This window comes from Dermacentor andersoni, chromosome 5 (genome assembly GCF_023375885.2).
Source record: "Dermacentor andersoni chromosome 5, qqDerAnde1_hic_scaffold, whole genome shotgun sequence".
NCBI lineage: Eukaryota > Metazoa > Arthropoda > Arachnida > Ixodida > Ixodidae > Dermacentor > Dermacentor andersoni.
The window spans coordinates 104,249,288-104,321,376 of NC_092818.1; the positions used below are offsets into that span (position 1 = coordinate 104,249,288).

At 45.0% G+C, this 72,089-nt stretch overlaps 1 protein-coding gene and 1 pseudogene across 1 annotated transcript; both read right to left on the minus strand.

Moving 5' to 3' along the window:
• Positions 1-7,503: 7,503 nt before the first annotated feature.
• On the minus strand, positions 7,504-19,433 carry LOC126530998 (uncharacterized). Its single transcript, XM_072288251.1, has 4 exons — positions 16,297-19,433; positions 14,813-15,116; positions 12,554-13,026; positions 7,504-9,804 (listed from the first exon to the last, which is right to left on the minus strand). The coding sequence occupies exons 1-4, from the start codon at positions 19,333-19,335 to the stop codon at positions 9,571-9,573; spliced, it is 4,050 nt and encodes a 1,349-aa protein (XP_072144352.1). The 5' UTR covers positions 19,336-19,433; the 3' UTR covers positions 7,504-9,570.
• Positions 19,434-28,569: 9,136 nt separating this feature from the next.
• LOC126532482 (U2 spliceosomal RNA) lies at positions 28,570-28,745 on the minus strand (annotated as a pseudogene).
• Between the last annotated feature and the right edge of the window lie 43,344 nt (positions 28,746-72,089).

The window sequence follows — 72,089 nt, forward strand, 5'->3', positions numbered from 1 at the left end:
AATACGCTGCGCTTGGCCAAGAGGCAACAGCCCGCGCTAGCTTCTAATCGTCGTCGTCGTCTTCACACTGCTGGCCTTTCGTGATCGCGCATATTGTGCCGTAGCAATATGGAGACTTGTATCACGCGTACGAACTTCGATGGGCTGCTGACGCGAAGTTGCGCTCCGCTTCGCCGGACTGAGATCCATTCGCATAGGGGACATGAATACGTAAGGCCAACCGCCAGATGGATCTACTGTCGCAGAACGAAAGCGCGAACAAAGGATACACTGGGAAGTTTCTTATTCCAAAAGGCTAAGCAAACAATGTTCTTTCATCCATGCCCCGCCCCGCTTCCCACGCACGCACACAATACACAGGCACGCACATGCACACACCGAGGAATAGGCATAGCACAACGCAGTAAATCAGGTTTCAGTGTTCAGTGTGTTAAATGCAAAATGCCGTAAATAGGACGTTGTTTGAGAGGTGTTTTCAAGCCGTTGTTGATCTCGGGTAGTTCTTCGCGTGATGGTGAACAGTTTCTTGTTCTTTGTAAAGAGAATTAAAAGAAAATTGGCAGTTGTTTTGACTCCTAAACACACCTGCTGCCTTCCTTACTGGCGCTCCTTTTCTATTGTATGTGTTTCCTTGCGTTTCTTTGCACTAAAGGTTTGATAACATGAAAAACACAATGAAAAGGCAGTTGATATTGTTGTAGGCGTTGAAATCAGAAGCAAGAGAGAGAGAGAGAAATTCAAAGGAAAAACAGGGAGGTTAACCAGAGATTATCTCCGGTTGGCTACTCTGTAGCGAGGGACGGGCAAAGGGATGCGATATGTGAGAAAGAGAAAAAGAAGGAAAATAAACGGGAAAATATAGACACGCACATAAACGCAATACAGAATTGTTCCTATGGGTACTGTCACGCAGTCTGGGAAGGCGTTCCTAGTGTAACCCATGTCACCATCCCATCCTACGTCACACAATGTTCAGTCGCATTTTGTCATGAAGTTCGGTGTCTTAAGTAACGCAGCAGTGCATTCATAGCGGCTTGCACTGATGTTCGCGTCGTCCAGTCTCCAAGAATGTTGTTTTCTATTGTTGGGCGCTTGTCCAGATTGTCTAGCCTGGCTGAGAGGGTTGCTCATAGCGGGTTGAAACGAGGGCACTCGCAAAGAAGGTGCGCGATTATTTCGTTGCACACGCAGAAGTCACAAAGTGGGCTGTTGGCCGTTTCAATAAGAAAGGAGTACGCATTTGAAAATGCTACTTCTAGCCATAGACAGACAAAAAGGGTGGAGTCACGCCGTTCAATGTCGGGCGGAATACGGAGCTGTAAATTAGGGTCCATGGTATGAAGGCCTGCACTTGTGAATTCGGATGAATTCCATTGATCCAACGTTAGGTCACACTTAAGCGCCGCAAGTTTTTTCGCTCTGTCAGCTCTCGAAAGAAGAATGGCAACGCAACTGACGCCGTGATAGGCAGATCGGGCAGCTGCGCCCGCTCGATCATTGCCATGTATGCCACAGTGAATTACGTCATGTTGTTCGTTAACTACGTGATGGTGGACTTGTCTGATCTCCGGGACGAGCTGCTCATATGATCCATGGCGCAGTGCTGAGAGCACACTCTGTAGGGCTGCCTTGGAATCGTAGAGGATTGAACATGCATGGGATGGTTCCTCCTGCATAAAATGAGCTGCACGTAGGGCTACCCGTTGCTGTCGTTGATGATACACGTGACGCTTTTAGCTGTATTTTGACGGATGTTGCTGGTATCACCACAGCGGCAGCTGAACTTGTAGCTGTGACTGAACCACCGATGTAAACATGCACATGGCCACTGTGCACCTCATGTAAAAGGTTCGAATCAGAATAAGATAGAAGGTGTATATATATATATATATATATATATATATATATATATATATATATATATATATATATATATATATATATATATATTGGTCACCACGGCAACTACGTCAAATGGGAGGATAGAAAGTAAAGGAGGTAAAATGCTTTATTAAACAAAAATAACTTTTTTTGTAAGTCGCAGCAACTCTCCCCGTCATGTTCATGCAGTATGAATTGCTTCTAGAAGACACGCCATCAACTGTACTGAAATACGCAGAGCGACAAGGATGCCGCATTCTTAGAGAGAAAACTTAGAAAGGCCCATTAGTATAGTTTGATATTGAAAATATCGCATTACGAAGAAGAGCATTGTGAAACTAGCATTCTTTTCCTTTCAATTCAATATACTGATATGGGCACTCCTTCCTGCATTCTTTCCTAGCATTCTTCTTTGTTGCAATATATAACTCGGGTGAACAAAGACTCTTCGCGCAGCCATCTTGCCATTATTGTAGCAGTATATACGCCGCCATAGATGATGGGCGTTTATCTACGCTAATGCGTATTACAGCGCTATGCCATCATAAGACCTTATTTTGGAAAGAATTCGATCCCAGTAACAGGCACGTTTGCAGGGAATTCCAGTGCTTCTGCATGCAAAGACATCTGAGCATGATTGCAGACACACAAGTCAAAAAGAAAAGATAGGGCAAAGGAAATCGAAGCTTTCGAGACTCATATCACCAAATATAAAACGGAATTCGACTCTTCTCTCCCTCTTTGCATGTCTCTCTCGAAAAAAAACCCTGGTTGGTATTTACCCACCCTTGCGCTGACGGGAAGAAAGTGGTGGTACATACATTTTCAAGGAGAAGGCTATTGCTCCATCTAATTTGTAGGTTAGTTTGTACATCAATAGGTGCATGAAGGGACGTTTCAAGAAGTGGCAAAAAAGCAATGATAAACAGTAAACAAAAAGATGGTGAAATAAAAAGAAACATGCCTTGTTGATTGTCCTTCATCTGTAACTCTCTGGCATTTCGATTTCTGCCAATCATCTGTCTAATGCGCGTATAGCAAGCATACAAGACTACATGCAGTGAAAGGAAAGAAAGCATTGAGGAAATAATTGTTTTCTAAGTTGAAATGACAAACAAAGCCAATCCGTCCAAAATGTACCTCTGTTACGAACAGAGCACAAGTGAAATCTCATTTTTCGTCAGCGCAAATGAAGGCTGAACTATATATTGATCACTTATCTCTCAATTGCAAAATGCGTTCCTAATGTTCCTTTGTTTCTTGAAAAAAAAAAAACAAGCAGCGCTTACACGGCAGGCGGTGTTTGGCCTAAATGACAGTGCGCTTTATTATTTATTGGCGCTCTTTAGCTACATCTGGCTCTTGTACCGATAAGCACCAACAATAAACATCATCACACCTATTTTTTTTTCTTAAAGCCCGGGTTCTTCCAATTTTGCATTGATGCATCTGACAGTCTGTCCGAATGTGCTTTTACGTGCAGGAGAAAGGAATGCAATACACAACACCCGTCACGCCATAGCATGAAGGTACTTTCGGCTTTTATGTCGCAAGGTATTATTTAAGCGCTTGTACATGTACCGGAGTAACTTGTGGAAATGCTGGGTCGGTCGTTCGGGTCACCAATTTGTGGCAGGCGGCGCGAAGAGGTAGCCGCCGTAGCCGCGGTTTATTTAGGCCGGCCTGCCACGGTGCGACGGGATCTCGGGAGCGGCCGACACCGCTGCCACTCAGGTCAAGCGCGCCAGCGTGTTCTAGTCTCTCGCTACCTGCACGGGAGCTCATCATCTTCGCCTGATTTGGAGGCGATAGTCGCGCCGCTACAAACTGTTTATTTAGCCGTGACTGGATGGCGGAATTAGTTTTTTCGTGTCATCGCTTTCAGCTCATCTTTTTAACTGTAGCTGTTCCGAGCTAATCCTTCCCCTCCCCCCGACAAGCGTGAAACTGTTCCGAGAAACTCGAGGACAGGCATCACTTCACTCCTTGAAACGCCACAGTCACCGTGGTAGTTTTCCTTGAAAATAAGCATTGTGCTATGCGAACGCATCACGAGAGTTGCTTAATGATTCCGGACGAGTTACAAACCTTATGGCTATATGCGTGGCCTCAAATACTCCATCGCAAATCTCCAGCGGCGGCTGTGTGGTGTATTTATGAGAGCTGAGATTCTAAGTATAGCGCTAAAAATACAAGGACAGGTAACGGACGACAACCCTGCGTTGTCGTTTTGTGCCCAAATTCGTGGTAATTTACCTGGCCTGGCTCCCTGTTTTTGGTATTTAGTGTGTCCCTGAGAGACGAATTTAGGTTCTGGGTGTGTCTCATGTGACATCTGTTGTGATTTGTATTTGTTGTATTCAGTTGAGCTGACTTTAGTTCTGTAGTGCTTTATGTGACCTGATTTGTCAGTTGGCTCTTCAAAATTTATGAGTGACGTCATTACGTTCCAATTTCATTGATGTGAGCAGTGAACTATTCCAGCGCATTCACGTCATCTCAATGTCTTTCTTGCTCTTGTTACCTCTTTCTTGTTGTTGTTTTCGAGTGCTTGTTTGTTATTTCATTTTTAGCGAATATTAGTTTTGTGGGAAATTTATGTGCACAAAGGTACTTTTAGATAATATAGCCTAAGCCTTTAGGATAATCGACTGGTTTGCTAGTTCGTCTTGCATACTGAATATGGTAACTTGGTGAAATTTGGTTCAAATACAAAGACAAAAGACACAGCGGAGACTTGGTAGCACGGCGCTACAGAAGTGGGGAATCCGGGGCGAGAACAATACATACATGCATATATATATGTATATATTTTCTATTCTCCCTCGTCTTTCGAAAGGAGCTAGTTTCACTAGGTTCTATGCAGACATTGTTGTATCCGTGCTATAAACGTTTTATTTATTAATAAAGTAAGAATGACACGTTTAAATTCTCAGCCGACGTTACTGTAAGGCCACTAAACCAAGAGAAAGACAGATGCTGGTAGTTATGTACTCACCTATATTGGATCAAGGTGTAAAACTGTGTCGTTAAGAAGCGTTGAGGCAAGGAAATACTAAGAAGCAAGATGCTCGACAAAAAAAAAGGTTTTCAGACTATTATTTTTCCGAATTCCTTTGTGTTATCCTGTGGTTAATTATGCTCCCCAAGCAGTGCCATTATGAACAGGCTGTCACAGTGAACCAAATCGTTCAACAATGAGAAAGCTGCTTACCTGCAGGGCTGCAACTCTCTTTCTTGTTTGACTACACTTTCTATTGAGAAGTTTCTTTTACAGGTTCAACAGAAAAGACGTACACGAGAATGTGCGACATCAGAGATGCTTATCGTTGCAGTAGTTCACCGATAGTGCAGTATAAATGTTGGTATCGTGCACTGAAAATGTTATATTTTAAAGCATATTTGTAGAACAGTTGGCAATGATTGTAAACGTAACGAGTTCGTGCATATTTTCTCGTAACATATATTATTATAGTGTTCTCAGTTCAATGACAGCGTACTTTTGAGGATAATGCAGTCTTGACATGCGATTGCTCATAATTCCTCGGTGTTAACTACCACGAATAGCATTGCACGACTGAGTATGCAGCAGATATTTTTCGAGATGACCAAGCCCATGAAATAAGTTACGCTTTCTTACACGTACATACAAGTTAAGTTATACTTGCATGTTCTATACTTTAAAGAACGTTCGCACCAGAAAAATTTTACACGCCGGATTGCAATTCAGGAAATAAATATGCCGGATAAATAACCACTTGTGCAGTGCATGCTAGGAGAACGGGAAACAAGTGTGTTGTGATTAACCCCACTGTTCTTGTGGAAAACACTCTTTCCCACGCTTCATTAAAAAAAACGTGGCGGACCTCCTAGGATCGCACAAAAATTCTGATCACAGGCTACATCAGAATTGTCTTAGTATCCATGCAACTACCTGAATTCTTTACTGTTATTTCCCATCGCGTATTTGCGCTAACACGGTTGCGATATTTGAGCGAGCATGCGTGCCTCTACGCCTCTCTGCTTACAGGGAAGCCATAGTTTCTACAAGAAAGTTCATAGCTTCCACCTCAATAGAGTTTCACATGTATTTTGCTGCGTAAGCTGAATGTGATTTCTTTAAATGTTCATAAGTGCACCCTGTTGCAAGATGATAAAACGTTGCCGTTGCAAAAACACATGTTTTTATTACAAATTGTTCAGAAAAACAGATCGTTCCAACATTTAGGACCGTGCTTTGCTTGCGACCGCCTCATTTCTTACCTTTGAGTTAGGCTTGCTGCAACAATGTACAAATGTTTGCATGTCAAAGATGACAGTGGAAAAAAATTAAACAAGACTCGTACAAAAGAACACCGTTAGCACTGAACCTCAGAAGCAAATTCGGCTTTAGAATGATGTTTCTCATTAGGCTCAATCATTCAAAAGCTCCTCGACTGATAATATGGTAAAGTACGTCACAAAGAAATTCTTATGTGATGTTGTGCAGTGCTCAGCCTCCCCGTCCTACGATTTGTTTTACAGCGAAGCTGTATATGACTAGCCGACTCGTCCGTCCACCCGGCTGTCGCTTTTACGCCGAAAACTCCTCCGACTTAACCCCATGCGCATGCGCGAAAAGGAAAGAGAGAGGCGAGCGATTGGTTGCGTCAGTAGTGGTGTTGCTGCTTCCCGACGAAGCCGAGCGCGCGCGCAGCAGTTTCTCTCCGGCTCCGAAATGGGTAGGCCACGCGTCATACGTACTCCTGAGGAGCAGGTAGCGTTCGATCAGCAATGTCGCGAGCAGAACTGGAAACGAGCTCATCTACGCCGTGCCGATGCTACAGCCCGGGCACAAGAACAGGCTCGTGCAGCCGAGCACAAGCAGCGACTGCGTACCGAGGAGCCGTCATTTAATGAATCGTGGGGATTACCCAGTGATAAACACCAGGGCCGTACGTTTCAGCGTTGCTGGTTAACCAACCGTACGGACTGCTTAGGCATAAATTTTTTTGACAGAGAAATCGCCAGAGCTTTCGTTATGAAACGGCTTCAGGCAACTTATTAAGAGCGGCTGTTTTCTGCGATTGATTCTATAACGCTACCGTTTCTGCGGCATTAAAACATAAATAAAAAATACAGCTTATGTTGGCTTTTTACAAACAATTCTGTAAACACCCATTCTCTTCTTTTGTCTTGTAAGCACGCTGCCTGCAAGGTTTCCTGGTAACCATCGTTATTCCCTGGTGCTGCCATTCTGCTTGGTAATTTTCTAACGGTTATCGACCATGATTCATGCTCGGACACAGCGTTAGCCCTATCTCGGCTGATATTTAATCGTAACGAATTGCTCCTTATACGGCCGATATTGTGCTGAGAAGCTTAAGAAAAAAAAAACATGATTAATAAATACATAATCTTTGTCTCGGCTTAACGAAACAGCATGCACCTTTAACACTTCACTTTGCGAAACTTTGACGTGGGAACTTTGCTAGAAAGAACCTCAATTCATGTTTAACCTCTCTTATTTCCGTGAGGCTTTTATGACAAGCCATCTTTTTATTATCAACAGAGCGTCCGTTTTATATATATATATATATATATATATATATATATATATATATATATATATATATATATATATATATATATATATATATATATAATTTACGTCTTGTTGCTATGCATTTTTAGATCAAATGAACGGGTGTCATGCACAGTAGTTGTGTTAAAATATGATTAATTCGTGAAGCCTAAGTCAAGCCATAGGTAGCAGTCTTTGTGCAAATTAACAAATGTACGTTCAAATTTGCACGTGCGAATGTTGATGCAACGACAGCGGCGTGTGCTGCGAAGAATTAGAAAAAGATTATGGATATCCAAATAACTGAATTTGTCTCCCCCACCATCCCATTCTTTTCTGTTCATTGTGTTCATTGCCACTTGTCCCTCTTACAAAATGACTTGCTGGATTAAAGGTGCGATGCTGACCGTTCTTTTTTTCTTTTCGTTCAATAGGAGAAAATTATATTAATCACTGCCTGCCTTAAAATTTAACTGTATTCACACTTATTTGTTGCCGACACTTACTGTATTTTACATATATATAAAACCACCATTCACGATAATCTCTACCACCTCTATCTCCCAGTAGTTGGACGTCTATAAGCATTGAAGTGCTATACCAGACACCACTGACTTTTCTCACTTCCATTCATCGGAACAGCATACTTTTTTAATCATGCACACGACAGAAATCCCGGCAAAGCATGGATAGCCGGTATAAACCAATGAGCACAAACTTTCCGTAACCATTCCCAAGATAAGTATGTTTCAGACAGTGCACGGGTATACACCTGTTTCTAGATATGAAATGTGCGCAATCTGCGCTCTTGCTGCAAGTGAAATCGAAACGAGTAGTGCATTCAACATCAATAACAACCATCACGCGTTGAGTCCACTGCGAAATATTTCTCTAAACGCTGAGCGGGAAGGTCTTCGACAAACTGGTGTCGTTCTTCGCTGGAGTCAAGCACAAACTCAGAGTACATGCGGAAGTCGTCACGTGGTTGTCACGTTTGGAAGGCCTCACAATAGAACGGGTCATTCTGGTCCTTCTCTCGACACAGATGTCCTTTTTTTCTTTTCATCACGTACGATGCAGGGCACAGATCACGTAGGCACAGTTTCAATAAGTCTGAACTTCGTTGCCGTTGCTGTTTCTGTGCCTTGCCACCATATTTCTGTAAGGGAAGCACGTAGCCTTGTCTCGTCCGCACTGATGTTTGCGATGACATTTTAACGTTCAACAAAGAAACTATAAAAACACTCCCAGCTCCATAGAACTATCTATAAATTGAAGCACACTACCTTCTACGTATGGTCCCGATTAGCTTCCAGATTGTTAACAGAAAACATGAAATTCACATTGTGTTCAAATGGCGCCAGTTGGGAAATGTTCAATATTTTTCTGTGAGAAAGCCTGCTTCCATACTGTTGGCGTGAAATTTGACTCGAATTCTTAATTACTTAAGGTGCAAGCTAACCTATCGAAAAATTATATTTCCCCTATAACTCCCACATCGGAGAATACCACATGATATATCGAAAAATAAGAGGTTCTAAATAGAATCCCGTTTCATTTCATATGGGAATATTGAAAATGGGAAGTTATGGGGCACATGTGCTTTTCAACAGGGAAGAATCACGTAACCAGAGCAACTTCTCCTTCGACTCATAAATGAGTCAAAACTGGGGCTACGACCCAGATATTCTTCCGGCTAGGCCAAATTCACCAGTGGTATGCTCGAAGGAATCTGATAAGCACGACACCTATCCGAAGCGAGGTTCGTGGGTTCGTATTCGTATCGTTATCGAGGAATCTCGCAACTTATTGGCACATTTTCCCTCACAGTTTCTCAGCTTCAAAAGAACATGCCCTGTGGCCCGCAGTAAAAAATACCGATTTTGCATAACTGCCTTGTAAAAAAACCAAATACGGAAAAACAGAACGTCCACTTGGTACTCCAATTTTGCACAGGCTAGGAAGCGCTTCTTTGTGTCCTCGCAAACGCCAGTGCGAACGGACAACACTCGTCGGCCTGGAGGTGCTGTCACTCCTGTCTTCCACACAGCACGGTGCGGAGGAGAGTACGGTCATCACAATCACTCGATGACGATGTCGCCTTGCGCCAGGCGCTGCTCGCGCTGTCAGGAGTAGACGCCGTCGTTGCTTTGTATGGAGAAGTGTCGGTACGAGATGTACTCCTGGGGGACCTCCTGCGCCTTGGCCGGCCGCCGACGCCTACGTCGCCGGCGGAACTTGAGCGCCGTCAGCAGCACCGCCAGCACGAGAATGAGCACGGCGCTAACGCTGCCGCCCAGGATCATGCCCAGCGTGGACAGAGTCACGCGCGTCCTGTCCGTGCGTGCCAGGGTGCGCACCTGTGTGAAACGTGTACAAGAGTTGAAATACGGATTGTTTCTTTAAGAGGTAAAGCGTGGTTCCTCTTTAAGCGTTACAACATGACTTCTCCTTAGGAGGTAAAACGTGATTTCTCTGTTAAATATCGCACCGACAAAACACCTCGATCCATTTCGTTTTTCATGTGTCTTGAGATCAGTTACACGTATCGGACGCGAAACAGGCAAGGGAGCTGTCATGTTGTATTTTACGTATATAATCATTCTATAAGAAATTTAGCATAGGAAAAGAAAGCAATGGCCTTTAACATCAGGAAGGACATTAATAAAGACTAAAGCTGCATTTGCGCATGCACGAATAATGCTCCGTAAATCACCGCGAATACTTTATTATGTTTAACGAAAATACACGTTACCATCTCACCTAACCAGATAACCTACACTAGTGACGGTGCTTTACAGTAAGGCTTCTCGCCGTATTGACAAGTTGGTACCATAGGCAAAACGGTCTATGGTTGCCTGCGCTTGATGAGGGCTCCGCTTCAACGCAGTTATATTTCCACTTTTACTAAAAGAAATGTTTTACCTCAACAGTAGCGTACAGTCAACCACAAATTTTTACGGACCACGGGATCTCACAAAAAGTTCGATTTCCGAGCAGCCTGTAACGGTAGTCAGTATAACCGAACATCAGAATGTTGTTCGCATATACTGGTAGAGGCGGCGCAGATAGAAGCTTTTTCTCAAATTTTGTGTTCGGTTAAATTTTGTCGCCGAGTGTACATTGCACATCATGACATACGGAATGTCAGTCCGACTACTCTATTTTATCATAACCTTCGTTTCACTTCCATTCAAGCTGATTCGTAGCTCTGCTACGTAGCCATGTTCCAGCATCGGCTTCGCCCCCTCCTCCCCCCCCCCCCCCCCACGCAGAGAAAGATCAACACTTTTCTTCTAATCTTTCATTCAGAGCTAGTGACGTACTTAGGGCGTCACTATGGGGTTTGATACTTTTAGCGTGCAACTATCGGTAGTAAACCGGATGAGCCACATGCTGTCACAACATTGTTGGTCCTTTTTATATATTAGGAGACGCAGGGACGCACGCGCAGCCCAAGCATAGGTCGGCGCTTTGTCGTAAGGCGTTCTTTCTCGCTGATTGGGAAAATAATTTTCCTCGTGACAACCATGACGTCCGACAACTTTCGCAAACCAGTGCTTACTCAAGATGCCATTCCCTTTGAAGTTTCGTTAACGTTAGGTGCTGAAATAAGAATGGCTGGCGCGTGGCACGTGACCAAGACATGAATGTTCAATCAAAGTAGATTTTATGTGGCACACGCTCAGCCATGCATTACATGCGAAATGTGTGTCGTATCTTTACGACACATGATTAGCGGGATGAAGACGTGCTGCCAGAGAGCCTACTGAGACCTAAGTAGTGAGCAATGCGACAGTCTTCTTTTGTTTCGTTCATATTTATTGGCTTTAGTTTGGGCAGCAGGCTGCATATCCTCTTCAGCCACGGCGTCCACATTTGTGGGCGGTACCTACTTTTGCCATTTCTGTGCAATGGTAACAAGGAATGGAGCGTAAACATTAAGCTTAGGGCAAATTGAACATTGTGGTAACCTAGGCTACTTCCGTTTTGCTCCTGAGGGATATTTACGTTAGAGAGTACCACTTTGGTGGAGGCACTACCATGTTTACTCTACGCTTGACGTGGGGCATGTTGTTAGCAACCTTGAAATATATTTTTTTTTCTTTCTTGAAATGCTTGAGGCCAATGAATAACTTGTGCATGTAATTCGAGTGGGGGATTTTCGCCTCTTTATGAAGAAATGTAGCATGACTGACATTACAATATTCAAATATTTAATTACTCTAACTATAATGGCTTACCATAATATGATCAAAGAGTCATTGTACCACCTTGATTTACTTTCAGTGGAATCTCAAGCACCAGCTGTGTTTCACACATGTATCAACAATCGATCATAATTCGTGACTGGAGGGGATATTTTACAATAACATTAATGAAAAAATAAAGTTGTAAGGTGAATCAACCTATAGATAAAATCGATGTATAATGATGTCTTTTTGGCGAGTTCAGTGTGAAAATGGGCTGTGTGAACCGTATAATTAATTCATTGTGCGAGGCCTGCTATAGCGACAACGTTTGGTCGACACCAGCTAGAGTTTGAATTCCCTTCTAAATTATTTTCATTAGCTATGCTGAGCAACGTTATCATGATCGCCATCATCATCCCAATAATTATTATCATTATCACACTCATCATTGTCATCCTCATCATCATAATAACCATAGCCATCGGAGGCATGGCTCTCGGAATAAATTATGTAGTTCATATTCCTCATCATTATAAGATTACTAAAATATTTTCACACTTTGAAACCCCACTATCTCCGGGAGCGCCACACGCAAGAAGCTAGAAACAGAACATATAGAAACAGAGATGCCCTATAATAAAAGTTGGCGGTAACTCTCCAAAGAAAAAATAATTTCTCTTCCATAACTATTCGTTCCCCTTGCTTAAATAATATTTCATTCAATTATTAAAAGAAGTAGGTATGTGACGAATGGGCAAAAGGACCAACTGGTACAGAGTATAATGACTGAATATTTTCTCCTTCATTTGACTACGATTGTTCTAGTAAAGGTTGCCACGTAAAGCGCGCTGTTTTCCCCGGCAGACGCCAATATAATAAATTAGAAAATCCCCCTGCTCACTCGCACAACACTGACCTGTAAACACTTTCGGTTGTTAGTAGACATGTCGTAGGGCCGCTCCACATCGGCCGTGTAGGGCGTGGGACGACCGAGGCTGCGCAGGTACTTTCCGGTGGCGGTGACGCACACCGTGTACCAGGTCTCGGATCGCAGCCCGTCCACCTCATAGCGGCGCACGCCCGGCTCGAGGGAGGCGCCAGCAGCCGGCGCGGGCTCCGAGGTGGCGTGGTAGGTTACCAGGAAGCCGCCGATAAGCGTCCCGTTCTGCACGTCCCACTCGAGCTGAAGGCGGTCGTGGTCGAGGCGGCGCACCTCGGCAGAAGTCATCAGGGGCGCCGGGCAGAAGTCCACCGGATGCAGCGAGGCGACAGACTGGTTTGCCAGCTTGTCCGGCTGCGCGCAGCTCGGTCGCCGCGTGTTGAGGCGCGGGTGGTCCTGCAGCCATTCCCAGAGGCCCAGCAGACGACAGTCGCAGTGGAACGGGTTGCCTGCGGAAGGTTTGGCAGCCGTTAATTGCGACACCTGCGGCGTTTGATGAACACGCGACTTCACGTCCTCGGCCTGGAGTCGTTCAACTTTGCTGTATTCATCCCTCACGCGACGAAACGTACGAGGCCAAACAAACAAAAATTTATTTCCTCCATCTCATCGCTTACTTAGAGCCGTTTCAGTGCGAGTGCTAGAAGAATCGCTCTGCTGTCTCCCTTGTATTTCATCGTACGCCTCCATCGAAATGTGGGCGCCATGGCCACCATTCAATCCTGCCACCTCGTGCTCAGCACCCCAACACGCCAGCCAACGCCAGTTCCTTAAATATCTATCATGCTTTACCCAACAAGCCTAATTCGGTAGAAATGTCTGCTCCAGGCTTCATATAGACGTACAGTACTCGTGGACGCACTCATTTTGGATCATTGAAAAGCCATTTACAAAGTTGCTCACGTTTCCTCCATCTCCTCGTTGACTTAGAGCCATTACAGTGCGAGTGATAGAAGAATCGTCCTGCCTTCTCCCTTGTATTTCGTCCTACTTCATGCTCATCTCTTTGTATTCATAAACATGCACCAACTTGCCCAACAACTGACTTGGCCTCATGTTGATGATTTCTCTCGTAGGAGCTGGCACATATCTGCTATGTGAAATGGCTAAATATTTCGCGGCGTTGGAAACTTGCATTCAGTGTGGCAATTCTAAACGAAAAAGAAGATAAAGGGCTGGCAACGTTGGCAAATGCAGAAACAAAATCAACTCTTCGTTTAATTAATACATACTACTTTCCATGTGGGGCCAAGACATGAAAGTAGTTTTGACTTAACACAATATAAAGGCGCATCCGCATTAAAAGCTTTACATACACAATTTTGGAACCAAAGCTTCAGCATAGGGAACGTCTAGTCCTTTAGAACTTTTTTATTAATTTCCCATATTGCGATGCCTACGCTTGGCTATCAAGATTCTTTTTTCCGCACATTGACAGGGAGGCAGAAAGGTTTATTTTACTCATTGTAGGGTTTTCGGTTCATCTGACGTCATCATTTAAGAATGTAGTCATACATAGACAGCAATCCCAGCCAGGGCGATAGCGAATATTGTGAGTAAACTTGAGATGGCTCACGCACAATCTGCGTCTGTTTAACAGACCGCTATGTTTATAAACTATCTTATGTTCACTCTTTTTGCACGTCACAGCGTAGCCTATACTGTTTACTTTTAAACTGTTTTTGTCGCTATAACAAGGGAGACTGGTAGCTTATGTATGCGCAACAAAGAACAAAGATTGCACAACGAAAACGTTTGTATTTGTACGGCCTACAGAAAATATTTGTATCTTTCAGCTCGAATTGTACGCACTTGGTTTTTGCTAACACAACTCTAAAGGCTGTTCAGACCGCTTAGCCACTGTGATTATGAGGTGGCATACCACAATATATTCAGTCAAGGTGTGGGAATAAAGTATGCCTCATTTTACCACTTGATTTTGCGGCTCTTCCGCGAAAGTTGCCCCACACGTCATGAATGTTTGTTTTCGTTTTCATCATCGACTGTTCGGAAGCAGATAAAATTCGCCATTCACTTTCCAACAAGCCAATTGTCTCCTACCATACCCCCTCCCCCGGCTTCTTGACTAGATATGTTATCTTGGAACTGCGCAACGAACAGCGTAGGGCTGTTGATGGCGTGGTGTAAGAACTGATGAACTACAAGGCATTAACCCATTCCAAAGAAGTTGTGAATTCTCCCTCGTTGCTCCCGTGGTGCTGTCGTCCCACTCACCGTGGAGAAGCAGCTCTCCAAGTCGCACCTCAATGGGCTGCAGCACGGAGCTAGAGAGGTAGGCGAGCCGATTGTTGCGCAGGTCTAGGCTCACGAGCGCTGTCAAGTTTGCGAAGGCATTGATGGCAATCCAGCCAATCTGGTTGTCGCCCAGCCATAACCCTTTCAGGCCGTACAGGCTGCTGAACACCCCTTCGTGAAGACGGGCCACTTTGTTGAATGACAGGTCCAGATGCTCCAAATGTTGTAGGTCGGCGCCGAAACGGGTCACGTCGCCGATGTTGTTCCGCGTGAGGTTGATCACCTGCATGCCGTGCATCAGGGCATTTAATTGGCGTTTTTCACATTACCTTGCGTGTACTCGGTCAGCTTCCATTGCATAGCAAGAAAAATTGAAGTACTTGAAGCCCACAAAACTGAGACGAATGTTTAGAATCACCTTGCGCGCAAGTGACTCATAGGGAAAATGTGTCGGATAGAAGACCAAAGCCAGCCTTTGCTTCTAAAAAAAATGTAACCTTAGTCATCTGCAATTGACAAGTACGTAAAGCTTTGCATTACGTACATGTTACTACGTAGGGGTTGTCTGATGCTTCGTCATTCCAGCAATGCTCACGCCCCTTGCCTTCCGCCGTCTCATTTGTTTGCAAAGTGATAATACGCTGGCTTGCCGAGCAGCTATCGCTTCACCACGAAAAAAGGAAGACGAAAGAAAACTCGGAGAACAGTTACGAAGCAAGGGTAAAGGTGCGCATGACGGAGCACGCTGTAGTAAGTGCTAAGGAAGTTCGCACTGCAAAGCAGATCAGTGCATTATCGCTCCGGGAAGAAAGCAGACGGCTGAAAGCACGGGCGTATGCTCACGGTGGAATCGGGAAATGTTTCTTACTTTTTTCTCAGGAGCATCGGTGTGGCTATGGAACGCGCGCGGCAGTTCATTTTGCCGCACTGAACTCTCTACGTTCAGCCTTCCCGAATACTTAAGCGCGCTACCCTTGGAAGTCCTTCAACGCGCTGTTACAAGCGCGTCCGCAAAGTCTCCCGCAGAGGGTGACAACACAGCCCGTCTCTCTCGTGCGCGCACACGAGACAGCGCTCGGGCACTTCGATCGATCAGAAGTCACTGCGTGTGTCCTGATCATCGGGGCCCGGAGAGAAGCTTGTTCAGCGAAGAAAGGCTGTTGTCGCTAAAATGGTCCAGTTAACCCCACCAAACGATTATGCAATAGTGCTTAACCCTCAGTTTCTGGGCACATGTTTGTCGACAATAAACCAGTTTTCGTACTGTCGTTCTCGAAGACTGCTACATAATTAAATGGCATAGTACCCTGTGGCCTATTTAGTGTTTAATAATATTGTGATTAATCGTTAACACAGTGTTACAGTAATGTAGATCACATTCAATGCGTTGCTGTGTAGAAAGCCGCCTGTCAGATACTTAAGCATCTGGCATGTCCTGGCCTTAAACAAGTTATGGCACTTACCTGCAGGTGATCGATGCCCTGGAAGCGTTCCGAAGGCAATATTTCAATGGCGTTGTGTCCCAAATCGAGCACCTGGAGCTTTTTCAGAGGCTTGAAGGCACCGGGTGACACTTTTATGATACTATTGTACCGAAGTGAGAGCGTGGAGAGGGAAGGGAAGCCCAAGAAATCATTGGAGGCTATGATGGAGATATTGCCATGATCTATGCTCAAAGTGTGCAGCGCGGGTAGGCTTCCTTCAGTGGTAAAGTCTTCACGAAATCTAATTAGAGGATTTCGGTTTAGGCTTAGCGTCGTGAGTTCGTCCAAGTTTGACGTTAGGAGCGCATTCGGAATGAATGTAAAATTGTTTCTGTCGAGAGACAACACCTGAAGTGTTCCAAGATCATCGGTAATTGTTGAATTGAATGAAAAGAGAGCGTTTTCGGTGAGATCCAGCACCTTGAGGTTTGGCAAACCACGGAATCCACCCTTGCTTATATCAGAAATCATGTTATGAGTAAGGTTTATTTTGACGAGTTCGATGTTTCCCTTGAAAGCGTTGCTCGGTATTGAAGTTATCTTGTTTTGCGAAAGTGACAATAACTGCAAGTTTGGGAGCGACTCAGAAACCGTTGGCAAAGATTTAAGGTTGTTGCCGTCGAGATGTAGTTCCGTAACATTCAAGAGACCTCGCAGCTCAGCGCCATCCAGAGAATCCAAAGCATTACCTTTAACGTTCAAGATCCTAAGTTGCGAAAGTGGCTCAAAAAGTTTGCTTGTGAGTGGGCTTATCTCGGTGTTCTCGACTTTTAGAGTCTCCAAGGAAGAGAGGCCGTAGAAGATGTTATCGTGAACGCCGGTAAGGTTATTACCCGAAAGGTCCAGGTGTTTGACGCTAGGCAGGTATAGAAAATCAACCCTAGCACTAATTAGTTTGTTATTGCTAAGGTCGAGATGGGTAAGAGCTGATAGGTCAAGGAACGATCCAGCTTCAACGTCTTCTGCCATCACGCTCGAGAGGAACAATTCCTGTAGTGGTATTTGACCTTCGAACATGTACTTTCTTATAACGTAAATTTGGTTGTGCGACATGTGCAGAATTCGAAGTTTCTTGAGTGACTGAAACGTTTGCGGTTCAATATCCATGATGTTATTATGCGATAGGTAGAGCTCTTCCAGGCTTTCAGCGCCTCGAAACATGTCTGTGTTCACGTGGCTGAGTGTGTTGTACTCGAGGTAAAGAGCTCTCAGCTTGACCATTCTTTCAAATGCGCCGTCCTCAATGGCTATGATTTCATTGTGATTCAAGTGGAGCCGATCGACTTCGATGAGGTCACGGAATATTTGCTTCTTGATCCTCTTGAGTCGGTTCCAGTCTAGCCACAGAATATCCACTTTATTTAGACCACTCATGCTGTCCGTGTGCATGTTGCTAATTTCGTTTTGCGTCAGGATCAGAGAACGAAGGCTGGATGGATACCGACTCAGAATGTCGCCTACGTCTGTCAGCCTATTGCCATGAAGATTGAGGTGCTGCAAATTCGCCAGGCTCTGGAAGGCTTCATTTTCGATTGTCTCAATTCGGTTGAACTGTAGGTGGAGCTCTTGCAAATTGGGCAACGAATAAAAAACTCCCTTTCGTATTTTCTTAAGCAGGTTGTTTTCCAGTCTCAAGTCCCGCAGCTCCACGAGTTCTTGAAATGTCCCTGGAAGCAGGTCAGCAATCAGATTGCTGTCTAGAGAAAGGGAACGCAGTTCCCGGTTGTTCTTGAACATTGTTGGGTGTATTGAACGAAGCTGGTTGTGAGAAAGGTGAAGCTGGAACAAGTGCGGTAGCGGATAAAAGGCGGCGATCTCAATCTGCGTGATAGCGTTATTCGCGAGGAAAAGTGCCGAGATTTGCGACGAGTTTAAGAAGGTGTCATTTGTTATCCTCAGGATGTTATTGTTGGTCAGAAGGACTTCCCGAAGATGAGTCATGTTTCGGAAGGTGCCACTTTCTATGCTGTGCAGGTGATTGGAACTCAGCTCGATGGTGCGTAGCCTTCTTAGGGGCGCCAGGACTTTGCGACCCAGCGTGTGGATGATGTTCTGACTGAGGTCCAGTGCTTCCAGCTCTAGAAGATGGATGAAGCACGAATCATCTAGATCACTCAGTTGGTTCATGTGAAGCGAGAGAGAGTTCAGTCGCGGCATGGTCACAAAGCTTCTCTCATTGAGTTCGCGGATACGATTTGAACTTAGGTCTAGCCGCTGCAGGGCAGTGAATCTTGTGAATCCATCGTCCGGTATATCTTTGATTTCGTTTTCAGCAAGTCTCAATGCTTTCAGGCTCCGAAGCCTTCTGAGGGCGGTTAAGGGGAACTCTTTTTGGCCACTGTCTATCAGATTAAGTTCTTCAAGGCTGTTCTCGAGCCCTCCGAACGCATATTCAGTTATATCCGTAATATTGTTTTTTGAAAGTTGCAGATTCGTTAGCTGAAGTCCGTAAAAAACGTAGCCTTCAAGTGCGCCGATGTTGTTTGAGCTGAGTTCGAGAGACCGAAGTGACCTGAGGTCTTTCAGCGCTCCTTTGGGAACACGCTTCAGTTTGCTTTGCGTTAATGATAAAGTCTCGAGAAAATCATCCAGTCCTTCAAAAACACCGTCTTCCACGTTCTCCAGCGGGGTATTTGACACGAATAATCGCGCGATGGTCCTATTTACGAAGAATCCGGCCGGCAGCGTGGTCATGTTGGACCGCAAGTTGTAAATGCTGAGCATCTTAACGGGGCTGTGAATTTCAAGTAGTGTACTCCGTATCTGGTCAGGCGTGACAGAGTTGCACTCGAGAAATACGTCGCTGTCAAACTCGTAGCACGGGCACCAAGGCTTTCTGTTCCAAGAGGGACACATCTCCTCCTTGGGCTCTTCGGCACTGATTGGTAGCGTCAACAGCAGCATCGTGTTCAGCAGAGGCAAAATCCACGTTAATAGCCAATGCCATCCTGACGTGAGACAGCAACATGACGTGGCTCTCGGCAGGACCAGCGTCCCGCGCAGCCGTAAACGGACCATGTCACGTTGTCGGCATCTGCAACCGAAATGAAATGAAAAAAAAATTGTGCATGAGGTCACATTCCTCCAGTGGCCAGTACCGCACTCCACAAAGTTCCCCCTACGAAGACATAGTTAATTAACAATTGCTGGCACACCTACCGCAATAAATAGCCTCCTGTAAAGCAGAATGATAAATTGATGGATGTAAGTACGCGGCAAAAAGCATTCATGAGCCACTAGCTTTACAGCCATTTGTTGCTTTGTGACCTTGAACTTTTGATATTTAAGAGTAACGTAGGTTCGCTTTTTCTTGTAATTCAGTTCAGTTTTCATGTTTCAGAATAGTAGATTAAAACATACATATATTGTCATGCGGCCAGCTTCGTCAATCTACCAATATCAAGGTCTACCAATATCAATAAGAAAAATCGCAGGTTCGCCCGAAAGGCGAAGTATCGATTGCGACAGCAAATTGATAGACAGCTATGCGAAGTAAGGATAGTAGCTTTATCGGCCGTATGAACTTGAAAACATTCGCTTAGGCTCTGAATTAACAAGGATGAGGGATGGTGCCAGTGCGCACAGGTTAACATAAACAGATCAGACACGATGAGCGCTGACACTCGCTCTCAAACGCTGATGTGAGCAAGCGCGGCAGCAGGTGCGAGCGAAGTGACCTTTGTGTTGTCTCTCGCTTCAGCGCGAAGTAAACGTCGAAAGCACAGCGCATACGAGGCAACCGGCACTCGACGGATGAACTTTGTCCACAGCGCAGATCGCTTCCCCCCCCCCCTCCCTCCCTCCCATTCCCCTACGGCCTTTCACGCGATGGAAGATGGCGCGCTTGCTATCCGCTTTCCTCCTTCGCACACGCCATATAGAGCAGCGATCGCTGGCTCACCCTTGCACGCTTTCACTCCCACATACAGCATACGGCATGCGGCAACGATTTTATCTTCCTTGGACTTTATACAGTACCTTAAGGCGAAATCTACGCTTAGGCCGACGGCAAAAATGCGCGTGGAGTGTCCATATATTTGCCATCGCAATAAAAGTGTAGTTTATACAACGCCCCGCCACGAATTGTTATTTTCCTAAACCATAAATGGTTGCGAAAGTGTACTTGTTCACCGTTATAAAAGGTGAAATCCGATGGCTGAGTTCACCTTCCACGTTTATTACCCTTCCTAATGATACATTGGATGTGTGTCTATCTGTCTTATTACCCGTGGCTGTGTCCTAGTGCTACATTTTGGGATAAATATGGGATAAATAAAATGCTGTAATATGAGATGAATAAAATTTACAATCCAGCAACTGCAATCTCTAAAATGCTTCGCTTAGGTGACCCAGTATCGAAGGACACAATTTTTCGCTATTCTTAAGGATAAACACCAAGAAACAAACAAAAAAGGAAAACGTTGCCGGAACGAGGAGAGTGAGCAGTGTTGCCATGTTGTGAAGCTTAAGGTGAGCTTTTATCTTCGGCACGCATGGGAAAGAGTGCTGTCAGCGAAAAACGAAGACAGAAAATTAAAAAGACGAGCATGGCGTCACTGCAAATAGAACGAGGCATTTGGGCGGAAGTAAAAAAAAAAAGAAAGATAGAGAACATACCAAACAGAAGAATATAAACAAGAAATGAAATTAAGTTACAAATCGTCGTGCTATCACCGAAGAGAACAGAGATCTCCTTCCTACGAGAAAGAATACAAACGAATGTGCGTTCGTCCGCGCGCAATATCAGCAGAACGCATTTCACAATAGGTGTCGCAAGACGCAGGTCTGCTTTTCCTCCTTCACCGTTCACTCTCGCTGTCAACTTAGAAAGAAGGGCGCCAGTGACGAAGGCGGGGGGTTCCATCGAATCCGGTAAGCCTCGTATTGACCGGACTCCATGGCTGGCCACTGGTGTCGGGAATGTAGAATAGGGGAAATAGAACGCTCTTCCTGCCTCACGAGAGAATAAAAGAAACAAAAAAATGTTGTTCAGTGGTCGGCTGACGTCGAACCAATAAACGTTGGACCTCACATTTGTTCACGAGGTACTGGCGGCGGAAAAATAAGCGCCATGGTCAAGCTGACACACATGTCGTTTACGGGTGCTCTTACGTGTTCTTTAATTAATCTTGTTATCCGAGGCCACAAGAAAACGTAAACTGATCGAGCAACAGCACATCTGCATCGATGCAAGAAATGCATATATATATATATATATATATATATATATATATATATATATATATATATATATATATATATATATATATATATATATATATATATATATATATATATATATATATATATATGTGTGTGTGTGTATATATATGAAACGGAAGACATAACAGATGCACGACGGAAGGCGTACACGAGTCACATTATTGCTGAGAAATTACAGAAGCAGAAATCTGTTGAAAATATGTGTGCAGATTTTTATCGCAATGCCTTCTGGATTCGCTTCGCTAAAGCACAGCGCACAGCGAGCGACTAGACAAAAATGACACGCACGATGCTGTTGCCGGGAAAAAATGTCGCATTTGTTGTGAACCGATACTTGACAGAAATTTGTTTTAGAGCGAAGATATATCAACTTTAACATGAAGACATATATCCCAGTGACAAAGCAACAGGACTCCCAGTAAATTTAGGATTAAGAAAAAAAGTAATATAATCTACGAGTCAAGCTCGCTAAATTGCAGCTGTCGACCCTTTACCTGCTTACATTCTTGTCTTCTGCTAATAGCCTTTCTCTTTAGTGTAAGCTGGCTAATCTTCCAGTCTTTCTTTTCTGTTCTCTTCCCGTCTTTTATTGTTCTTCTTTTCTTATTTTGGCCACTCCTAGCACATTTTGATCAAATATAAATAACACCTTTTCTTGCGCCCATGCTCTATACCATTTCACATTTTCCGCTTCCTCGCTGTGCCATCTATTACACACGATGAGATAACCTGGCTTATCTCGGCGTAATCGTCACTGCTTGCCGTTGTTACACTTCCTTTACTTATATAGGAATTGCTCAATTTCAGAAATAAGGTTAAAAAAAGGTTGTTACCGATGTCCCTGCTGCATGAAATTGATTCACCATTGACTCCGGGTGCAGTAGGTTTTCTTTTTTTTGTATTGTGAATTTTTGCATGGTTCTTGTTTCGACGTAGTTCTTGTTCTGATTGACGCCTCTAGGAGCACGCTCATTAAGTTTTGAAAAACGATGACTGCGTGATAAATTTGTCTTCTTTATCCTGACGAATATGAGGGTGACGTTACATCTGCGTCAAGCGTTAAGCGTGTCCGTATGACTGCATGATAAATTCTACGTTGCAGTTTTCATGACAAACTTATAATACATTTTCTGCTTATAAGAGGAGGCCGCAGGGCAGGGCTGTCATCTCGACCACGCTACCGTGTACGCCGAAAAAGAAAGTTCTGTATAAATATCTATCTCAAAAACAAGAGTGCTCTTCTTTTTAAAAACGTATTCTTGCTTTTCAGTTGCCTTTAGTAACAGGAGCGACATTGCTTGCAGCGAGTAAAACTGGCCTGCCGTCTCAATATATCCGCTTAGAACGTGAGGAATGCTGCGACCCGACGCATGGAAGTGCATCAAAATTTTAGTATTAGTTATTTTTATTACCATGCCCATCACGTCAAGAAATACAAACCTGACTCGAGTCGGAAATGCCCCACATTTATCTCAAGTCACGGTCGAACAGCACCGCGGAGGAGTTCGTCTCGCAGCAGGAGGACGAACGTTAATATTTGAAGAAGAAAACCGTGGCAAGGGTCTCACTCAATGGTGGACACCTCAGCGGGAATGCGGGTAAAAGGCTCCTCCTCTTAGTCTTTCAGTAGCTCGCAAACACGGTAAGGGAGGTGTGTTGACCGGTGCCTAATACCCGGACGAAGCTGAAGCCTCTTCCCCCGGTTTCCCCAGCGCATTGATCGGTGCGTGCGCAGGACTTGCGTCGTGCCACGTAGACCGACATGTTTGTTTTTATGTGGGCTGCTCCACCCTCGTTCCTTTCGTCTTTTACTGTCTCCTTTTGAGATTGACATTAGGAGAGGAGGAGCACACTGCGAGGAGTAGCACTAGAGTATGGTGTTCGATATGACAGCGAATAGAAACAAAAAAGAAAGCAAACGAAAATTGAAGGAAATTGCCAAAGAAAGCTGAGAAGGCGGAGGACAATACAAACATTTTTTTTAGTCCGACCGCATGCAAAAAAAAAAAAAAAGACGTCCACCCTATTCTCAATATCAATGCTCCGTTCCATATGACTCCTACATGTCTTCCTATTTGTCTGTTTCAATCAAGACGCGTTCACCGTAGCCCAAGAACGTTGAGCGCATAGTACGGGCTTCTTTCCATTCCTCTATCAATTTTGTTTTCTGCTTTCCTGCTGTCTTTTTTATTTCCTAGGAAAGATAACTTGGAACAACTACGACGCCTCGTGGTTTACTTCCTCCTGGATTCCCTTTTGGATTCTTTTGGATTTTGGATTCTCAGGTGTCGTATGCCACAGCCGAAGGCGTGCTTGCTTACGACACCTGAGGCAGTGTGGTCCCGGCGTATCGACTGTAGCCATATGCGAGCCTAGCACGGTAACAATGTTCCTAAAAAATTCAATATATAATTTTTTGATATTTTTATATCATTTCTGCTCTCGCATGCCTCTTTCATTCCCCTGCTGTTTTTGAATTCGCTCGTTCTGTCACCAATAGAAGAAAGCTTCATTCCTATACTGCTTCACAGTTTTGTCACCATGCATTCTTTCTTGCGTTTCTCCTCGGAGACATTCGATGCGGTTTACGTGAGTTCTCCTTATTTTTTTGTCAATAATGCAGCTCTGTACCACATTATTTAAGTTGCGTACATTAATATATATATATTTTTTATTTTTTTATTTGCAATCTATTCAATGTAAAAATGAGAACTCATTGGACTCTCTACTCACATCCGCTGCTGTTCTTTCGCAGGTTAATTAAAGCATTATTAAATATCTTCCCGCCTATTTGTTCCCTTCCTTTCGCAGCGATTGATTTTCATTTCTCCTTGTGCATTAATTAGGCAGCTTAAGTTTCTAACTGTCAGTTTATCGGTGTTGCTGACATCCATAGTCATTTCAACTGAAAGAGAAAGTCTGCCGGTGCCCAAAGCAAGTCAGGAGCGTGCGTGCCGTCGAATCGTTGCTACCTCTGAGTGGGCTGTCAACTTCACGGCAATAAAGTGACTGCACAAGATCTATGCACACAAGGAAGACAAATGCAGGAGAGGACAGCCGCGTGGCAACCATAGAAGGGCCCAAGCTCCGGGCGCCCTGCTTTGCTTGCGAGGACTCGAGGGAGGAACACACAGCGTGCCCCCTTCCTCGGCAAACTTTCTCTGTGCACACAACAGAACAGCGCCTCGCTAGCCCGGACGGTAAGCCGTGCGTGGAAACGGTCCAGGTGTGGCAACGACGCTCAGTATTCAGCTCGTTTAGCTGTGCAAACATGGCTTTCCAAGAGCGGCCACCTCGTGCGCGTGTGCCCTTCTTTCGCTTTATTGGACGCGGTCTCTCACCCGCTTTCTCTCAACCTCTTACCGTCACACTCTCCACCCTCACCCTAAACTGACACTCTACCTTAGGCTGACCTCTTCTTCGCTTCCGTGCCCGGTGTGCTGCTTTATATCTACCAAGAAGTCCGTGTGCTATAGGAAGCCGACCCCCCTACATTGGCTACCCGCCCTCTGTGCGCATTATGCAACTGCAGCCCTTCATTGCGCTGATGGCCAGACTCCGCGAGGGTAAAACCTGGGGCCTGGTTATTGTCGGCTCGTCATGGGGAGCTGCTCTCTTTCTCTGCCCCAAGATGGGGGGACGTCCTTTGGTGCTTCCGAAGGACGTCTGCCTAATTCCCTGCAAATCGTCGAGAGGAATGAAGGTAATGTGCTCCTCTCAGAATTCATCCAAGAAAAAACCAAGGCAAAGGAAAACAAAGCGAAAGAACTGAACGAAAATGACTGTAGAGTCATTTATGAAATCAGAGGTTGAAAGAGCAGCTCGTGCTACATGTGACAGTGAAGCTAAATAAGAAGCTAGCACGCGCTCCGTCTTGTTTCTGCTACAAGCGTTTGCTTGTTCTTTCATCGTTTTCGTCTACCCTCCTATGTCTCTAGCGTTTAGTCTGGTTCGTCCCCTGCCGAGAATCGGGGAAAATTATTCAATTTAAAGCGCATTCATCGCAAGCACGACCAAGCAAAATGAATATGTGGGGAATGGGTGGAGATATAGTGGACGGGTATACAGTGCAGCCATTCACTAGAGCTACCATAGAGAACCTATTAGAGAAGCATATCACGCGCGGTGAAAGGCGTCTAATGACGTCACACAGCATCCACGCAATAACAAGGTCTGGGTTATATTTCATGCCTTTTACCATACGCCAATAAGTTGGAAGTAGTGAGCGCGGCCTAAGCTACGTCTCTGCTGTCGTCTCGCTCTGCCAAATGTGGGAGCTGTTGACCGTGCATGTTATCAAATAACGCCTAAAACCGCTAGTCTGTGTGCCACAAAGCAGGCCGTTTTTATTAGTATTCAGGCAACTCTCCTCCTTCGCGTGAACCTCACTATACAGCATGACACGACTGGTCGACGAACCCCTGCACTGGTGCAACTAATGCAGGTAGGTGCCTAGCGCTCGCGCGTCTTCCTTTAATATATCCGCTTCGGCAACTGTCTCTTTTGATAATGGAATTGTGAGAACAAGAATGTTGCTAATCTGTTGCTCTCGTATCAAATATTTTCTTAAAAAGCACCACCAACCAGAATAAAGGACTGCTGATACTCTCTAAATGTCATACTCTCTAAATGACACCTTGCTTTGCTCTCAAACCACCGAGTTTAGCAACGGGCGCTGTTTGCTGTCATGAAGTTCTTCAAAGGAAATAAAATTATTAGAATATTATTCACTGTCGTATCTCTGTACAAACAGCCGGACGAATGAGCTTTCTTTTCTTTTTTTGTACGTGTGTGTGTGTGTGTGTGTGTGTGTGTGTGTGTGTGTGTGTGTGTGTGTGTACTCTTAATCTCACCAAAAAGAATTTTTGTTTCTAATTTCGAGCATGTTAACTCCTCGTTGTGTAAAAAGTGAATAGAGCAGAGACGGTCGTTTTCGTTAGATGCCAGCGTTTCCTTACCTTCGTGCATGTTTATTTCTCTCAAAATTGTCGTTCGCGTCAATAAATTTGAAAGGAGGCTTATGTTTGGAGGAATTCTTGCCCGATCAAGGAATTGTTATGGGCGATGTCTGGGGAAAAATTTTAGAATTGTAGCAAGTTTAACTTATTACAGAATACCCGTTACATGGCCGATCGTCTGATGGCTCGAATTACTGGGTAAGCTTACCGTAATAAACGCCACTGTTGACTAACAATCGTGCTCTTTCAAAAGTAAGATCACTTGCGATCGTTCTTGTCCTCTTAGGGTGCGTGTAGCAATCTATTCCGGCGCCAGGGCTCACTTAGCGCAAGACAGCTGCGCGCCCGAGTCAATATCAGACCGACCCGATCCCTTTTATCCATTCTATTTCAAGTACCCGCTGCGATTTGTTGAAGTGAAGAGAGACTTGCTGGAGAATCTGGAAGTGACAAAGAGAACAAGGACAATGCGCGCCTTTGTTAGGTTCCTGTGGCCGATGAATGGGAACTGTATACCGTCTCGATAGCAACAGCAGCAGGGTGCACACTTGCCTCGTGTATTGCAGTTGACAGAGGACAAAAATACGGCAGGACCTACGTGATTGCGTCCACGAAGTAGCAACGCAAAAAAAAAAAATCAGAAGCGTAAAGAAAGACGACTGAAATTGTGTCCCATCACCCCTGCGAGCTTCTTCACTTCCTCTCACAGCTTAGAAAGCTGCAAGCGCCGTGATATATCTTTTCCCACGCGGCTGGTACCGTGACTGGAGGGAAACGTAAAGCTGTCTTCAAATGAAATCGACTCCAGATCTTTTCTTCCGAGCTAGGAGGGCGGTAGTAAAGATGGTAGCCCGCCCCCCTCCCCCACCGTCACAGCCGATTCTTCTAACGTCCCCCGACAGCCAGGTTGATCTGGGAAATTTTCTTTTTCGTAGGCTCCTAAACTTCTTCGCACCCCCTCTGCCACCACCTGCATGTTTTTTTTTTACATTTGTTTCTTGTTTACAATCTTTGTCCGCTGTTCCCTACTCTCTCTTTCGAAAGTACGTCTTTGCCCACTTTATTTACTTCCACACAACGATGTCATTATTACTCCATCAAATGCTGCAGCGAGGACAAAGACCTTAGCGAAGACCAGTTTCACAGACCAGCCTCTCCCGTGCTTTTTTCCAGCTAGCCAACGTGTTCTCCACCACCGGGCAATCCGGCGGCAAACCGAGACCAGCGTACGTCTCCAACTGTTCTGCGTACTTTTTCCGAAGGACAGTTATTACACCTTTGTGGATTCAAATACAATGCTCACAAAGCTACCTTATCTGGCTGAAAATGACCCGACAGCCGGTCGCGGGCATTGAACAGTGAGTTTATTAAGGATATGATTGAGATGATTTGAACGGGAAATAGAAAAGGCTGCGTTGCAGATTTCATTAGAAGCTATTGAAAACGTGGGATAAGCATACTCATGCGGCTGCATTTTCTCAGTATCGACACTGGAGGTACCGATTCCGCGTAAGATTACAATCCTAGAAAAGTCGGGCGCGATATCAGGAAAGTTGCTGAAGATGTTCACAGTGTTCTACGCCATTCTTCAAACTGTGTTAACTTTTATTTTATTTTTTTTCAAAAACCAAATAATTAGCACCGCTACACTTGACCTGCTCACTTGTTTCTTGTGCTTCAACGTTCGCCTAGAGAAATAAGCTGCTTACATGCTAAAAACATACCCGCCAGTTCCAAGGCATGACCATCAAGAACCCCGTTTGCGACGCTATAACGCGATGCAGCTATCGTCTCTGCTGAATGAGCTCTTTCTCTAACAGAGGCATGTCAGTGTCTTGCGATGCTCCCCTATAGCACTTATTTTCCTTCCCAGAGCAGGGCGCAGATGCCGCGTCATTGGTATATCACCGAGCTGTCTTGGCATAGACACTCGGGTTTATGCAAACTTGTTTACCAGCTCCTGGTGTTTTCTTTTCTTTATTTACATGTTCTGACAGAAAAGTTGTAATTGCCTAGCTTCCGGAAAAAAATTCGTGCGCCTATCGAGCCACACAGATCATCAAGTGCTTCCCGCACGTGGATCGATCCCGGAGATAGCGCAATATCGGGCCGACCTGCGGTGAAAGTGAGGCTTCAAGCCATCCGCCAACTTACAAAAATAAGTTTGATATCTTTGGTCTAAATACAACCCGTTTATGATACTGAATTGATAAGAACAGACACTACACTTTGACTCACGTTGGCCATGTCTACGTTCGCACCGTCGTCTCTTTGTCGGCGTTCGAAGCGCTTGCGTATCTCCTTTCCATTCCTTCCGTTCTGCTGCAGTGGCGGTCCCGTAAGCGCGCGGCCCAACAGGACCGTGAGGCGGAAAGAAATGTGAACCGTCCATCTGGCCCCGATCCCGTTAACTTGGAACGTTTCACCGGAGCAACGGCCAGGTTTAAGAGATAGTTTCTGGGAAGCTTGTTTTGTGTGGCCTGTGTTGTGTGTAACCGCTTGTGGTTTTCTAGTGACCTCACAACCATTACTGCACTGCGGGATATCGACCAACGCATGAGGTGGAAGGCGAGGTGCTAGTCGCATCTCGCCTTCCATTTGTGTGCATACGGTGTTTGACGCATGGCGACGGACAGTTCGTCATTAAGGAACCCACATAAGCATCTTCACTGGTCATCCACCTTCACAGATTTGAATGGTACTGAATTTGTTTCCTTCTTTTATCTTTGTTTCATTTAATTTATTTGATTGATTTACTTTGAGAAGGTAGTGGCGGAGGGGGAAACTGTCACATTACGTCGCTGGAATTGCTTAAAAATAGTGTACCCGGAGCTCGCTTCTGTGGGCTTCGCGGATTTCAGAGGCTGGATTAGGAAGCGCCTCTCTGCAGTTATTATTTAAAGTTTACGAATGTCGCGGTAACGAAGTAGATTGTCGCGTCATTTGCGGGAGTTACAGGTTGTCACAAGAAACAAATGCTGGCACACCCTTTGTTTTCATCTCCGTTTATTTGTACCTTGACGGACACCTTTTCAAAAGTATAGGCGGTGCGTAACGCGCCCAGTATCACTGTTACACCTGCTGGGAAAAAAAGGAGCCCTGAGCTTGCAAAGAATTAAAAACAAATAAAGTGAATGTTCTGACCATTCGTGCTCAGGAGCCCCTCAGACAAGACATTATGCCATGCGCGTATGTCAAAGATGCTCGTGAATGTTGCCTTTCTTTACTAATATAAACTTCCGTATTACTTCATATGAAGATATCTGCGTGTCAGCAGATTTAAAGCCTTTTATGGCTGAGTGTGCGAACTCCCAGAAATAGGATTAAATACGACACAAAATATTTCTCCCGCACAGGGACTTGTAAGGACTTCTAGTTACAAGTTAATAGCGGACGCTTTCTCCACCATCTCGGAAGCCATGCCACGCGCGACCTCTTTCAGTTATATGCCGCCCCCCTTGGGAACATCTGTAGCCTGCTACGAATCATAAGATTGCTATAATGATCGGTGGCCGTCTATGCTTAAGTTCAGATCTCTTAAGTTCTTAAGACCTTACGGGTCCTTGTTTCCTTAATCAGCGCTTACTTTGTTCAGTAGTGCGATACAGCGTTCGCGTCGTCTATAAACGGTGAAGTCAATTAAGAAAGGCTATGCCTCTTGGCACATTATATTGATGAGTCGCAAGGGTGGGCCCTTTGTTAGTGTTATTTTATTTTTGCTAACAAATATGAGGCAATGCAGTGCTTAAATAAATGTCGAGGCAGAGGCTGAGAGAATTAACATAGTTTGTAACTATGAACAGCTAATTTATGCTGGTATCTGATTGTCTTTAATGAAAGGAAAAGAATATACTGCGAAATGTTTGGCCTGTTTAGTGGTTTCGGTTACACGAAATGGGGAAAGAGGCTATAGGTGATGAACGGATGCGAACTAACTCGTACTGTGAGAAAGATGCGACAGCGACCGACGCGGCGTGCCGTAGTCCTCGGGTTTATGTTAAAAGGTACTGATGGGCTAGTTGGTGAGCCATGATATTGAAGCAGCGCACTTACATTTGACACGTAAACGCACACATACAAAAGACCCACACATGCGCTGGTGTGTGCGGGTAAGTGTCAGATGTAAGTGCGCTGCTTCAATATCGCGTTAAGTGAAAGCGTTAAGCGGCGAACGGAGCGGCGGCTGCGGCGGCTGCGGCGGCCTGACCAGCCGGGAACGTGAGCGCGTTCTTCAATACTCCTGACTCGAGTGATGCGAGAAGCAGATCGCGATGATGCCGGCTCACGATGCGCGATGTTGGCTATGACGCTACAATATTATTTGCCAAAGGAGAGCCTACCTGCCACCTACCGCCGTGTCCTGTTACGAAACCTGTAGTGATGTTACGTATTGCAACATATGTGGGATTTTTCAATATGACAGAATAAGAGTGCCGGCAAATGATTACAGGAGCCCATAGCTAACGGAGAGGCTGTCCCAATCAGCGAAGCGCCTCGTGAACACGTTTACAAATCTATCAGCCTATTTAGGATCAGGTTTGCGTGCCCGCAGCGATTGAGAAGAGGCAGAGGAGCGTGCAAATTCACGCCAGTTTATGACTGCAATGAGATTATTCGGTTAATGCACCACACAACAGGCAAAAGGCTTTAAAGAAGAAAACAAAATGAAGCACACGTCTCAGGCTTTGCCCCTGCTCTATGTAAGGTGTAGTGCATGTTCTATGCCACTGTCCAATCTATAGGTCTGTAAACGGTATGTATGCTGTGCGTACTGGTCTTACTGATCTTAGCCGCTAAGACGACTCACCGTTCTAGAAAGCATAGACTCTAGAACTTTGGTCGGGACATCTAGTATTCACAAGGCCAACAAAGAGCTAATGCGCTTCTTAAAGACAACTGTACTAGGCGAACGCCCCTAACTATATACATGAGCGAATAATCATCTGCTTGTGTGCGCCCGCCCATTCTTCTCCCATTCCTATCATTTCTCGCCTTCATAACGTGTGAAGTAGACAACTGGGTGTGACGATGGTTAAACTCCCTGCTTTTCTTTCCTTTTCTTTAGTTATCTCTTTCTCCTTCAGCTTCTGTCTACTGCGTAGCTCTAAAGGAACACCTATATACCACATACATACACAAGAAGAACCCCCCCCCCCCCCCCGAACCTTAACTAGAGTGAGTTATAAGTATTACAGAGGGCCGGTCTCGTTAGGTTTAACTATGCGCGCGCTCGTAGTGTTTCTTTTTTATCTACTTCCTCTCTTCTTGTGTTATAAACGAAAAAATGAATTTCTTCAGGGAGGCTAGACACAGTTCCATTTTGCCTATATATAGGCACAATAGTAGTCCTCACTTAGCGCTTGCTGGACACGGCCACTTTCAGAGAACCCATAAATATACTAATCTTGTTTCGAGTGCGTTCGGTGTTAGTCAAAGAGATTCAAGAGAAGCTTTTTTTTTTTTCTCTGTACGTCTTTGTTTGAAGTTAAGAGAGTAGATTGAACAAATGTTTGGAAAATACAAGCTATGGGTCGGGGCGAAGGAATACGGAAAGCGTGTGCTATACAATGGCGCATTCCGTTTACTCCGCTTTTCCAAGGAGACAATTCAGTCTTGTAGATTGTAATTTTAATTTTTACCTTTCACGATATACGTGGCCCAAATTAGACGTGACGATGTAAAAAAGCATTGCTTTTACGTTTCATTGCTTTTTCACTAAACCATTTTTCTTGTCGCTGTCAGACACACTTGCGCGTTCCTGCACTTTCTACGTAAGATCTACAAAAACGAGCGAAAAAATGAACAGGAACACTAAAGTTCATTGTTTCTTCGAATAACTGGAAAGAAGAACAAAAACTGCTAATCGTTAAAGCGCTGTGAGAGCTTAATTTCGAGCCCATTCATCACCCCAAAGCGATAACAAAAAACGTCAAGGATCGATCGCTTTTTTTCTCGCAGTTTTAATTACGTCATTGTTTTCGAGTTCAGAAAAGAAAAGAAAAGATTGATTATGTTTGCCAATATGTGGTTTTGACGTTGATAAAGTCTTTCTGCACATATATATACAGAAGGCTAGCCTTCGTTGTGTCTACTCGATAAGCCAGTGCTTTCTTGAACTTCCGGAAGAAAATGTTGGAGCCAAAATAAATTGTTAAGAAATCTGTCCTCGGCGCTTTTCACAGAACATTTACCAAGCACATTGTGCTGATAGAAATTACATGTATAAAAACAACCGTTCCCCGTGACAAGTAACTCAAGTTTGCTGAACGTTTCATGGGAGAGACGTACATTTCCTGGAACAAAAGAAACCATTTATAACGCCTATCACTTCTACAGCCCAAATCTTATGTGAAGATTGGCAGAGCGGTAAATAACCAACGCAAGGAAGTGCGAAATCTCAGTGAGATATACCTTGACTAAAGCTGGTGCACAATATCTGGAAATATTTACTCGGTCTTTAACAAACCTAGCGTCTTCAACATTAAAGTATACTTCGTAATCTTGATAACTTTCTTCAATGTGCGTCACTCTTGAGGAACCAACATATTTTAACGTGCTTACAACTACTATACAAGCCTCGTAATCTGTGTGTTGCGCACATTCAACCCCCGTATTCACAACTGCATCTTAAAGCCCGTGCATCACCATCTAAATGACATCTGGCGTGAGCGTACCTATAGGACGCTCGTTGCGTTTCCTTCGGCGCGTTTACGACAGGCGTCTTTTAGATGATGTCAAGCATGCGTTTCAAGCATTTGCTCCATGGCTTCAAGTTACGATGCATAACTGAATACGGGGGTTACTTTCTGCAGCATCTTACAGTGCCTTTTATTTCATGACTTCAATTTCTATAACTGTACCCCGTGTATGTCACCTTTTCTGCGTTGGCTTGAGATGTTCTGAGCGGTAAATACTGCCACCTAAACGTGTTTCGTCAAAGTAACATAAAGATTCTTGAAGCTATTAGTATGGCATAGAAAATAAACAAGATAAATGATTCTCTTGGAGAAGTTAAAGAATGTCGCTGTTCTGGGCACCTCATATCCCACACCGAACAACGCTAGGATAAATTTTCATTCTTGCAGCAACTGATGTTTCCAATGTAGAGACTTTCATAAAGGAGTGAAAGGACGCGCAACGGAACAACATACTTAATATTGCTTAAATCAGGACAAGAATCGGACCTTTGTAGAAAAAAAAAATTCACGCTTTTGATACTTTAGTACGCCGCCACAGCAAACTCACACGAAGGAGACTTCATGTGAGCGTCTTCTTGCGAGTCAAACGATAAGAGGTCCATTTCCTAAAGGGACGCCACAGCTTCCTTGAAAAAAAAAAAAGAAGACACGAAAAAGTATCGTTTTTTCTATAAATTCAAAAGCCGCATCGCACCTCGCCTGAGCCACACCGGCCAGTAGATAGTCAAAATATTCAAGGAGTAGCAAAAATACACCTGAAGCAAGGTAACGGGACATTTCAGCGCATTTCAGCTGCGCGAAGGTGGCAGGCTCCTTGCGTTTCACTGCTTTAGGCGCGAAATCGAGGCTCTGAGGAAGGCCTTTATCTATATTCAAACTACGAACCAAACGCAAGCTCGAAGCCATGTTGGTCGGCGCTAACGCGGGAGTTGAATACCATAATGACAAGGATGCTGAGCTGCGAAGTCGCAAAATACGCTCGAGATACTGTCACTTTCACAGAAGCGTCATTTATCTCTCGCGGCTCTTTGTAGGATTTTGTTTCCTTTCGCAGCGCGTTTCCACTTTATGTTCCACCCTTTATGTCCCACTCTCGGGGACTCCGCTCAGCATCGTGGGTATGTATGAAAAGGATGCGCAAAGTAGGGTGCGGGGTTGAGGCACACGGAAGTGTTTTCGTGAGTTTGCCTCGGTCTCGCGCATGATGGCTGCGTTTCCAAGGGTCTTCTTCCGGCTTCGATCCATTCACCCCGTCCCCCTTCTTTTCTGCCTTCCCTCCCCATCTGTAAACACGGTCGTCTTGCGAGCGCTATTTTGCTCACTTTTTTTTTTTCTTCCAACATCGTACCAATTTACTGTTAGGGCTCTACTCGCTCCCTCCTTTCTTTCTTTTTTTTTTTTTTTTGAGCAGAGTAACTAGATTTTTGCTCCTTAAGCTAATTAGGGGCCTCCCTGAGTGCGGTACGAGATTGGCTGCTCCCCCTCTCCTTTTCTCTCTCCACGGAAAATAAAGAAAGATGCAAAAGAACAAGCAGCAGAAGTGTGACCCGATTCTTAATGCAGCCTCTGCTCCCTTACACAACGGGTCGTGGCCTTTCAACCATCCCATTTTCCCGCGCGCAGTAAACAGAGAAAGAACGAAGTACGCAGGCATCGACGGTGGAGCAGAATGCCTCCAATGAATATGGGGAGTCACTACGGCACGTCGAAGAGGGGGCGTGTTGTGCGGGTAGGTGCTAAAACGAGCGCCTCGTTCTCGTTCTTTCGCCTTCGCTCCCGCTCTTTACTCTTAACACGCGAGAAATTACCGTGCCACCCTATCACCCCACGTCGTCCTGATGCCTGCTTCGAACTCTTTTTTGTTTTGTAATTTCTTCCCGTCGTTTGAATTGCGTTTGCTTAGCCTAAACACCTAGGTCTACTGAAGCCTGCTTTATATATTATGTAGTTGTCTTTTATTTTGTTTTGCTTTTTCCTATCGTGTTCGAGTTTCTACTCAAGTCTGCCTCGCTGCATCTCTCATTAGGCAAAACACGCTCACGTTGCCATAAATATCTTTATTTGCATCGTGAAGGTTACGGAGGTCTTACACCACGTGTTCCCGAAATAATAAAGGAAAGTACGGAGCATAAAGGGCTTTTCGGTGGGGCCGGTGGTACGCTGATGAAATCCTTAAGCGTTGGGGATGGGCCTAGGAATGATAGGAGTACCCGTTCTGTGCGGCCTTCAGCGAACACTTCCGAAGCCGCAGCGGCTTCTGCTTTTCGACGCATTGCTTAAGCAGCGGGGTTTTTCTGCCCGTCAATCTGGACAAGGAGGCGTTTAATTATGCGGTTCTTTGTGAATTAGCATCACTGATGTCTTTCCTTTGTTATGCGGCCGCGGTGACGCCTTCGTTCCTGGCGGTACCTTATCGATGCGACTACAGGGCACGGAGGATGCATGAATGATCTATGTATCGTTACCCGCGAATGCATGGCTTGCACCGCCGACTAATACTGCACCTAGCCTCTTCGGCAAGCGCAGTCAAGTAGCATTGATTGTTCGGCTCACATACCATAGCTGCAGGCAAGGTATCATTTAAGCAGTTGGCCTGCGTCTCTTGTATTCTCTACCGTGCGACATCTCCCCGATAAAAAGGACATAAAATTACACGAGCTTTCACTAATGAAAACGCTTTTGTGTCAATTCTAGGGGCGTGCTTTCTCTAAGTAGGCACTTAGAAGCAATTAGTAATTTAAAAAAAAACAAATAAATAAAAAGCGCGGAGTCAGAAAACGCATTTGAAAGCAGTAATGTGGAACGCACACTGGAAATACAAAATACCAATGCCAAAGTTACTTAGATGGTTGGATACATTAACAATGAACAGGTGCAACCAGAAGTCAATACTGGTAGCCGCACTTGATGAACCTCGGGAGTTTTTTGGTTACAGCAATTGCACTTGCATTGTGCACCGCTCGTATATTGACTTCGCCAGTCTGTCGCCAAATTCAGGCTGCACCTGTTTTCTGCTGAACGCGCGGCTTTCAGTGCCTGTGCCCAAAGTGTGCTCTGACCCATGACAAAAACAAAACAAAAAAACAGGAAAACAAGATAAGATACTTGTATCCGAATAAAAAGCCCATCACGACAATCCGCCACGGGCTCGCATTAATTAAGGATGCTCAATTTGTTATTTCCAACAGACACACCTTGGAGCTTCCAAAACTGTTCTTTAATGGAGTTGCCCCCCCCCCCCTCTACACATTCCTATAGTCTTGTTCCACTTGGCTGTAAGATGTGGGATATCGTCCCACGTGGCCTCAGGTGCAGGTTTGTAGAACAGTGTTCCAGATATGAGTGGCTATTTCCCTGGAACGCCGTTTCACATATTTATTGTTATTTGCATTTCAAAATTAGAGGTTCAGATATATGAAACGCCTTTTCGGATACACCGTAATTTTATGTGGAACGTCGTTCCATTTAGGTGAGAGGAAATTATTTCCTAAAGTTGTCTACTAATAGTGCACGTATATATGGATCCTTCCATCGCGGTTGCACACAAAGTCGTTCCGGGGTTGTGCTGCGAAGCAATGTTTGTTGCTCTGTGCTCGTCACAAATGAGTGTGGATGAACACACGTAAAGCAATAACATGGGTTCGCACGCAGCTCACTGGCTATTCTATTGCTTGCTTATTTCCTCCCACATGTGCGACTCAAAGAACTTCCTGTTCGGAGCGTACGCCCGCCGCCGACAGTTTTTTGCTGATCGGGTGCGAGTCGATTTCGACAGCAAGCCACGTATACAGCTGAGGGTAAATCAATCAGCCTCGAATAAATCGATCGCCGTCCTCGCTGTTGACGTCTCGCAGTGCTTCCTGTTGAGAGCGAGGTGGAGTGAGTCAGTGAGCAAAAGAAGTTGGCGCTGTTGTGCACATTCATCACATCCGTGGGATCGAGTATGAAACCGGAGCGCCAGACAAAGAGAACTGAGCTAAGCAGCTAAACCAGCGTGCGGTTTCGAACTATTTCTTCGTTGAGCAAACTCAAAAGGTGCGGAGGAAATTTTGTGAACAAAGTACGACTATGAACTGTTTCTTGTCTATTTTCTTTCGAGCGCGTCAGTATTCTTTCTTTCTTTCAGAAACCGTGGTGACTCGAATTTATGGCATCCTTAGGCATGTTGGATTGCATGTGCTTGATGCTGGCACGCATGGGGTCCCGTTTCGTAGCAAATGATGCAATGGCGACAGTATTTACAAAAGAAGTACTGGATGTTCTTCCACAATCAATCCAGACGCTGTGGATTCTAAACCGTGCGGGTATTGTACAGTGGAACATCTCTAAATCTATGTCTGAATTTGTAGAAGTGAGCAACATCCGTAGCCATTGTAGCACTGGTATAATAAAGAGTGTTACCAATATTTCACCAACGCTGCAGTTGAATAATTCTGGCTACACATAACTTCGTAGACTGGGAGGTACATAAAGAAAAAAAAGTATACGAAAAGCTTACTTGCAACTAAGCGCATCAATTGAGTTGATTGCTGTTTCACATGGCGCCTCTAGATTGACAATTTACTGAACAGCGTCCTTCCAAAAACCCTTGACAGCTTCCGATTCTGACAGTGCGTGGGATCCGCATATTATTTAGTGTCTATTTTCGCACCAAATATTTCAACAGCATGGTTTCACGTATATATTTGTCTTCTATTCAAAGAGATTCATATGATTATTATGTAAAGGTGTTTATTAGTCATCAATGTTTAGGCCTAACGTCACAGTAGGGCACGGACTCTCAGCACAAGCGGCATTCCGCCAGCAAATCATTGGAGAAGATGGCCCATGATAACGTTCCTGTTCTTCGCTACAATTAATATAATATTCGCATGCTTTTTTATGTGCCTAAAGAATATAAAGAAAGCGTAAAGAACATTGTTGTTTGATCAGATATGGTATTCATTCACATGTTACTGTCTAGAAATGCCTACGAAATCCGCGCACTAACCAGAGCAAAAGCGGAAGCTCTTCAAGACAACGTGTGTTGGTGGTGGCTTTATGCTTTCGCTTTACTGGGAGTACAACTCTGCTGTTGAGCAACATATGCAAATATGCGTTTAGCACGCCTTGGGGACTCGTTATTTGTGGCACTATGTGTTATGAGTAGCGCTACCCTAACCACCGTGTCTTACCCATCCCATTCGCGGGATTGAACCGTTGGGAGCCTACATTCATGTCTTCTTGCATTGAGACTCCCTTGCCAACGGTTATTTCGAGCACCACTTTTTCGGGGACCAGTTCGGAACCCTGTGCGGCGTCTCCAACCACCCCTCGTCACAGCGTCTCAAAAGACGGCGCCTGCGCCTTCAATCTTGGACGCAGCATGTGAAAATGCTAGCTGTCACGAGGGAAGGATGCGAGAATGGTTCCCTTGACACTGGTACCACTCCACAATTGTGCGCCGTTTTCACCACTATGTTAGACTGCTCTACCTTCGGCATCGGCCCACGACAACAGTTATACAGTAAGAAGAAATTGCGGCCTGTTCCCATAAATGCGAAACGTATTAAAACGAAACTGAGGACGCTTATGCTTTGCCTTTAAGAGTGGAACACGACAACGTTTAAGGATCCCTGGCTGCTTCTCACACTTCCCGGCAACTGCAGGTTATGTAGGCGTAACGTTTACCGGGAAGCGCTGATGCCGAACGCTATGCACAAAGGCGAGCGGGCGACCTTTCCGGTAGAAACGAGGCCTCGTGCGTGGGCCGCGGATGCGCGGAGGCGAGCGCCATCTGGATGGTGTTTTTGCAAGGAACCGAGTGCAGCACGCCATTTTATGAATGGTAGATACGCTGGCAAAGTGACTTATGTAGTAGAACACGTTGTGGAGCTAGTGGGTTCATAGCTTTCAAAAGATGAAGTGCCAACAGATGTCAGCTGTCAGCACCCCATCTCTGAATATTTACATAAATAAAAGCATGTTTTTAGGTTTGAGATTTTGGTTAATTTTGTGATTCCCTTCCTATACATCTTCTGTGTTCTCGCGCGTGCGCATTCACATGTTCAGTGCTCCCTCCTTTTTCTTTTTCTTCCCCCTCTCCCCATGGCTTTAAATTCAGCCGCTTTCGACCTCAATAAACGGTTACAAGTAGCCCCTTGTCCTGTAATCATTCTTTCTTAGTGTGCTGCCTCTGTTGGCGCTTAATCTTTTGAAAGTGGTTTATGTTTGAGATTCGCGTAACCGAATGATGTTTTCTGGTGTATTCAAATTACAATCTGACGCTATCATGTTTGTAGGTTGTGTTTAGGTCGTACTTTACGATTTTTCTAACGCGTCTTACTTTGAGAAATTTAAGTAGTTCGGTAACGCCTCTGCGCCATGCGGCGGGCTTGCGCGGTTGTGGCTCGCAAACTACGTCGAACGCAAAGCGCCGACACCGAGTCTTTTATGACATGGGGCGCTTAACGTTATCGCGTTCAAATTCAGTGGACATTTATGCGAGAGAAATCTGTTAGCGTGAAGTCGCCCCTTCTTGAGGTCTCGGATCCATAATGCATACCACGTTCACCACATTAGAGTTAGAGAGTGCCGTTGAGGAGCTCACTCGACACATGTCCTGCCGTTTCGATAAGCGATGTGCACCTTATGGTGCTCCAGAGCCGACCACCTTCAATTGCGCTATATACATATATATATATATATATATATACGTGTGTGTGTGTGTGTGTGTGTGTGTGTGTGTGTGTGTGTGTGTGTGTGTGAGCGATGTTCTTGAGAAGACGACGACTGAAGGGACAACAACTAGAACAACTGGAAGAGGAGAAAGAAAGGGAAGCGGTCAAGATGGATGAGTGTATTTTTACTCATATATTATATTTGACGCAGCCGTCCATGTGACTTGAGCTAAAGTTGGTAAGAAGAACAGACGGTCAGGCGACCGTGAAGACCTACCAGCTTGAGGACGACGGCCCAGTGCTTCTTCAGGAATTAGTGACTTCATCGGAACTGCTTCGCACCATCCCTGAGATCAGTAACATGATATATATTTATATATCGTCTTGGCTATGTTGTGGCTGACGGCTGCAAACTAGGAACTAGAGGGGATCTCAAAAGCTGCAGAAAAGAACAAGATATCTATAATTGGAGACTTTGGATTCCCTGCTACTAACAATGGAATCTCGCACCTTCGCAGAATCATTATATATTCAGGACCCGAACGATTTCTTTCCATGTTGAAAACGCAAGCTCACAAATAAACTATTTCAACTCACAGTGAAAGAGTGAACACGATAGCGTTGCGACTGTCGATGACAAGCTCCGGCGTGGCCTTAAACCTTAAAAGAAGGGGGAAAAAAACAAGTAAGACGCATGCCATATGCGGCGCCGTCTAGGTTTTCTTGGTCGGTCGGTCAGCTATTCAATAAAGCATTTTATGTTTATACAGAGGTAGGAGATGCTAAGCAGCTACGTTACACTAGCTTCACATAGTTGCAGCTCTCCTTTTACCTTGCTCTGTCAGTCTCTGCCTCGGCCTTGAAGAAAGACACCGCTTATCGATGCTTCGCTTGGCTTCTTCGACCTGCTCTGGAAAGAGACCGTGTCTCTGATGGCGTTTCTATAGAGCGCGAGAGGGGAGATAGCTCGCACTGCGCATCAACGATGGCTGCGAGTCGACAAAGCACCTTACAAGTAGGCGGGAGGAATCATCCTTGCGTTCACCACCTGGGAAGAACGATTCCCTGTTCGCAAGCCAGCAAACGCGAGGGGAATCCCGGAAATCGAAAGCGGCCCGAGTGGGGCATCGCCAAACACTGACATCTCCAGAAACAACAATCGCTCCTACCCAACTGAAGGGTCCTCCACCTGCTTTTGTTTTCGCAGGCTTGAAAGTGAGCTCCAAGCAAACGTTAGATACACATGCAGGTTGCGAAGCTGTAGTGGTGTCATGTGGCTTAGGGATTCTCGGCTTTTCTTTTTGCATGTATCGGTATCATATCTCTGCTGTATTGTAGTTCGGTCGTCATTTCATTTTGTTTTTATAGATACTCAGACTTTGATAGCTTCACTGGAGTCTTCTCATCGACATATACAAGCTATTAGGGCCTAAAAACATTGTGTCTTATTGGGTAAACATTGTTTCACTGCCAGAGAGTCTTTCATCGGTCCTTACTTGCAACTATCTTTTCTTTGCGCTTTTTTGCCACGGCGATTATAGAATGAGACAGATATGAGTGAAGCAGCTCGACACTGTAAACTCACAAGTACTCAATAATAAGGTTTTGCAAAGCCCTCAGTTTCTTCTGGAGCGGGAAAGCATTTTCTTCAAAATGATTGCCTTCTGCAACTAGAGAAAGAGAAAACTACTGAAGAAGGACACCTGGCAAAAATGAAACCAACCACTTACGAAGTATTCCCGTATGGCGACAGATTATCCCGGCTGCTCGTAAAGGCAAAGTTTCTGCACGCTTTCATCAGCCCCAGGGCACTGTACTTGCACATAAAGAGCACCTGGACATGGAAGTAAAACTATTTTGCGCTTCATTTTGCCGGTCTCTAAAGTTCCACTACCAGCTGAACAAATTCTTATTTTAGGTGCGTTTGGTGCTTCTACGAAAACAACGAGTTCATGAAATGAGTTCGTGCTAGACGTGGTATCCTGAAATAGACGCTGCGTAGCTCGCCGTCTGGCATAGGAAAAGCAAAATGAAAAGAAGAAACAAGAACAAGGTCGTCCAGATGTATTACATGGCGGCACCGCAGCTAAAGCCACGTACTCAAAAACAAAAACAGAAATGAACCTTAGGCGAAGGTCATCTCTTGACCGTGGAAAACGGATAACTGCACTGGGTTGCGCCTGCGGTTTGTCGAAATGTGAGCTCGGAATGGCTGGATGTGACGAGACGGCACTAAGGTTCCGTCTCGTCTGCTCTCGTAACCTATACTAACTTTGATACAAGTAAAGAGTAGGGCGACGTTCCCGAAGAAAGCAGCAGCAGTCGCAGGTGGCATGCTGTGCTGGTGAAATGCAATGGCGAGTAGGCATCATCAGCAGCAGCACTTGATCTTATCTTTAGCTCTGCCACTTTTCTCTCTTCAGAAAAACGACAGCACGTACCGACGCCCTGTCTCTATCTTGAAAGCGGCTCCTCCAACGTTCGCGTGCTGTACAGCGGCACAGCCATCGTCAGATTGAAGCTGAGGATGCTGGGCTAATGACATCGACGCCCCACGGAAAGGGAAATCAAAAACCCATTATGGCTGTTTCCTTCGCTGAGGACCCCGACTGCGCCCGCCCGCCTCCGCACCGCTTGGGACAAGGAACCAGCGTCGGATCCAGACGCCGCTCTCAGCAGCATGCGACCCCCGCCTCTGGAGCTTCCGCAGTGTCCCCAAACCGTGGCTTCTTTTATTTGCGCTTTCCAGCTTACAGATCCCGGACCCCACGATGCCTAGCGTGTCGGAGAGCGATGGGCTTCTTCCTATCTCGTGATACTTGCTCGGCCTTTCTAATCCTGTAATTTTTCTCAAGCCTGACTTGATGGCTTTACATTTTCTAAGTTTAAACTTTTAGTGGCCAAAAGCCAAAGGCCTCTTCTGAAGGCTGTTCTGTGAAATGGTATTTTGCACGCTGTTTGCTCTCAGTGTTTGTGCCAGAAATTGACACGGCGTCATCCTCGTCCCCATACTCGCATTGTTGTATTTTTTTTTCGCTCCAAACAGAGCATGAAACATACAAAAGGCGGCAGATGAACTGCAGTGTAGAATTACCTAGTGTAGAATATTTTTAATGTGCGATATATTTCGATGCGTGGAAAAGCCAGAGTACCAAACCATGTGTCTACTATAGCAGACCATGCAATCAGATAACTTGGTAAATGAAGGGACGAATTCTTTATTATCTTGCTAATAAATCCATGATAAGCAACAAAAATGCTGGGTAAGGCTATTAGGTGGGGAAATAAATGATCTATTATAGTAGAAAGAACATAAACTTCGGTAAGTTGCCCCTAGTTTCTGATAACGGGCTGCCTAAAACCACAGTGAAAGAGTAGATAGCCTTGCTGGAGTTTTATCTGACATGCACTTGAGGTTTTGCCCTGCTCGTACTCACGTACTAAAAGCGATGCATGTGCCAGTGCTTTTCTTATACAAAAAGGGATCACTGAGAACCTAGCGCGTATCGAAAGATTGCCAACACGGCGAAAAACAAGACTTCAGTGTTCTCATTCTAGTGCGGTGCGCTCACAGGCAAAGTACGTCAACGAGAGCATGGGTAAGCAAAATATTTTTAGTGCCCCATATTTTAGAGAAATAGCTGAAGTGCATGTCTGCTTTTCAGGAAGTTGCAGTACAGGTGAAAATAGGTGCTATAGTACTAACATGAGTAATGTTACAGAGACTTCAGAGCACCTATCATCTTCTATGCTAGTGATATTACGAACGGTGAGAGCTAAGTCTGGTTGACGAGTCATGTTCTTCTGAGATGGCAAACTTATTTCTAAACTTCGATTAGCACAGCGAAAGTCTGAGATTTTCTGCAGCTGAAACGTCTGCTTATTTAACGACTATGTACACAGTCCTACACATGGTCATTACGTTAGCGCTTGATTGCTACGAAAAATTACGCTTTTAAAACGCCAGTATGTATGTAATACACACGATGGCGATGTACCACGCTCAATGGCTGACCAAGCGGCTCTTAGGAGTCGTGTGCAGGAGCAGAGATACATTAGCTGCATGTACTAAAGCTCAGTTTTCAGAGCCAGGCGCAAAGTAAACGATAAGGAATCCTGCCCTCTCTAAACGAAATCCATTACATTGTTGGAGAGTCCAACAGATAACAGCGCTCGTAATATTGGACCCACATTTTTCTGTTTTCTTTTCCTAACCGTCCTTAGCCTTTTTAACGAGAGCGGCGTTCTTGTGCGGGCGTGAAGTGTCAAGCTTACTGCCTAGTCAACCAAAGGTTCAAATAAAAACTGAAGATAATACTTCATAGGCTTCTTGCAAAGCACAAATAAACCTGAAAGGGAAGTAGTTTCCTGCAGAAAAGTGAAAAGTAGACAGCTGATAGGGGACCGCTGAGAATACAGAAAGTAAACGGAAACAAAATGCTCCCGCAATTCCGTGGGGCTGAGATCGAAAAATCGATAATGACTCAGATCCCACTTCTTAGCTGAGCCATCGGCGTAGGGATGAACGACTCCACTTTTCTTTATTAGTGTCTGTGCGAACTGTGCCAATTTCTTCAAAATAGGGGGGTGCGCGCGTTCGAAAAGCAGGAACGGCATAATCTGCTGATGCTGAACTTTTGGCCGGTGAGCCCTGGCGGGAGTTATTGGTGCAGTTTATGACTTCGATGCTAAAATTGGTCACCAGTAATGCTCTGGATAGTAAGACTTTCTCGAAGTCCATGAATAACGTCACATGACGCGAAAGAAACGAGAATCCAGAAGTAACAGAATATGGACACGCAGTACTTCTTAATCACATTCGTTATAATAGTTTGGTGCAATGAAGAAAGCAGCGCAAATATGCAAAACTACTTTTGGAGTGGTTCGTTTCTTTTTGGAAAACATCACGCATAAAAAGATTAGACATGGCTCATCTAAGAAAGGGAAGAAAGGAGATTTTCACACTATAAAATTATTTTACATGCGAGAAGAAACTTAGACATTTTGACAATTTCTGTTTCGCCAGAACTGTCATTTTTAGAAACTCCCCATCTTTTTCCGCAAGCTTTATTGATACTTCAGACTGTTTTCTTGTCTTTATATGCAATATTTGCACCCTATCGGTCACATCTGTCGCAACAGACGAGTAACTGGCGCCATTTCTGCTAGCGCAGTCATGTCCACAAACACAGGTTTAAAAAAAATGACATGACATTGTCACCGATGTATGGAAGTTAACAGGCTAACTGTGCACGTCGATGCTATATGCAGCCAAACCTAGAAGTGAGACCACGACCGGTTGAGTTGTGGAATGTTTATGAATACCAAACAGATCAGAGTGTGACACATATTGTAATACTTGTCCATCGCAGGCACAGCGTAATCAAGCGGTTGTTCTCGAAACAAACGAAACGCAAAATTTTCCGATATGGAAGAAGGTGAGAAGACGGGAGAGTTTTAGGGATCCTACCTTTATTCACCTTGCTTCACTTTGTTATGCTTATACAGGCTTGGAACGAATGAATCGCAAGTGAAGGAAGTAAGGAACAAAGAGGTGCAGACCACGCAGGACTTGATGGGGTTGTCCTCCGTCGATTTCGCCATCAGACCACAGCAAACATCCAGGAAACCACCGCAAAGCTTTCTTGTACATCTGCACGCTAAACGATCCCAACCGTGCCGCGACCTCGCGATGGCCGGGGTGCCAGGAATGACCACAGTCATGACGCTAATAAGTGTCGCGTTTCATCCCCGACGCGGCGCGCTACAGACTACGTCGCGGACGACGGCCCGACGCCGCAGCTGCTGCCGCCCGCAAGACTCATAGTTTATGCCTGCGACAGCTGTGCCGCCGCATGGCCGTCTTGCCGAGTTTGAGTTTCCGGCTGCGGCTGCCTCCCGCTTCCCCAAACGCTCCGCTCTTGCGATTTCTTACACTGTCGTATACGGTTTCCCGAACTACTCACCAATTTCTCCGAGGAAAATCAATACTGGAAGTCAGACACAGCTTTATTTTTTGTCCTGTGTTCGTCATAAATAATTCTAGATAGAAATCCCGGCGCAGCGCTGTTTCTTTATGATTTGCTGAGTCAGTGAGAAAAAAAGAAAAGCGAAGATCGAAAATACATTTCTTAGAAAAAGAGAAACGGGAAGAAAGAAAAGAACGAGTAAGTTAACCACAACAACAAATCATCTTTGCTACCCTACACCAGTGGAACGGAGATGTAGAAATATCAGACGTAGGTAAATATAAAAACGCATAGAAGTTGAAAACTATCAGGGCGCAGCCTATTTATACAGGCTGCAAATCGAACGAAACTTCTTCGATTTAAACAACCGTAAGACGTCTAGACGCAATATCGGTGTTCGGCAACGCTTTAGACTTAAGGTATGTGAGAATGCAGCTTAGCAAAGCGTTAGTTAATGGAGCGAGCAAACAACGTCGTCTTGTCTTTTATAACCACACCTTGAAAGCAATATGCGAGACCACGAATAGCACATGGGTAACTTGGCAGAAAAGAACAAAAAACAAAAGAGTGTTGAGACAATTACCCTGTCTAAATATTAGGTCGCTTGCGCCTATGTAAAAGACGTCACGGTAGGCATCGCGACTCATTTATTAGATATGCTAGTAATGACGGAGTGTAAGCGCACTTCTGCGACTCCGTAGGATTTTCTCATGCGAAATAATAAGCTCTTAGATCCCCCTCAAGAGCCGACAATAATGAGAAATACGCACAAGTGGAGTCCCTCAATAACATCGCACACAGTTGCGGTACAGCAGCAGAAAAGGCACTCAGCCTTCAAATTAAAACATCGTTGAAATCCGACTACCCTGACATGAGAACTGTACGACAGCAATCGAAATAATGCATAATCGAAGGAGATATAAGCCGACGCATTGCACCAACGGTATATTGAGCACCTCCATACGCCTTTCTCCCTATTAATTAGCATGTTTAGCATTGAAATTACCTAAGAGAGAGGCTCATTTCCTCTATTCCATGAATCAGTGGATGCACTCCGCGCTCGCCTTAACCGCCAGAAGACATGCCAGCGAAGCCGCCCCCCTGAACACGGCATCGCTACCGCAATAAACGCGCCGTCGCTCCCAAAGTTTTCGCCACGCTCAATCTCGGCTATACCGCAGAATCGAGAGAAAGGAGGACGAGGAGGATGCGGACGAGGATATTCAATTAACACCGGCCCAATCGGCAATGAAGCGGCCGGGAGTCCTCGGCGCGCAAGCCGGTGCAACTCGCCGGTGCTTGCGTCACAAAACGCTCGTGGAAATACGCTTGCACAGAAACTGTCGGGCGAAAACACTCGCCTCCATTCGCAGACAACCACTCGCCGCCATCGGCCGTCGCAGATAGGGAGAGAGAGAGGCTGTCACTCTGCCTACATCGCGGCTCTGTTGAAAAGAGGCCCATCCATCGCCCGGGCGCTGGCCGGCCGCCAAAACAGCCTCTGCCCCTCGAGACTCGTTAGGGAACCCGTCTAATGGAATTCCGAAGTGCTCGACGAGGGACATTCCGCGGGCTCGATAGGGCTGCGGCCCAGAGTCGGTTTCCCGCGGCGGCCCGTAGCCGATGACTACGAGTATGCGTGCCATGGCCTCTGCTCTCGCACCGCCCCCCTTTCCACTCTAAATTATTACTCTGCGAGTCAATTAGCGCCTCGGCGAGTGGCCACCAGCAAGGACCCCGGGAGCAGGTCACGCCCTGCGGAGACCCCGAGCCATACAGCGCAGACGTTTGGCCTCTTCGCTATTGAACCAGGACGACGAATATGCTTATAAATTTTAGCTTTAATTAGGGAATCCCAACCACGCTTTTTGTTTGCGTGTGTTATATGCCGAGACTATAACACCCGGGAGGAAGACGTGAAAAGGAAGGAGGGGAAGGGGGGGGGGCGCATAAATTTTGAGACGGTCAGCCCAGTGGCGTAGCGTTTCCTACCGCGTCGCGTTTACGCGAGTGACGGGTGGGGTTGTGATAACGGCGGCGTAAGCTGGCTGCAAGAGGGGCCAGCAAAGTATCTTGTTTCTGAGTCAAATAAATAAATGCACCCCATCACAGCCGAGAACTTGCTTCAGTGCCGCAGAGCTTAATGGGGCGTTGCCCAAGCCTCCTGCAAGCAGACGGTATTTTGTTTTTGACCATTTTTTTTCCTCTTTCTGGATTCTTAATGGTTCTGGTTGCATCTTGCGAAAGCGCAGAGTAGCTACTAACAAAGTAGAGCGCTTCAAGTGGGCTTTTGCAACCATTGTGTTGACACTACTGTGTGCTCGAATGGCGCAACTTCTTCATTTTGCTTGTTTCCTGAGCCATAATTGACGCGTGTTGAAAGGAGGGGCTGAGATATAGCAGCTTGTCTCGAGTTCAACTCATTATGCTAGAGGAAACGAATCAGGCAGAAAGGGTATTATAGAAATTGTTTAACGAGATAAGCGAGCAATCTCACAGGACTAAAAATGTAAAATATCCCATCTTTTTGTTTAATATACAGCACTTTATATTTATTATGCCTGTTTCTAATGTTACTATTACCCGTGTTAAACAGCCAACCTGTACCTATACTGTGGCTACAATGACAATGCATGCATCGTGCTGTTTTCTCTTTAATACTTTACTATCGGATATTATTGTGGACCGCTTCGACGGAGAAAATGCATTTACCCGAATTTCCCATAGAAGGAAATACTGGGACATTACGAAAGTTATGAATATTACATCAAAGGGTTTCTGGTGTTCACACAATTTACAGAGCACAACCATGTATGTGGCGAATAATCTTTACGGTCTTGAATTACTAACCGGCTCACTTTGCAAGCAAGATTAGCACTTCCAATAGGCGCTTCCCGAAAGTGGCGCAGATGACACAAACAGTCATTATTTGTCGCAGAGGGAACGTTCCTTATTTGATGCAAGCTACAAACTACAAATATAGCTGCGAAAGTGTACGATGCCCCTCTCCGCCGAATTAAACAGATTAAGTTAGTTTTTTCGGGAATAATATTGCGACAGCGAAATGCATTGGTTCAAGTGCGCTCTTCCTAGGGGAAGAACAAGAAACCCCACAGTTGTGTCACAACTTGCTGCACTGCACCTATTCCTACTGCGCTGTAAGCCTCATTTAACAATATAGAAAGCTTAACCTAACACAAGTATAAAAAAAAAATCTGTCCGACATTTCCGAACACCATAATTTCCCCCTTTCAGAGTAAGACTTGTTATTACACACGTGTATTAATGCAGAGCTTAGTTCCAGGGGACAGCAATAGGGGATAAAATGTGGCGCTGGAGTCCTGCACCCGTTGCAGACTTTTGTTATATTCGCAACCTATCTTGTAAGCCAAGTTGCAAACAGTTTGGTTACAGTGTTTCTTAGAGAGAGAAAAGAAAGCGTTGCAAGTGCTCTAATTGAGACATATTACGTCTATGTAACTAGTCGCACCATTGAAAGTAATTTAGTTAGACGCCTATTCAACTTGTTTGTCTGTTGCTTTCCGTGGCCCACTTACACTCGCAGCGAAATAACATTATCGTATTACACCGTGGTTTTATAGTTATACGCTTTAGCTACAACATTCATTGCATATTAAGGAAGGATACACTTCTTGCAACTTCAAACATTAGCCTTGCTGCCTAAACATACGAACATTCTGGTGTTCCGCGATTCTAAAGTGTAAGCACGGCTAAAGGAAGTATAGTTATGGCTAACGGTGTCGCAACTACACGCGTGCGATAAAGATGCCAGAAGCAAGCTTCTACAGCCAATTCGCCGCGTTTTACGTGGAGCCAGGCCCTGCACACTCTCAAGTTCAAGCAGTCACCACAGAGGGCGAAAAATGAACCGCGGCGCGTTCCAGCATGAAGCACGTAAGTGAACTTGCTGTAATTTGGTTGTTTACCTTAATTCGTAAGTTTACTGCTAGGGACGCGCAAAGCGGCTAAATATTCGGTTTATAAATGTACACATAGTTACCGACAAACGTAGTTAAAATGTCGTCGTTTCACAAAATAAGGAGAACATTGTTTTATTGGACTTGCGTTATTAAAGTAGGTGCTTTATTACTTGAACAAAGGTTTCGAGACCTCACTAACGTGTGATAAGCATCAGCCAACTGGTATAAATTGCAGTCCGTACCGTATCGCGATTCAAATTCTACGGTGATAATATTTGCGAACTGGTTGGTCATTTCCTTTGAGCAACGTCGGACAGGTTTGTTTTAATTAGATAATAATATTTCAGCCAGTTTATGCGTCCAACATTCGATAGCCTCCACCAAGCGAACCTGTTTATAGACGGTGAACTTTATCACCTGGGGCGTTTTACTGGCATTATGGCAGCACGGCTTCCGTCGTTAGTGATCTGCCACGCCTCGCCGCGTAATGACGTGTTGGTTTAAAAAAATGGGCTAGCTAGCACGAAAATTCATCTCTGGAACCAAGTACAGTCTGCTTTGAGGCTACCCACGAATGAGGATTAACCTTGCAGTCTTTGGGCTTGTGCACCAGTGAGTAAAAAAGCATTGCTTCGCATTCTCAGCTTTGCATTTCCTTGCTTGCGAAGCCGGTAAAACAGATTGCTGTAGTCATTTCGTAAAAAATGCAAAATAATAATTATTATAAACTTATTGCTCATCAAAGGCCTTTCAAACGAGACTCTTGTTATTTTGTCACGTTTCTAAAATTCTTAACACTGAGTACAGCTTAAATAGTAAATAGTTTTGGCTGTTTGTGCATAAATTAGACACTGCGATAAATTCACCGCACATTAGTCACAAACGTACTTCCTGTGATACAGATAGGTTAATTGCATTTGAGACATAATAAAATGACTAGTGGTTGGGGTACATGACCGGGGTAGTTGGAGAAGTATGGGAGAGGCCTTTGCCCTGCAGTGGGCGTAACCCGGCTGATGGTGATGATGAAAATGACTAGTGTTTATTAGATAGTATCTGGCAGAACAAAATTTTCATTTAATCGAGGCTTCACTAAGCACAGCCCACACAAGGACACCATTGAAAGAAATGCACACGCAAAACATTGTTGTGTGTGTGTGTGTGTGTGTGTGTGTGTGTGTGTGTGTGTGTGTGTGTGTGTGTGTGTGTGTGTGTGTGTGTGTGTGTGTGTGTGTGTGTGTGTGTGTGTGTGTATGTGTGTGTGTGTGTGTGTGTGTGTGTGTGTGTTTGTGTGTGTGTGTGCTTTCCTGTCATGGAGCGTTCTGTGTACCGTTCTTAGTCATACATGGATCACAAGCTCACTCACGCTTACACCATAGTAATAGAGAGCATTTTTTCTTTCGACTCCAGCCTCCAAGACGCTGGTCACACTTGTTCACTCCTTTCGACTATATTGTCTCTGGACGTACAAGCCAACAGTGAATGTGTCACCAGTGGCAGTAACATCAAGGGCCAAAATCCTCACAAGGTATGCTTCTGAAACCTAACTAGAACCATGATTTCTTCATTTACTGGACTAACTTTTGTTTCACCATTCTCTGTTTGCATGTTTGTCATATCTTCATCATTTCGTTTTTCAGGAAGGCGGGCAAAATAAAGATTATTGGCCTGCAAGCTGCCCACGACGAGCCACACGAAGCTCAACGATCACCATAATGACAACAGGTCCTCTTGAACACACCATGAAATGTTTGCAAGTTCACCATAAAGCGGGGCGTGAGCCCTATGAGGCAAGCAACAGCCTACAGTTTTGTATTGTACCGAGCTGGAATGCTAAAATTTTGCGTACAAGCTTACTTGCTTGTAAGGGAGTTTTATGACAAACGGAGAAGTAACATGTTAAGACCCAAGTAGTTTCATTTCTAGTTATGGGCATGGCGACCAGAACAGTAACAATATAGCAAGCTCCTACTTTCTAATGCACAACCTCTGTCAAGTGCTCTTTGCCAATCAGCTTGATGGGCATTACCACCAAGTATCACATGGTCCCTCACAAGAATAATTTGTTACATGAAAATGCAAAGAGAGAGAGAGAGAGAGAAAACAAGGGTAGGAAAGGCAGGGAGGTCAACCAGAACAGCATCCGGTTTGCTACCCTACACTGGGGGTGGGGGAAAGGGGAATAGAAAGAGGAAGAAAGGGAGAGAGGAAGCACTGAGTACGTGTGGGAGCGACACCATACACAAGGACACTATAAACGGTCTGTTAAGCCCGTGCACTTCAAGTACCGCACTAGTGCACGAATCGCTTTTCGAGCCAGTGAAGGGTGTGGCCACGGTCCGAGTATCTTTGACTCGGTGAAACATCTCGAGTCCAGTCTGCGTAATGTTGCCCGCAGAGAGAGGCGTTGGACATCGTAACGAGGGCAGGTACACAATAGGTGCTCGATGGTCTCCTCGCACCCACACGAGTCGCACATCGGGCTCTCGGCCATTCCCATACGGTAGGAGTATGCGTTCGTGAACGCCACTCCCAGCCACAAGCGACACAACAAGGTTGCTTCGCCGCGGGGAAGGCTAGATGGCAGTTGTAGCCGTAGCGTGGGGTCCAGTTTACGTAATCTGCAATTTAGGCCACTTGAAATCCAGAGATCTTGGGACTTCTTACGCGCAAGTTGGCGAAGTTCTCTGGCAGCATCCGACCTCGCCAAAGGTGTTGGACGCGTCTTGGTATCTTCGTGGGCACACCGGGCAGCCTTGTCAGCTAGGTTGTTGCCGACGATGCCACAGTGAGCAGGAATCCACTGAAATATAATGTGGTGTCCACTTTCCAGAGCATGGTGGTGCAGTTCCCTGATTTCAGATGTCATTTGCTCGTAAGTTCTGTGACGTAATGCGGACTTGATGCTGTGAAGGGCTGCCTTTGAGTCACAAAATACGACCCATTTCTCTGTAGGCTCTTCGGTGATGTACATCATAGCGGCATGGAGAGCTGCAAGTTCTGCCGATGTAGATGTAGTCGTGTGCGACAATTTGAATTTAACTGTAACGTTCTTGGCTGGAACGACGAATGCGGCAGTTGAGCTGGTAGGTGAGGTGGAACCATCGGTATATATATGTATGCGGTCATGATACGTCTGATGCAGTAATATGAGCGTAAGTTGCTTCAGAGCCGGCGATGGATGATTGGACTTTTTTGTAATTCCAGGAATAGCAAAATTCACTTGAGGCTGTCGCAGGCACCACAGGGGAGAGGAAGGCTTCGCCGCCGGTGTAAATGATGCCGGTATGTACTCATGATGAGCGCTAATAACTCGTGAAAAGGTCGCTTGAGGTCTCTCGGCTGGTAGGCAGGCCAAATGATGGTCGGGGATCCTTGACAGATGGCGAATGTGCGCTCTGAGAGAGTCGACAGCTACATGTGTCTGGATTGTATGGTCTCCTGCGATGGCGATTGTCGCTGCTGTTGAGGTGCACCTAGGCAGCCCTAAACACGTGCGTAGGGCTTGACCTTGTATGCTCTCCAAGGCGCGAAAGTTCGTCTTGCATGCATTTGACAATACTGGTAGGCTGTAACGAAGGAGTCCGAGAAACAAAGCCCTGTACAGCTGTAACATAGAATGGACTGGTGCACCCCAGTTTTTCCCGCATAGAAATCGGAAGACCTGAGCAATGGCGACTAGCTTCTTCCTCAGATAGACGCAGTGAGGGCTCCACGAGAGGTTGCGGTCAATGATGACGCCTAGAAAGCGATGCGTCTTAACATAGAGTACAGCTTGACCATTGATCGTAACAGGATACGATGACATTTGTTTCCGCGTAAAACCAAGTAATGCGCACTTCTTAGTAGACACACTGAGGCCTTGCTCTCGGAGATAAGAAGCCGTCATGGTTGCCGCCCGCTGAAGCCTGGCTCTTAGCTGAGCAAAGAATTTTAAGACGGTCCAATGTGCTCAATGAAATTTTAATATTTTATATGTTGTTTAAAATACCCTCAGGGCTTTTGGCACTATACACAGAGGACTGCTTACACAGTAGAGTAAAGCAAACAAACAAAGAAGTGCGGGGAGTTTTAGTAATTTAATAATTCTCCTGATTATACAATATTAGCTAATGTTTTGCGAAAAAGTTTGTCATCGGTGATGGCTACGATACTTGAGGGAAGGTAGTTCCATTCCTGAGATGTAGGGAAGATGAAACATTGAAAGACAGACTTCGTAGAACATCAATCAATTCCTACCTTACTATATCTTACTAGTTCAGGTGAAGTAATAAGATTAACGCGACTGGAATCCCATATTGCAGATGCATATTGAAGTTTCGAGCGTATTAGAGTCTTGTAAAGCTGTACTTTTAACGTAGACGGCGCTTTGGAAAAGTTGCGCCGTAAGTACACGAGCATATGATTAGCATCGTTAATGACGTACTCTATATTAATTGTCGACTTTTAGTTATTTGTAATGTGTGCTGCAAGTTGTCTGTATAACAGGACGAAATCTAAGGCAATGTTGTTCACATGACAAGTGCTATGATTAGAATTAGAGATGAATACGTGCATTCTTTTACATTTGTTAATTGCAAATGGTTCAATTACAGTTTGCAAGAAATCAGTAACTATGCTATCCCTGTACCATAAGAGATATCCATAAAATATATGTTCATACAATCGGTCTACACACTTCTCAAACAGACAAATCATTAAAAACAATTTTTGTTTCTCATCAAACAGCAGATGACAAACGTGAACATAGTGTGTTCCCAAGAAGTCTTCGCTCGGAGTAAGTTTGACTTCACATTCAGCCAATCAACAGCGGACGAGCAAGGGACGCCTCAGCGTGGGAACTTGTCTTCGTCATGGCCCTCACAAATATGTTTGCTTGTTGAAACGTTGGATCCAGGCTAAGGCTTCCCTTGCTCACCTCTGTTACTCAATTGAAGTGTTCATCGCCTTGCAACCTCTTTGCCTTGTTTGAATACACAAACCGAGATGTTTTTTATTCAACATGAAACCATAAATTGTATTTTTCACGGATCCATGAGCATACTTATATGTTCATTTAGTTTCCTTGTATATTCACACAGTATTTGCAGACGCCCAGGTAAACACTGTTGTCTCCATAACGTTCCTTGCTTTCCTACGAGTACTCCATTTGTGTCAAAGCCTTTACTGCCGCCTCTGAACAGTAATTCTGCCTCATAAGTATCAAGAGCAGACAATATGTTCTGTAAAATTAGCACAACTTTTCTTTCCCCCTACATTACGTGCCTCTCGCCAATGTGTAATGAAAACTATCGGGGCATTGCACGTAGAGCTTACCTTGCTGACAATACATCTTCGCCGAGCACTTTTTATGATTGATTTTTTAATCTACCTGAATTTGTCGAACGCAGACAATATACGTATAGTATGAAACACGTCAAGCTTCACTGTACTCAACTCCATGTACCTAGGTAGCCCAGCACAAATATCATTGTCTGAAGTATCGCTCTCCCTTCTTTACCGGCATGCGAAACGCGACGAGAAAGCTTCGTTCGATTTTACCTTTGAGTTCCATTAAATAGATGGCTATCTGTGTTTCTGTATGTCCTAAACTTAGTGATCGACAGCATTCGGTCCACCTGACCTATGCGATAACTTTGAACATGTACTGCTTCATTCGCCATTGACAATAAACAATGTAAGCTTACTTGTTTCAAGTGTTTTTTTTTACCAGTTGAGGCCTCTCTGTCACCTGGCCACTTAATAAAAATATCCGTAGTCATGTTAGAGTATTGCACACACGCATATCGCCTTGAAAGCGGTAGCAAAACGCCCCAAAACCATCGAGCGAGCAGTGCGACGATCCCCACCATTTGCTACCGCAGCGGCCATATTGCTCATTACGCAATGGTGATGCTATTAGTTTTGATTTTGTCAGCGCCATCTCTCGGTCGTATACTTCATTCCACAACGCCACCACTACTCTTATTTCCTTTGAACTGCGGAAGGTACAGTTTCGCTTCTTTGAGTTTATATAGGTGTTCTATGATGGAGCCGCATAGCCAGTACAAGTATCCAACCTAGAAGGGGCTCCTGAAGCTGCATGCTGTAATATCAACCCACCATGGTGGCGTAGTTGCTATGGCGTTGCTGCTGCTAAGCCCGATGGCGTGGCGTCGAATCCCGGCCGCGGCGGCTGCATTAACATGGGGCCGAAATGCAAAAACGGCCGTGTTCTGTGCATTCGGTGCACGTCAAAGAACCCCAAGTGGTCAAAATTAAACCCGAGTCGCTCACTACGGTATGCCTCATAATCAGATTGTGATTATGGCACGTTAAACCCCAGAATTCGCTTTCATTTCCAAAGAATATGTGTCTAAGATCTCACAAATAAAGCTGGTCGGCAGTGCTTGACGTCCGGATATATGCAGAAAGAAGTTACCGGTTACATCTGCACGACTCTTCTGTCCGACACTAATCTCTCCACGTGCACTAATTCGAAAGATTGGGAGCTGGACTGCTACTCGCCTTTGTATTCCTCATTTGGGCAACACGCCACACCAACCGACACAAAAATCTTCAAATTTTCTTTCTGCTTGTGTTCAATTGGGTGAACCATGGGCAAAAATATGGCACTGTGCTTGCCTATTCGTGACTTTCTGCAGGGTGCAGCCCACAAGAACGTGATTTCCTTTTTCGTTCGCAGTGTTCCATTATCTAGGGTTTTCACATTTGGAAAAGGACGCAGGTATTGATCACGCGTGTGGTAAGGCCGGTGAGGCAGCGATGACGCCCACGTTCATCCCTGCATGAACACGAAACACCCTCTCCGCGTACTCCGCCATTTCTTTACACTCACCAACCGCCTAAAGAATTTTTTTTTGCCTTCCGACATGTACTAAAAACGTACCCAACGAAACAACCCAATATTTTTACATGCACCACCCCGAGGGGAGGGCGAGCGAAACCAAAGTGTGCCAACATTTGAAATTTCTGGGCCTGTATTAAGAAAGACTTCTTGAGCTTCCATTGTTCGAAATAGAAAATTTCAGCGGACTCTGATGCCCGACATATCCTTAAGATTGCCGGCTAGAAATGGCAAAAGCACTATTGAAAGAAAAGCTCAGAAAAGCCCAGTTCTCTGCATGCACGTATTCACAAAAGGTTCTTACGCTAGATATGTTCGTAAGAGCGAATTCCAACCAATCTTGAATCTGGTGGACATTTTATTAACGAAGGCGGTCAGCCAGTGGCAAAGAGCAGATGCCAACGAAATGTTTGGTGAATTTCGGTCCCGATATTTGTTGCGCGGCGCTAAGCTTCAGGAAAATGATAAGACAATGTCATTGAAGCACAACCCTGTCAACTACAGGCTCGCTGAGTCCTCTTTTTTGCTTCCTCTGTGACCTGGCGTCGAAGAAGTCGAGAATACGACACAAATGTTTGTTTGAATTTTTCTTCCTATCATGCAGAAATTGCCATGCTAATCAGGGTGCCAATTCTCTCTCTAGTTTTTTTTTTCTTTTCGACGGATTTGTTGGTCTATCTTCTACTGTGAGCCGACTGCAGTGAGCGACTTAGTCTATAATTCGGTGCAGCAACAACGTGACCTTAATTAACTACGTGGTACAGCGGTCTTCCCTCAGAATCTGGCATCAGTAATTTGTTTAAAATGCTTTTTCTCGCTGGAAGGATAACGGTGCATAAACCAAAGGCACGTCAGCATTACACTGGCTAAAACAGAAACTCCCGATGTGACCACTATTGAGTTCCTTCATGCAGTGGAAGAGCTCAGCGGCGCTGTGATTAATACAAAGTGGAGCTAGTCATAAGGTGTCTTTAATTCTATATTATATACAGGAATTTTTTTGTTGTGTTGCGCGGACGAACCATGCTGTAAAGAGAGCTTGTATATGCTGTGCTCATAATATGCGAATTGCGTAATAAATGACAGCGGCAAATTGTCCAACGCGTGATTCGAAGAAATATGTGAGTTGTATGTGATAACACTGAGAACACGACATTAGGAGGCATCAGTGGAAGGAAATAATGAGAACGACCATGAATGTCTTTAGCAATGTATGAAAGTTATTTTGCACAAAGTTTCCTCGTGGACAGCTGATGCGGCATTGACAAAGCACATAAAGCTTTCTACATATGTTTATTTGTTGTTGCTGTTATATCCGCTTTCCTAACAAAAAAAAAAAATGTCATCGCGTTCTTTATAGTACTCACTTCGCTGTCAAAGATGTGAAATAAACTGCTTTTGTGAACCCTTTTTATCAGCACCTTGCGCAATTCTCTAGGTTAGCTCAGCATTATCTTATGTTACCATTCAAGCAGCGGATATTTCAAGAAGGTGCAAAAACTCTGACACATCGACGCAAGAGAAATACCACGACAGGAATCCGAAGTACCGCGACCCCCCATGTGGAAGATGGCCATAAAGAACACCAGAGACCTTGTCTCTCACCCTTGTCATGGCTTAACATAGAGCCGAGCGGAAATCTCGGAAAGTAAAGTGCCCTGTTTCCTTCCACTAGTCGGTGATCACGAAAAGCTATTTTGGCTCCAAAGCCTGAAGAAACAGCAAGGGGCGAAATCGGCTTCATGAGCTCGTCAGTCGTGTTTTGCTTTCAGGCATTAAATGTGAAACGCTTCGAAGAACATCGTACAAACTGCACAGAAAAAAACAAAACAAAGAGGGTTCATGTTAGGACTTTAGGCAAAAAGGAAGGTTTCTGTGACAATGGAAAGGCGGCGTCCACATCAGACGAGCTGATAAATCCTACATAAGCCTTTGTCTGTCCATCTAGTCAAGATCTATGGCCTACGACGTCCTTTTTTTCGCTCCTTTATTTGTGTTCTTATTTTAGTATTGTGAGTCTTATATGTGTTCCTCTCCCCCTCTCCATTTTTTTTTATTTGTTTGCACTTTCGGAAGATTTCGCTTGTGCCAGCAGGAGGCCTGCTTGGCAGATGTGACAAAAAGGTCGGAGAAGTTTCGGTCCCCTATCCATAATGTTATTTGAGTGGGGAGAGAGATAAGATAAAAAAAAAGACTATTGAGGTAGTTGCCATGTTCAGCGTATGCTACGTAAGCAGAATCCGCGTTATAGCTTCTGAAAATTTTGCTGACTTCGAACCATTAGCTTACATTTAAAATGTTTTGACCACGGTTTCTTTCCTGTTCGTTGTGTTGCGTTTGTGTGCGGCCCTGTCACCCCGGGGATCATGTTTCATCCGTCTTTACCGCCAAGCTTTCTTCCGACTTGGAGTTGCCCGAGGCAGAGGAACCAATGGTCACGAGGTTTACAAGGTGAGCGCTCGGCAAAAAGGTAATGGCCGGTGTCTTTTGACCGTAAAGGGCAAACAACCCTGTTTTTGACGCCTTAGCTGAATCCCGTTATACTTAGCGGCTCGCGTAGGGGCACTTCTTGATTGTTTTTTTTTGTTTGTTTCCTTTCTTTCTCTCTTTCTTTCTTTCTTTTTTGCCAGTACGTGCTCTGTCTTTGGTTAGCTACAAACGGAACTACTGCTTCACTTATACTTAAGTGAAAGCACAAGACTCACTGTAACAAAACAAAACAATAAAATACGGAAACGAGGGAAGCAAAGTGGACTTTATTTCTCCACCGCATGCCGAATGAAATATAGTCATATTATAATTTTAAAAATTCCGCTACAAGCGTCAACCGAGGGCTGAAGGGAGCAGCTGTAGTCTTGTTTATTTGATTGGTGGCCGCAGAAACGTGACCACACCGTATCCTGTTTTCTTGTGAAGGTGGTGGTGGTAATGAGTTGTAGCAACAGGCAGGTTTAGCCTGTTGCAGTCAATTGCTCCGCCCGAGCGCTAATAGAATCACTGTGGTGTTTCACCACATGACCATCAGACCTGCCTCTCTGAAGAATGCGATAAGGAGGTGTGAAGTTTCTTTGCGGGCTATTACTGATCCTTTGGGAAACGCAAGGTGTTGCAGGCACTCATGCGGAAGGCCCTCATACAGACACTCATGTACTCTTGTTGCCGATTTTCCAGCAGAGCGTCCCTTTGACCTTGGAATCTTGGGCATGACCACAGAAAGTGTTCAATGTCTCCTGTCCCGTCGCATTTCGTACAGTTCGGATAATTGATATGCCCCGTCTTAAATAACCATGCTGGTGTACTAGCAGATCCTGTCTTTATTCGAAATAGGAGTGAAGCTTCCTCTCGACGAAACCTCTTGGTTACGCATGGCATATATGGTGGAACCCAAAGTGACCCAAAGTGATATTGAATGTCATATTTTTGACTCGATTACTCTTTGGACCCTTGATTTTGGGAGGATGATGGAGCGCTGCGTATGCCAGAGCATCATGTTTTTCGTTGTCCGCAATGCCAATGTGGGAGAGAGTCCATAGAAAATTTATTGTGAAGTCTTTGTTGCCGAGTTCTTCCATGTGAATATCCTGTTAGTCTTACTTAGTCTGTATGCAAATGGCGTATGGGACTAGAGGCCTAGTAAGGTGACTCATGTCGTCACATTTCGCATCAAAGGCAACCACTTGCTTTTTATTACTTTTAGTTGCCGCCAAGTTATAAAGTAGCACTACCATCACAGAAATTATACTTTACATACCCTAAGCAAACAATTATGTTTGCTTATTATTAATTATGCCAACAAAAATGTTAGCTTAAATGTGGCTTTGTCATAATAAGGCTTTGTCATAATAAATGAGCTTCGAGAACATTGAAACAAATATCGGCAAGGTGCCGTGCAGCCAGACGGAGAATAGGTTGGCAGATCCTTTGCAGTTTCCACCTTTGCCCTGCTAAAATAACCAGTGGCACATGGATACATTAGCACCAAATCTCCCTGTAGTATTCGTAGCATATAACATTGTATGACTGAAGATGCGGTCGCTCCGCAACTCTGCATGACAACTTCTTCCTCCTTGCGCGCTGATATAATGGTGCCCCTATGCGGAAACTGTTGATGTATTGGTTGCTGGCGCACTGAAGGGAAAGCATGTGTAGGTTCTTCTACGAGTTTCGTGGGAAGGACAGAAGCGCAAAAAAGTACGGCTGTTAGAAAAACTGGTTAAGCCATTCTCGGCAGAATCATTTGTTCTTCTACAGTAAATGTGCCGAGGAACCACGAACGCTGCCCGCTTTAACCAAGCAAGCCATTAGTTACGTCTTGGAGCGGGAAACGCTGCTTGCAGTTGCTTCTCATTTCGCTGAGTTCTACTCCCACTAACGCTTTAAAGTTTATTCCGGCTGGTTTCCCTGCCAGCCCGTACGCTTTTGTTTGCAGGAAAAAGACAGCAAAAAAAGAAAGAAAGAACAGAAGCCGCTAGAGCGGGTTTCTGCCATTTCGTAGCTTCGAAATAATGTATTGCTTGCGAAAGCTTGGGAACAGCGCTGTATACACGGACCCGCCATTGTTTAACCAAGCACAAGCGGCTCACAGCTCATCGCTCCGGGCACCCACGCGCACGCTCACGGCTAATTGTTAATTTAGTCCAAGATACAAAAATACAAACGAGGGGCATACGATAGCGGGTCCAGCGTAAAAAGGCGTCGAGAAAAATGAACCCGTCTTCGTGGCGCGATAATTGTCTAACTTGGGGGACAACTGCTCGCCCGCTTTGAAGCTTGCAGCAATCGAAAGAATTCAAGAACAACGCAAAGTTAACACTGAGACAAGCGCAGGTCTTTATGAAACGCGCCTAGGCAAGGTTGCGAAAGGAAGTACAGACAGGGAGAGAATGTCTTCGTGTCGATCGATAGCCAACCTGCGGGATTTCCCCTTAATTGCTGCTGAGACTTCATTTTTCGAGTGCCCATGCTATACTAAGCTTGGGGGTTCCCCCGGGAGCTATGGCGGCGTTGCATTACAAACCAGAGAACGTATAGCACGTACAGGACGCGATGAAAGAAAAGCAAGCAAAGTTATTAAGCGCAGGCTTGCCTCGAGATAATACTGTGATGACTACCCTCCATGGCCCATTGTGGCTGTGTCAAGCAAGCTGTTCTTATTATCATAGCAGGCTGCCATCGAAAACAAATTGGTGTGTAACGTGCCCGAGGTATGATCCAGTCTCTTGGGGCCTAGATACTAAATGTCCAAGTGCGTCTGGGGGATGGAACAATTAGAAGTGAAGCCCCCTTAGACGCGCACGTATACACGATTAAATAACTCTATTTATCAGCTGTATAGGCCCTTTGGGCTTGCCAAAGAAGCTCTGACACATCGCCCGATTTTCTTGTCTACTACTCGAAGCGTCATGCATTGGTTCAACCTGCAACTCGTGTTGATGTCATCGACGTGTACCTCACCATCGTGCGCTCTTTATCTGCTACGAACAAGGTAGTGGATTACAGGAAAATGGTAATGTTATTAAAATTGTCCGAAGAAGGAATGTCTTAAAAATTGAGCCACCATTTCGATAAAGGGAGCGAAGCAAGTCAATTGAGGGACACAAGTCGCTTCGTCGAAGTTTATACCCCAACGCGAGATAGTCCTTCTTCGATCACTGTTCTCTGCATGAGCTGTCTTTATTGCCTTTATTATAGAGGTCGCGCTATTCGCTGAATTCTTATACAGGGCAAATGAGAAAACTCCACGGAAACCAAGAGTTCTGTGGTGTAAGATCGCATTGTATCCTCCACTCATTTTCTTCATAAAGGCGCAGTCAGGTTATTCGCTAACACCGTAAGGAACTGCCTGCAGTGCTTAATGAAATTTTTATCGAATCATCTAAAACATTTGTTGGCTCTTCCCAAGACAACAAGCTTCCTAAGCGAAGTGGCGCGTGTGACCATCAGAATGTCTCCTCCCTCTATGTTCTCTGTGATGGAAACTATAATGCCTGCCCTATGGTAATAAGCGATACCCCATACTCTTAAAGCAATGCACGCTTACTATACGGATATCTGTCTGGTAACTTCGAAGGTAATGACGCAATCTTCTCGTGTCGTCGACAACCGCGAGAAGTGCGAAAGTGCGAAAAGTGAACGTATGCCGTAATTTACCTTCCCGTCACTACAGTTCTGCCTACTGTGGCTCTTTAATATCTTCTCAAAATCCACTGCTGTAGTAACCAGCTGAAACATGTTTGTTTATATGGCATATGTAGCCGCGCTTAAATGAAACAACGCAATGTCGGCACTGCTCGAGGTATGCATCGCTGCGCAGCATCAACCAGGAAACCTTAGCAGCATGCAAGAAGCACGGAAAATCTGGCGCTGCTGTTTTCTTTTCTTTTTTTGCTATGTCTCTGCGGTAATGCCACTTGTGAGTAATTTAAAAGTAATAATGGGCTTATTACTGCAAACTTTCGTAGCACTCTAAGTGTGGTCAAGTGTGTGCCCAATAGAAAGAAGCAAAAACAGTTTTCGTGCGAACACAACTGTCACGGTGAACTGTTTTTTACCGTGAGCAGCCCACCATTAAGGCCACTGGCATAGCTCATAGCTCAATGGTATGAAAAGAATGAAAAAAATTCCGAGGAAACCTAAGCACTCATGAGTTCTTAATGCGAGAGAATTAATGTTCAGTTGAACGCCACTTAGCGGTCCTGAGTTTTGCGCTGCGAGTAATGTTTTCCAGTTTTACTGCGGGATGCATTATCGAGCGTTGGGATTGAATCAGTGCGGGTTTTTCTTTCTACAGTTTCTACCTTAACATGCTGGCTATAGACCGCAATCATATCGACAATAGCACTGAGAAATCAGGTGCATTTATTTTCCCGCACTGCGTTCGCTAATGTCTATGGGGAAAGTCAAGCTGACGATGTCTACTTCAGTGGCTAGGGTGCCTTCATTCTCGTTCAGCAGGTGCACTGCCTGCCTCTCCGCTCGTTTTGCTGCATTATTCCACTCCCTGACTTCATCTGTGGTTTACTGGCGCGGACGGATACGTTTCGCGAATGCCGAAGTTGCGGCCACCGCTGTTGTAGATGCTTCAGAGTCTAGCGGTACGTGTTGCTGGAGCGATCTAGCAGCAGCAACCTGCGGTGCCAGCACTGCACGCCACAGACGGCCGGCGCGACAAGAGAGCGAGGAAGCAGCAGCGGCAGCGAAGTCCAGCAGATGCAGCGATGCCCTTTCTCCTCACGCAACACCTGGTGCGCTAGTGCAGCAGCAGGCGTTCCGGGGACGTGGCGTGCTCACGTCGTGGCGTCACAGGCAATGGAATTTAGGTGCCATTTCTCTGCTACAGATGCCGATATTTTCGCTCGATGGGCCTTGCGATGCTTTCGTTTGAGTAACAAAGCAAGAATAAATCAGCGCGCATATTCCTGCGCCCGTGGCATCGCTGCGTCTGATCCAGACCCGGACGTTATGAATCACGCGCCAACTTATCCGCCCAGAAGCCCGCTGCAAGGACGTCGTAGCAGCAGCAGCAACAATATCGCAGCCATCGTTTTCGCCCAAGCCTAGCCCTAATCGCACTTCACCGCGTGTGATGCAGCTAAGGAAAGACGTCCTCGAAGGGAGAGAAGCTGAATGCTGCGTGAGTTCCCCTAATAGAAGAATATAAGGGGTTGCCTAGAAAAATACGGCGGGGAGAAAGACACTTCGGAGGCGTTTCGGCCCGAGTGCGGCCCAGCGCATCCATCCTTCTCGACTATAGGAGGCTGCCGGAAGTCAACAGCATGCGACGAAGGAAGAAGGTCAGTCATCCATCCGGTGCCACAAGAAAGGCCTGCTGGTCGCCATCGACCGCCTTATAGAGGAAGCCAGCGCCACTCGTCCTCGGAAGCTCGCGCCGGAGCAATGAACTTGGAGTGTGGTTTCACGAGCTCGCGAGTTCTGGAAGCGGTGCCACCCACGGTTCAGTATTGTCCAGCACTCTACGTGTAGAAAAGTGCTACTGGATGTCTGATTATAGTGGCTGCGTCAGTTTCGTGAAGGCATCTGTTCCTTGCGCATTGACATCACAAGCGTAAATAAGAAAGCTCTTCAAATTAAAGCAGGCTTTAGGGGAAAGCTGGACCTACGCTCAGCGTGGCTCATGCTTTCCACTAATATTTATTAGTTCTCACCATGCAGGGTGATGTCACGGCTTAGTTTGAGGCAGCAAGCGCAAGGCGGCAAACAAAGCACTAGCATAAAATTTGTAAACAGCTGTGCGTAATACATTGTCCAGCTTTTAGGGAGCCGGCCTTCAGGCGAACCACAAGAAAAATAACACACGCATTGCGCTGTCGTTCATTTCCTTGTGCTTCGTCTAAGTGCGGGTCTTCAAAAATTTAAACTATGCTCCACCAACGAATTCCAGTTTCTGCCTAATGATGAAAAGCCTGCTGCGTGGGTGCACGAGAAACACAATAGTGCATTTTGCCGGTTCCTAACGCAGACAGAAGTGACCTTCGAAGTTTTAAGTTAACATTTTATTCACATTCGTATAAACTGTACGCCATTTAATCGTGACTGAGCCCGTAGTCGTAAAAGCTATGACAGGCCAAACAATAACATTATATAAGAAGCAATAGTTCACCTGCCAGCAGAAAAAAAAAAGATGTTGAAATTACAAGCGCTCGTTACACCACATGTGACACTGCTCCACAAACGCGATTCTTCTTGAGAATTTAACACAACTTTTTTTCAACAATAATCAAAATGACTTTTCGTTTTTAGATTAGTCGGTGCGAAATTCCACATAAGCGCTTCCACAAATTCCTGTAATCTTCCATCGTATGTATTTCTCCTACAAGGCAAATACAAACACATATTACCTGCAACTCTTGTGCTACGGTTCCACTTCTCGTAGTACCGTTCCAGCTTGTGCTACAGATCTTGCATTACAACTCAAGCTTTTCAGTCAGAATAATAGTAGTGTCGACAGAGACAGTCAGAAAGAGAGCAACAGCGGTAGAGAAACAGAGAAAGAGAGAAATGTCTCAGAACACCTAAGAACGGCTTATGGCTGTGAATGCGAAAGCACTGATTTCCGATTGAACGGCACTGAGCGGTCCTTCAAGTTCTGCGCTGTGATTAATGTACCACAGCGTTACTTATGCTGCCCAAGCCAGCAAGAAGCACCATCCTGCGGTACCAACGCCGCATGCCACCGACGTCGTCCGCCGCATGTGGCGTGATGAGTGGTTTTAAAAGAGAAAATAGAAGAGATAAATACAGAGCCATTACTGCCTCTCGTGCGAGGGCACCTCCACAGCGCTGTACAGGTAAGGGGAAAGGGATAAAAAAGTAGTGGAGAAAATAGTGCATAGAGAGAGATAAGTCGCCGTCTCTATGTCCTGGCACGCTATCGCGGCAGCAGGTGTTCCGACTCGCCCGCTCGGCTCCGTCGAGGCGCGCTCGTCATGTGACGTCACAGCTAATGGAAATTGAGGTGCCGTTTCGCTCCTACAGACGCCGCCAGACTTTTTGCTCAATGGGCCATTTGAGCTCTTCGCATCGATAAATAGTTCAAAACGTCCTTTCAGTTTGCTTGCGTTGGCAGAAGGGAGCTACGAGGATTTATTGCGTCGTGTCTATCGATCACTCACGTGTGCAGAGAAAGAATAGCAATGGAGAAGAAAAAGAAAATCATCCCCTCACGTCGACGATTGTCCGATTGTCGCGGCGAACTCTTCCTGAGAAAGCTCTCTGATGGTTGCATGTTCTCTATGATAGAACTTGTACTCAACCATCGGCAGGCGGATGTAATTCCGATTAACTGCCTTTACCAAGTGCAAGCTCAATACCGAGCAATGCAATATTAAACATCAGCAAACACGATGCACTTAACTGCTGGTAATAGCGAGAAATGCGCCTACTATCAATCATCGTATAACTAAAATTAAAGGAAAAGAAGACGGCGTAGATCCGGGGGTCCCTGCCTCATGTGATATCAAATTGATCCTGAAATAACTTGCGAGAAATAAATACATATATGTCAGGTTCCAAGGAGCGTCGTCTTTGAGATATTTGTTTATAAATTCTAGGTTTAGATGTACTTAAAGCAATCACAATATTGTCAAAGATAAGGAAACAGCAATTAGGGAGGAGTAGAAGATTATCGAGCACACGGGAAAAGGCCGAGGCTGGGTGAGTGCTGTCTAAAAAGGCTGCTGGCTGTTTCCTGTCTCCTGTTCGTTCTGGCGCACTACAATGGAAAGAAGCCAAGTTCTTCTCCCGCACTGCGAAACAAACTCCCCTTCTCCTCATCTCCAATAAAGTCGGTGTCACAAATACAGGGGCCAACAATCTTGGCAAAGGGGTACCAATATCGTGCAGCCGGCGTACATACGCCACCAAGGGGAATTGCAGAACACTCGACGCGACTCTTCACGATGTAATTCACATGACCGCGCTCCTGCTCTTTTGGTACTCGAAGGTGTCACTCCGAAAGGCAGATCAGCAAACTTCCTCCCACCTTCTTTTTTTCTGCACACCGAGTTCCTAAGAAAACGGGGAGGCGCGAAAAACAAGGCAGATGCAGGGACTCCGGAAGGAATTGCCCCTTCGCCAAATTAACGAAGCGTCCACGCCACGTCAGCCAAGAGCGGGGCGTAAAGAGTTGACTCGGACAGGCAGAGTGGCCGTAATGAACGGACCTCGTCACTGCTGCTGTCTCAAAGGGAAAAGGCACGCGCCGCGAGTAGGGAGTGGGGAAGGCATGCGTGAGGGAATGTCTGGTAACCGAGAACGAGAGAATAGGAAGGGAGGAGGGGCAGGAAGGCAAGGCAAGCAGAGCTTGTTGATCCTTCGAGCAGCTTGAAGACGTCTGATATATCCCAGCAATCTTGCCTTTGTCAGAGAGAGAAAGAGCGGGAGACTGAGTTAGTGCGACAGGTCTTTTCCATCGCGCCTTTCCATCGCGAAGCTGCCTTGATTAGGCCTGTACACTCAGGCACCCTACTTCAGAGTCGCCTTCGCCTCTACGGATTCTACGTCATTCTCTCTCTCTCTCGTTCTTGATAGCATGGCTTCAACAATAAGGTTTCGTCGGTTCGAAGCCCTTCGCTTCAAGTTGGTATCTTTGGCAGACTACGCATGCCAGGCTGTCTGTGTCCGAAACATATGGGGTCGCTGTCAGCCACGTAAACCTTCCCGAAGCTAAGCGATATTTTAAACTCACGTTAACCCGTGACGGTGCTCTCTAAGGATCACCGGGTGACGTGGCACTCCAGTTGGCATAGGGTCATGTAAATTGAGGGGAAAATGCGCTTGAAGGCTATGTTGTTCAAACACGTGGGCAGAACTTGGGACATAACATGGCACTTGGATCCCTATAATACACAAAGAAAGTTGCATCAATATATTGCTCGACTGGCTTCAAATAATGCTGTACATTGGCTCGTATCTCGCTAATATTTGATTGCTTGTTATGAACTTCCCTTAGCGTAATACTATTACTTCTTGAACATAATTACAAAGGCTAAGCGTGCTGGCGAGAAGGAAGGCATTGCTATCAGGATTCCGCGTTGCGTGTAAGAGAAGGCTTACCTAATTCCCCTTCTACCTTTTTAAGAATCTTATGGTGCCACAACTGGCCCTACGATGCAACATGCAATAGTACTTGGCTTAAAATAATGTAAACGTGATTTTGCGAAAATTACTGAAATCTGTCGTAATTTTACTACCATGTATTCTACAATGGTATGTGTGTGTGGAAAAACGGAACTGTAATGGTCCACCGTCGGCCTCCTATCATGCCGTAAGAAGAGCCATGTTTTTTCGTAAACGAAACTTGGAGCCACACTTTCGAGGAACAGGATAGAAAAAGATCAAATATCTCGTTCGACGCACGTAGCATCTTCCAAATACGACGACGAATCAAAAATTGTCAACCTCACTGTTTTACGATGTGCTGAAAAATCGTCCATCCCACTCAGATAATTTGCTTGCTAGTTTGCTTGTTTGTTTGTTTGTTTGTTTGTTTGTTTGTTTGTTTGTTTGTTTGTTTGTTTGTTTGTTTGTTTGTTTGTTTGTATCAAGTCATGTTATCATCCTTTGCAGAATGGACAATCCATTGTTCGTGTAGAGGCCGGCAACAATACAGGTGCCACCATTTTCAGTGTCGCTAGCATAAATCGTTCTCTCCCTCCGTAGTTGTTTAACACGCCCTTCTGATCATTGGAGGCCGGACAACCGTTATTAAATCTTCTCTCTGTCTTCACTGGTTTACTCTAATTTGGAGCTTTTGCGCTCCTATAGGGTATTACTATTTGAAATTGTCACTGACAGTTTCGGCAGCTCTTAGCTTCACGACAACCCTGATCTGCGACAGATGAGGTGCTCCTTAACACATCCGTCTACGCGCTCCCGAACACTTCACAACGAAATGTATGGGGCCAAAGAAGAAGGCCCAAGTGAAACTCTTAGGAACTGTAGAAAAGAAACAGACAAGAGCATATTCCTGGCTGTAGACTTCGATGTAGTCATTGCTGAGAATGTGCCGTGATATAAATAGAAAATATGGGGCACACACCACGCACACATCTTTTCTTCCTGAGGTTTCGTAACGCCCATAGGCTGTACAAAGAACGTAAGATTTATAGGCCACGTTATTAAACCGCCTTGGCAACTTGATTTATAAGTGGCTGTTGCGTTTCCAGCTTATAAGCATTTATTCTTTCTGACTTCGAACAAAGTACTCAAAGTTCGCAATGAACGTTTTTCATGTTCCCCATGAACTCTTCCAAAAGTAAAAAGAGCATAGCTGTTTATTAGCATCATGAGTCGGGTATACGACCCTTATGTAGCTGATGTGGAATCCTTTAACAGCAGCAAACAGAATAAATAATAATCTAAAATATGGAAAACGATTGACGTCAATAGCTGTGCTTTCTTTTCGAGATGATCAGCGCATGACGTAGTGTACTAAACCATTTCGCGGTAGGTATCTCGCGGTAGGTAAGTGGTCCCGTCATCAGGAGGCCGTCAGACAAGTGACGGTGGCACATCATGTAGATTACTCACTTGAAAGACCAGATACCTCTGTCAAACATTCGTAAGAAATGAAAACGCTACTTCTTTGTTTCCGGACGTGCTTTCAGCCATGATTTTGCAGCCACTTTAGAAAACAGAACTTTCACTTCTTTCTTTTTACTTGCTATTGCTGAACGTTCGTTCTCACAGCACCACCAGCATTTCCAATTGTTTGTGCCTTTAATGTTCTCAAACCCAGTCACGGCACCTGTAGACGTATAATATATTCAAGAGAAATATGCTCAAAACAGTGGTGTGTTTCGTTAGCGGTAAAGGCGTTAGAAGTAAAAGAAGCAATCGACGTTTACGCTAACTCGGAAAATGAAAACCGTCATTCGCTGTAAGGAAGAAATAGTTTAATGGCTCTTCTATTCCTGAATTGCTCTAAAAAGAAAAGGAAAGACGTCAGGCATGCAAACAATTCAAGATCTAATATTGACGCTTGAGTCGCGCTACATTACCTCAAGAATTTTGAGAAAGATCAAGGCAGGAAATTTAAAGATAATGTGCTAGGACTTTTGGTCTGCGCATGTAGGAGTGTTATCGCGAATGAAAAATACCTATACAAAGACATGTGACTGGCATATGGTAAGAACTACTCGGGAACATCGCTTTTGTTATAGGTATACCTTAAACACGCCAATATTTATATTTTTTTCTTGAAATGATGGCTGCGCAGTAGTAAGCTTTTCTTTTTCTATGCCTATTCCAGTTTTGCACAGTCCCAATGTCAACAAAGCATCCTTATCTCGCCTCGCAGCCAGAATTTATTTGCCAGGCACGCACACCGCCTTAAGCACTCTTGCGTTATCCTTATTTTTCCCCGTGCAGACGGATGCCTTCTCTATTTGTGTTTTCCTCCAAAGCTCGAACTGTGCGTTTCTCAGTACTAAGCATTTTATTGCTAGCATTTTATGTCGAGAAACACATTCTCCATAACGGTGTACCTAATGATATAGAGTAGTCAGAATAACGAAGGAAAAGACGTCGGCGTTTTCATTTCCCTGAAGATACGTCGGTCATAAACGCTGTCTACTAAGACGAAGTAATTCACTTTGCTATCACACTACGCTCTGCGTAAAAAAAAACAGCAAAGTGATAAGTTTTCTTGAGCACCTCGCCTGCTGTTTGTAGTCAGATAAGAAAAGCCTTATGTGAGTGCGTGCATTTTAAAGAGGGCCGCTTCTATGCAACACAGCGAATCAAGGGAAACAAACAAGTCCAGGTAACTTTTTCATTCACACGTTTGATTTGTATTGGGTGTGCCACACTATATTTTGACTTTCAAAGGTTAGCTGTCAAATATTAGGAGTACCTAATTTATTACGCGTTTGATAAAATTGTTAGTAAGCGGCGCGCAGCTTTTTACCGGTCCCTGGGAAACTGGGCATTCGGGGCGGTAATTAATAACAAGGAATGTCTGAAAAATGATACCGAGGCAGCCAATAATTTGAAATGTTCATAGTTTTCTTGATTTGCCACAACTTATTTGTGTGGCCTTACTATACTATTTGTTTCCAATTTTTACAGAGTTGACCTTAGTCATCTAAGGAATCGCTGTGTAGCAAATTATTGGGTGCTTTGCCCAGATGCTTAAGCGACAATGTTCCTAGCAGCAATATCGTTAACAGTAAATTGGTAATAGCGACCACAAAAATGTGTGTGTGTATCGGCAAAAAGAGACTGGTATCCGAAGCGCTGTTCCCGAGTTTTCCTCTGAGCAGTTGCGATTTCTACAGGCTCATCCGAACATTTATCTATTACGTGAGCTTTGGAGTCTGCAAGATATCTACAAACGATGCTTGGGGACAAAAGGAGCACCAGATGTTACAAAACGCATTAGCATCCTAATTTTTTATAGCTTTAAAAGATGGAGTAGTTTTCTCTCTTTCTCTTTTTCGCTGTGTGCGTCTATTTATATTGTATCGCGAAAGTTTCTTTGAATTCTTGCCTTCCTGCTCAACTGTCTGGGCAATTTCGCTTTCTTTATTAAAAGCCAACTTGCGTCTTCTGCAAAGCACTTGCCTTCGCCCAGTCGTGCACAATCCTCGTCTTTGTGCAAAGGTAAAATAAAAAAAAAATAATAAAAATGAGATCCGTTTAAGCAAATAAGGTGCGTCCACGGCGAGCGCAATGCCCGAATTAAAAAAAAAAAAGAAGGAAAGAAAGGAAAAGCGAGGCGAGAAGTAAACGCGAGAAGTATAAGAAACAATTTCTTTTTGTGACAACTAAATTAACCCGTCTCGAGTGAACTTTTTGTATCATGTTTGCGAATTTTTCTAACTTCTATGGTAAAAAGAGAAGAGAAAGGCTTCCCAAATATTATCCTGCGGCAGAGACCTTGATTGAAAGGGCCCCTGGGGCTAAAAGAGGAGAGAGGCCGTGCTGGCCTGTGCTATGTGCGGGGCCCAGCACGCG

Coding starts and splice junctions, on each gene's coding strand:
- LOC126530998 (XM_072288251.1), bottom strand. CDS start 19,335: ATGGTCCGTTTACGGCTGCGCGGGACGCTGGTCCTGCCGAGAGCCACG. Junction 13,027..14,812: donor TGGAGAGCTGCTTCTCCACG/GTGAGTGGGACG, acceptor AACCTTCCGCAG/GCAACCCGTTCCACTGCGAC. Junction 9,805..12,553: donor ACAACCGAAAGTGTTTACAG/GTCAGTGTTGTG, acceptor CGTTTCACACAG/GTGCGCACCCTGGCACGCAC.